Here is a 61369-nt window from a genome sequence, read left to right as displayed (position 1 = left end):
TTTACAGTTCTCCAGGAAAATGTCTCCCAATTTGGACTTCTATACCCAGCCAAACTAACCATCCAGTGCTCACACGGCAGGTGGTATAAAGACACCTTCAGGCATGCGCCCTTTCTCATGGAGCCACTTGAGGGACGTGGTGCCCCAAACAAAGGAGCCTAACTACAAAGAGAAGAGGGAACAGGGGGTTCCCCTCAGAGGAGAAGCACTGGGAGGCCCAGAATGACCCTGCTGGGGAGATCCTGGGATTCCACCCTTCCTCTGGCGTCAGCCCAGTTTGGAGCAGGGGAGAAGATTCTGGAGGAATTTCTTCCAGAAGACTAAAGTGATAATACCTGCCTCAGACGTTTGTATGTACACAGGAAATTTAGACAACTGGAAGAAAATTTGAGGCTGAGTTATTCATAAGCACCGAAAATTACACAATCCAAGGGGAAAGCAAGAGGAAAAGTATTTGTAGACCCTACAGAGTCAGCTGTAAATAGTGTTTTCATGTAAATTCTGAATATTGAGTTTATGAGGAGTGTGGGAAGGACATATGTGGTCAGACGAGCCAAGAGGTGGGGGTGCACGGGGAACCCCTAAACCTGACAGGTCAGGGAGCGGCCATAGGAGTGTGCTTTTTAGTGGCACAGAGTAAATACCGAAGGAGTCTGCTAGAAATGGGAGTGCTTGCTTCTGGGAAAGGAGAAGGAAATTATTTTTCATAGGAAACCCCGTAGCATTATTTGGCTGTTTTGCAAAAACACTTGTGATACCAATTTATCTACTTTTTGCCCTGCCCCCGTGGTGGGGGGAAGCACATCACACCCCTCTATTGTGGGATAGGACTCACTGCAGCCTCTCACAGCAGGAGGGCAGGGAGCAGGGAGGGCTCTCCTTTTGTTTGAGGTGGGATCTCACTCTGTTGCCCGGGCTGGAGTGTAATGGTGCAATGTCAGCTCTCTGTAGCCTTGACCTCCCAGGCTCAAGTGATCCTCCCACCTCGGCCTCCCGAGTATCTGGGACCACAGGCACATGCCACCACACCTGGCTGATTTTTAAATTTTTTTGTAGAGCTAGGGTCTTGCCATGTCTCCCAGGACAGTTTCAAACTCCTGGCATCAAACTATCCTCCCACCTCAGCCTCTGAAAGTACAGGAATACAGGTGTGAGCCACCATGCCCAGCCAAGGGCTCTCTTCTGAGCAACATGGAGCCACACGCAGCTCCTGCCAGGGCTCTCCCCTGAGCCGGCTGCTGGGGCCACCCCCTGTAGACATGGAGGAAGGCTGCTTTGGGGCTGGCACAACTGCTGAAGTGCATGGGGACCCTCGGCCTGCACCTGGAACCCTGACCCCAGGGCTCCGTGGGAGTGGGGCCTGCTGAGGGCTGGGTGATGTTTGAGCTCTGTGATCACGCAGGCTCTTGTTGGTAACACTGTGAACCCTCATGAAGCCAACACCCCAGACAGGCCTCAGGGGCCGCTCCCTCTCGTCAGAGAACAGGTGAGCGTAGGGAGGAACTGGTGTGTCCCCATGGCAGCACTGCTGTCTCGTTTTGTCCACTTGGGGGCCACAACCCAGCATGAAGGGACGCGGGTAGGGGATGGTCGGGACACTCAGTAGGAATTTGCCTCCTCTTGCAGGTCTCAGGCTCTGTGCACAGCCCTGGGCCAGGTGAACATCCCCCTGCTTCTCTGACATTGATGGACAAAGTCAGGCTGTCCCCAAAAGCCCACCCAGGACGGCACAAACCTGAGCCCATCCGCGGTGGGAATAAACCCACGAGGGCCTCATCTGGGATACCTGGACACCTCCTGGCCGTGTTGAGGCCAACGGTCCAAGAAGCTCCTGCAGGGGCTGCCTGGCCCCGGCCGCCTGCCCAAGGATAGGGGCCACCTGCAGCATGGCCTTGCCTGGGACAGCGTTGAGCAATCTCTGGGGAGCAAGGGACTGTTGCCCCCAGCTGCTTGCACAGGGGCAGGACACCCTGAGTGCTGGAGAGACCAGGCCACCTCCCAGCCTTTGCCCCCAGCTCCAATCTGAACACCAAAAGGAGTTTCTCGGCAACAGATTTGTTTTCCTAGGGCGATTTTCTGGGTTGGAAGGACACATTTTCTTTTTCTTTCTTTTTTTTTTTTTGAGACGGAGTCTCGCTCTGTCCCCCAGGCTGGAGTGCAGTGACGCAATCTCGGCTCACTGCAAGCTCCGCCTCCCGGGTTCATGCCATTCTCCTGCCTCAGTCTCCCGAGTAGCTGGGACTACAGGCACCCGCCATCACGCGCAGCTAATTTTTTGTATTTTTAGTGGAGACGGGGTTTCACCGTGTTAGCCAGGATGGTCTCGATCTCCTGACCTCGTGATCCACCCGCCTTGTACTCCCAAAGTGCTGGGATTACAGGCGTTAGCCGCCGCGTCCAGCTAAGGGACACATTTTCTGGGGGGCAGGTGGTGAGTGTCAGAGACCTCACCCTCTCCACGGGCAGCACAGCCCTGCAGGCAACCCCACCAGGATGGGGAGAGGGTGCCACCTGCTGGCACCCCCATGGCCACGTAGGTCCCCTGGGAGAACCCTGGATTTTTCAGGAGTCAGACAGGCTGCCTGTCCCTAAGGGGACCCCTGGGCCCCAAGGCGCCCGCTTTGGGAGTGGGGCAGGGAGTGGGGGCAGCACGTCCTGTCCTGCAAACTGATTAGCACCCTTAGTTGAAAAACTGGCCTAATGGCCTACGGGGAAGCTCGGCATACAAGGACCCAGCGACCCAACACCCTGAGTAGGGGCCGTGGGGCCCAGCAAGAGAGGGAGGCCGGCAGCCGGGCCCCCCACAGCCCTCCCGTTACTACTCCTCCCCCGACTGACCACCCCAGCCTGGCTAATTTTTAACTTTTTTTGGTAGTAGATAGGTTCTACTCCAGCAGCCGAGTGGCCTTCAGGGTTGAGTTTGGTGCCACTGGACTCGGCTGTGCCTCTGTCAGTCCCCTGGCCAGGCCCAAAGTGCCCCATGGGCCCCCCTTCAACAGAACTGCTTCGAGGTTCGGAAGCAGCTCCAGACTGGAAGCCTGCAGCTGCTGGGCCCTGCTGGCTGGGTGGGGGGTCCCTGGAGAGGATGTAGAAATGAGGGGTGCAGCAAGCTGGGAGGGCTTGCTGGGGACTCTGATGGCCCCGCCCTCCCCTACTGTTCTTCGGGAGCACAGCAGGGGCATGGGCGGGGTGCCCCAAGTGCGTGCCTGCCCCCTGCCAGCCAGGGTGGGGTCCTTGGTGGTGCCTGGCGACCCTTCCCCTGCTCTGTCCCCCACAGCCCCTCAGGGCCTAGCAGGGTGGAGCGCCCCAGGTGTGTGCCCCACCCCATCCTGCCCACAGCAGGGCTGGGGGGCCGGGGGGCAGGGCATCGTACAGGTGAGGCCCCTGGCGAGTGCGAGTGCTGGGGCTGCGCAGGGCTCTGAAGCTTCCAGGGAGGAGCCCGCACAGACGCCTCAGGGTTTCTCTGGCAACAATGTCCCTCCCCTCCCTGGAGGCGCCAGCTCCCAGGGTTCTTGTGTGCTCAGGGCAGTGGCCTTTGAGTCACAGGTGCCTCCCATGACGGACAGGGAGGCCTGGGCCTTCCAGCGGGTGAGTAAGGGGCTTCTACCTGAGCCCCACCCAGTCCTTCCCAAGCACCAGCAGAGGGGCCTGGGGCTGGAGAGCCAGCGGGGTTGATGGGTGGGGCTGAAAGGGCACAGACCGGTGAGGAGGGGCTTAGACTTGCCTTTTCCAGGAACTTAGCCGGGACAGACCAGCCCACGCTCCTCCATCCAGCTCCCCTGGGTAGGGGAGGGGGTCTTCCCACCTAGGGGCTCCCTCTGAGGGCTTGGGGCCTCCTCAGAGGCAAAGCCAGGCTATCTCCAGGAGAGGAATTTCTCCTTCCCCACCCACTGGGCTGCCCTGCCTCTGGGCTCAGGTCCCACGTGGGGCCCTGGGATGAAGTCGTCATGTAATGAACTCAGTTTCCCCATCTGTGAAATGGGGATAAACACTGCCCAGCCCCCGATGGCTGATGCCTGGTCCTGCATTTGGTCCTGCTGGGCAGTGTGTGGTAGAGGTGGAGGCAGCCGGCTGACGGAGGCTCACCACTGTACCCCCACAAAGGGGGCCCAGCTGACCGTTCTGCACCCCGAGGCGGGGATGTCTGTGGCCCCTCTCCTGGTGGCATCCCATGCCGGCCGCTGCCGGGTCTCAGGCTCTGCAGCTGCATGGTTGCCTGGGAAACATGCTGGGCACAGGGCTGGGTGCCCGGGCCATGCAGGCTTGGGAGACGTTGCTATCCACAGCCGCCCTGGGGGTGCCAGGCGGCCTGCTGCAGGGACTGCCGCCCTCACGCTTTGCTGCCGTGGCTGTGGCCTCTCCTTGGCTGGGGTGGACGGTGTCTCCCAGCAGCTCTGAGCCACCCATGTGTGCCGTAGGCCAGGGCCTTTTATTAGGGGCTGCCTCACCACTCTTGGCGGCTGGCCGAGGGCGTTTCAGGGGCTGGGGCCCAGAGGGTGGGGGCTGCCGGCAGCTGTGACCCCGGGTCCTACCTGTCACTCCTCTGAGGGCCACTCTCCCTGTGATTTCTCTCCACCTCATCTCACCCCTTTCAGAGTTTCCGTCTGCCTTCCCCCATGGCACCCTCCCCTAGGGTCTTCACAAATCGCTGGCTGTTGTGCCACTTCCTTCCCACCCTTGCATCTGCCATCTCCATGTGGCCCAGTCCCCCGTGCCCGGCCGAGTCCCAGGGGAGTGGTTGGTGTCTAGAGCCGTCTACAGCATCATGGGGTAGCCAAAGCTGGAGGGGCAGGTGCCTGGACTCAGTCACCCTAGCAGCCTGGCCTGGCCTTGCCTGCCCTGCAGACCCAGGCAGGCGTGTGTGTGTGTTGTATGTGAATGTGTGTACAGTGTGTGTTGTCTGGGTATTCGCGTTGTGTGATGTGTGCATGTGGAATATATGTGATGTGTGGTCTGTGTATTGTGTGCCTGTGTGTGTTGTGTATTTCGTGTGTGTGCATGGTGTGTGTGTGATGTGTGTATCTGTTGTGTCTGCACACCGTGTGTCTGTGTATCTGTGTGTGTTGTGTTTGTGCGTCTCTGTGTGTATGTGTTTGTGTGTGGTGTGTGTGCACTGTGTGTGTATCTGTGTGTATTATGTGCGTTGTGTGTCTGTGTATGTTGTGTTTGTGTGTGGTGTGTGTACTGCGTGTGTATCTGTGTGTGTTGTGTTTGTGTGTCTGTGTGTGTTTTTGTGTGGTGTGTGTGTACTGTGTGTATCTGTGTGTGTTGTGTGCGTTGTGTGTGTTGTGTTTGTGTGTGGTGTGTGTGCACTGTATCTGTGTGTTGTGTTTGTGTGTGTATGTGTTTGTGTGTGGTGTGCGTGCACCGCGTGTGTATCTGTGTGTGTTGTGTGTCTATGTGTGTGTTGTGTTTGTGTGGGTGTGTGTGCTGTGTGTTGAATATCACAGGGGGCATGTGCTTTTGGGTGTATGAGTCCCCAGGTGCCCAGGCGTCCTCGTCCCCTGCGGGTCATTTCCCCACACCTGGGTCAGCCCCCAGAGAGCTGGCGCTGCTGGAAGGGCTTCTCTTGGGACGCTGGAAACCTGCTCCTTTCCTCGACGCCTGGTGGCCACAGGGCATGGCTGAGGGTGGCTGGAGCCCCTGGCCAGGGTGCAGGGCCAGCCTGGTGTGTCTGCTGCCGGGGGCCACTGCTTGGCACCCAGGGCTGGGGCTGAGGACGTGGAGGCTGGGTGCCACGCTGGGTGCCATGCTCATGTCCAGGCCTGTGCTCGGCTGCCGTGGCTGCGAGGGCTCTGTGGTCTCCAGCCCTGGGCCCCGTGAGGCAGGGGCGTGGCGGGCACCTCTCCTTCACGGTCCACTGGCTCCATCCCCCAGGCCTGCTTGGGCCTGCCCGGGGTTTGCTTTTCTAGGGCGAGGCGGTGCCAAGTAAACAGCGTCACTAATTAGAGCAGAGCTGCCACCAGCTTCCAGGAGGAAGCCCCCCACCCTGCCGCCCACCCAGCCCCACTAGCCAAGACCGCAGCAGTAGTGCGGCATATGCCACAGGCTGGAGAGCCAACAGGCTTCCACGGCGGCAGCTGGCTGCGCTTGCCATGGGAGGTGCCACCTGCAGGCTACACCTGTACGGAGCTGGGCAGAGGTGTGTGGTGTGTGGTGTGTGTGGTGTGTGTGTTGTGTGGTGTGCGTGTTGTCTCTGTGTGTTGTGTACATTGCCTGCATGTGTGGTGTGTGTGTATGTGTTTTTTCCATGTATTGTGTGTCCAGTGTGTGTTTGTGTGTGTAATGTGTGTATAATGGATGTTGTCAGTGTGTGAGATGTGTGTTGTGTTGTGTGTTCTGTGTGTGTTGTGTGTGTAATGTGTGTTGTGTCTGTGTGTGATGTGTGTATAATATGGATGTGATGTGTGTTGTTTGTGTGTGTGCATGATGTTGTCTGTGTGCAATGTGTGTTGAGTGTCTGTGAGTTTGTGTGTCTGCATGTGGTGTGTGTGTCTGTGTGATGTGTGTTGTATGTGTGATATGATGTGTTTGTGAGTGTTGTGTGTGGTGCGTGTGTTGTCTGTGTGTTATGTGTGTAATGTGTGTCTGTGTTGTGCGTTTGTGTGTGGTGTGTGTTGTCTGTGTTATGTGTGATGTGTATTGTCTGTGTATTGTGTTTGTATGAAGTGTGTGTATTGTGTGATGTATGTGGTTTCTCTGTGTTGTGTGTGTGGTCTGTGTATTGTGTGTGTGATGTGTATTGTCTGTGTGTTGTGTTTGTGTGTTGTCTGTGTGTTGTGTGTGTTGTGTTTCTGTGTGTTGTGTGTGTGATGTGTATTGTCTGTGTGTTGTGTGTCTGTGTGTGTTGTGTGATGTATGTGGTGTGTTTATGTGTATTGTGTGTAATGTGTGTTGTCTGTGTGAAGTGTGTGTGTTGTGTGTCTGTGTGTTATGAATGTGGTGTGTGTTTCTGTGTGTTGTGTGTGTTGTCTGTGTATCGTGTATGTGTGACGTGTATTGTCTGTGTGTTGTGTGTCTGTGTTGTGTGATGTGTGTGGTGTGCGTTTCTGTGTATTGTGTGTGTGATATGTGTTGTCTGTGTTGTGTGTATGAAGTGTGTGTTGTGTGTCTGTTGTGTGATGTGTGTGGTGTGTGTTTCTGTGTATTGTGTGTGTGATGTGTTGTCTGTGTTGTGTGTGAAGTGTGTATTGTGTGTGCATTGTGTGATGCGTATAGTGTGTTTCTGTGTATTGTGTGTGATATGTGTTGTCTGTGTTGTGTGTGTGAAGTGTATTGTGTGTGCGTTGTGTGATGTGTGTGGTGTGTGTTTCTGTGTGTGTGTGGTGTGTGTCTATGTGAAGTGTGTTGTCTGTGTATCGTGTGTGTGATGTGGATTGTCCTTGTGTGTCTGTGTGTGTTGTGTGATGTGTATGGTGTGTGTTTCTGTGTGTTGTGTTTCTGTGTGTTGTGTGTCTGTGTGTGTTGTGTGATCTGTGTGGTGTGTCTGTGTGTCGTGTGTGGTGTATGTCTGTGTAGTGTGTGTGAGATGTGTGTGTTGTGCATTGTGTATGGCATGTAGTGTGTGTGTTGCGTGTCTGTGTGTGATGTGTGTTTGTGTGTGTTGTGTGGTGTAGTGTGTGTCTGGTGTGTGTTGTATGTCTGTATTGTGTGTGCTGTGTGTATGGTGTGTGTTGTGTGTGGTGCATGCAGTGTGTGTGTGCTTTGTGTGTGGTGTGCGTGTTGTGTGTGTGCTTTATTGTGTGTGGTGTGTGTGTGCATGTGTATTGTGTGTGGTGCATGTAGTATGTGTGGTGTGTGTGTACTTTTATGTGTTGTGTGTGTGTCGTGTGTGTGTGCTGTGTGTTGTGTATCACGGGGAGGCATGTGCTTTTGAGTGTGCGGAGCCCACAGTGCCCAGGCATCCTCGTCCCCTGCGTGTCATTTCCCTGCACCTGGGTCACCCCTGGGAGCTGGTGCTGCTGGGAGGGCTTCTCCTGGGCCCTGGAAACCTGCCCTTTTCCTTTCCTGGGCGCGGAGCTGCCCTTTGAGGACAGAGGTGCCGTCTTGGTCCCTCCCTGGCCTCCTTTCTTCCCCTGCCCCAGCCCCAGGGTGAGCACTGTGTACTCCACGTGTCTTCTGACCCCCAGGAGCCCTAGCAGCCAGGGCTGACTCTCCGCCCACTTTACAGAGGGGAAGACTCGTGTCCAGCGGGTTGAACGACTGGTCCGCCATCACTGGCCTCAGAGACAGCCGCACGTCTGGGCCAGTCACGGCTCTTGGCCTCTGGGCCCCACCGTGGCTGGGAAGGGGAGGTGTGTGGCTGTTCTGTGGGGTTTTCATCCCAGCCCCTCCTGGCCGAGGAGTCATCCCCATGCAGTGGCTCTGCATGGTGCTGGGACCCCAGGTGGCTGCTGCTCTTTCCTGGCCTTGGGGACATGGAAGGTGTGGGACAGCTTGGCACGCCCGGCCTTCTGACCCTGCTGGGACCCTGGACACATGACTTAGGCTGAGCCTCATCCGCTGGTCAAGTGGGGGTAGCACCTGCTTTTCTCTGGTGGGATTGCCCTGAGACGACGTAAGATAAGTCATCAAGCATTTGCCACGGCGCGTGGTGCACTGGGGGCCCTGGAATGCTCTTCAAGCGATGAGCATCTGCACGCCAGTGTGTGCCATGGGCAAGGCTACTTCCTGCCCCCAGGGGACCGTCCCCCCAGGGAGGGAGGCTCAGGAAGGGTGGCAGAGGTCCCAGAAGGGGAACTGCATGTGCCTCACTGAGCCGGACTGGAGCATGGTGGGCGGAGGTGGAGAGAGCAGTGTGGCTGCGGAGGGGCCAGGAGCCGAGGTGCAGGGTCTGAATGGGTACGGACCCAGCTAGGCCCGGAGTAGGGTGGGGATGTGGCTGGCTGGGCCTGGCTGCAGGGCTCCCGTGCTGCTGGGGACAGGGGGGGCCTGGCCTGCCCAGGGGATACCCCTTGACTCAGGCTGCAGCCTCTGCCCAGTGGCCTTCTCAGAGCCTTGCTGCTCCTGTCCACCCCACGCAGAGTAGCCCCAAGCCTCGTACCCCAGCAGGCGTGAGTCTCCTGGGGGCAGGGCAGGGGCGCCAGCCGGTGTAGGCTGTGAGCGGTCCCTGTGGCACGGACAACATCGGCAGAGGGTCCTGGACAGGTGGACCCGCCTTCGGGAGCTGACGTGTGTCTCCTGATTCAGAGCTGCGTCTGGAAGCCTCAGCTGGTGACCAGGCCAGGGAGGCAGACGCTCTGCTGTCCCCCAGGGCGGGTGGGGAGGAGAAGGAAGGAAGCCGGTGGTGGGGGCAACTCGCAGGACCTCGCGATGCTCTGCTCGCTGGGTTTGCTTTTCCGTTCCCAGGCATTTGCTGTCATGATTTTGTTCCTAGTCACAGCAATGCATTTCCACGGCTGTGCCGCTGCATTTATGATGCACCTTCTTCCAGAGCCTCCAGGCAGCTGCTGAGTGGCTGGGTGGTTTTCCTGCTCATGGGAAAAAGGGAGCCACCAGACTTGGCCTCTTCTGCTCAGGAGGACCCTGCCCCTGTCCCTTCATGGGAGCAGGGCTGAGAGCCCAGGGCCACAGCTGATTTGGGAGCCTGAAGGCCTGGCAGGGAGGTGGCAACCCGCCAGCAGGGGGGCCAGGCCTGTGCACCACTCGGATGGCCCTGGGATGCAGAGGCTGCAGAGGAGTCCCTGGGCAGGGCAAGGCTCTGTAGGAATGGAAGGAGGCTGGAAGTGGAGCTGCCTTCTGGGTGCCTGAGAGCCGTCCAGGCTCCGAGGGTGGGGGGACCCTGTGGTCACACCGCTGGTTCCCTGAAGTTCCCTGTAACATCCCAGACATGTTCCCCAGGGCATTAACAGCCCGAGGCTCATCCTTGTCCCTGCCTCATCACAGGAAAGGGCTCATGCCCTGGCGCTAGGAGGGTGCAGACAGGCCAGGTGGGGCTGGAGGTGGCCGCACCTCCCATTACTCGCAGGGCCTGCCTGTCTTTGGATGGCTCCTCTCTCCTTCCCCTCTGAGGCTGCTGGTGTCTCAGCCTCTGTGCCCTGGATGCCCGTGGCTGTGCCTGCCGGCGGCCAGGGCCCCGTTTGGCTTGGAACCTCCCCTGGGCCCCGTGCCTACGTGGGGCTGGGCTTGGGCAGTGTCTCCAGGCATTTGCCTGGCGGTTCCAGAGGACAGGTTCTATAGAGTGAGCCTGGAGGAGGGCCCTCCATCCTTCATGCCTTCCTAGACTTAAGAGGTCTTTTGCTGCAGACCTCCCTTCTCTGGGGCCACTTGGGAAGGGTCACCTTAAGGGCCATTCCTGGAACAAATCTGTGCTCATGATCACCGCAGCTCCGTGCCACTGCCACCTCCCGCAGGGATGGACTCACCAGGGGCTCACAATGGTGAGCAGTGGGGGAGGGGGTGGTCCCCAGGCTCCGAGGTGGCACTGCCAGTGGGGGTGGGGAAGGAGCTGGGAGGGAACTGGGATCTGAGTCCGAGTTCCCCCTCAGGGACTGCAGAGCCATGTCCTCCCCACCACACTGCCCTGTCACAGACCCACTGGGATGTGCAGGGGACGAGGAGACCAGCGGGGTCTCCTGACCTGGGGCAGCACCTGGCATCTCTGCCACTATCACTGTGGGCAAAGGGTGTCTTCTGGCCTGCACCAGGGTGAGCCCAGAAGCCAGCGCCCCTTCCCCTGCCCAGCCCCATGGAACTGAGAGATGGTGGCTGATGTGTTTCTGTTGGGATGTCTGGGCTGGGCCCCACAGCTGCTGGGACCTCTGTGCCTCAGACTGAATTGAACCTGACCCTGACCTGGGGTTAGGCCCCGCCCCCACCAACCAGAAACTTGCCCAACACTGACCCCACATTGCCCAGCCCGGCCCCATTCCCTCCCTGCATGTCATTCTGGGCCTGGGCGGACTGGGTGGGGCGCCGCTGAGAGCCCCATCAGGAGCTGAAGGCCAGAGGCTCTGTCGCTGAGTGACAAGGTTATTATGCTGTCACGGGGCCAGCCGGAACTCTCCCCCACCCCACCAAGAGACAGCTCATTAGGAAGGCCCCCAGCTGTGGCCAGCCCAGGGCCGGGCTGCCCACCGTGCCAGCCCAGTTTCAATGACCCACCTGAGGGTTTCCATCGTGGGCCAGGGGACCGGCGTAGGCGGGCATCCGGAGCCAGGCAGTGGCCAGCCCATTCCGGGCAGGGTCATAGGTGGGGCTGCAGGCCTCGAAGCCGCCATGTGAAGGCAGCAGCGACCCCAGGCAGGGCGGGCCAGGTTGACCTTGCACCTGCTCTCCCCTTGGCCCTGCGGCCATGCCGACCCTGGTCGTGGGCACGCCGCCCACCTGCCTGGGGGACACACCTCAGCCCCGCCACAAGAACAGCCAGAGGCAGGGCCCCTTCTCCCATGGGGCCCCAGGGAGAGCAGCCGACTGGGAGGCTGTTGCCAAGCCCAGGTAGCATCTGCGTGGACTCAGGTGGGGGGGCTGCACTGCTGGCAGGTGCCATGCCTGCCCCTGGAGGCAGCAGCTCTGTGGGAGGTACAAGGGCGTGGGGTCAGAGTGCCGTGCCTGCCTCTGCGCATGCCTTTGGGCAGGCAGCCCGGCCTCTCTGAGACTCAGTTTCTCCATCTGTAAATCAGGCCGATCACATTACCTACCTCAGAGGGGTGTGGTCAGGGCTCGAGAGAGAATGCTGGGGCTGTCCTCCAGGTGGGGTGTATTCCAGGCCCTCCTCTCCACCTCCAGTCTGTGGAGCAGGAATGCCCGGGGAAGTGAGGCCAGTCTGAGCGGCTCTGCTCGGCACCTCTGCGCCTGCATGTCTGACCAGCATGTCTGCCGTTCCCTCCCAGGCTCCGCGCACCTGCAGCCGAGGATGACGTAGCAGCCCTGAGGTGGCCCGGGCCCTCCCAGCAGCCAGACCCACCCTGGGCAGCTCCCCACGTGGTCGGGCCCGACGACTTCGAGGAGCCAGGCCCCTGGGGGAAGGCCTGCAGCCTGCCCATGTGGTCCACAGGCCCAGAGGCCAGGGATGGGGACAGCTCAGTGTCATCGGGCCGCCTCTCGTGCTCTTCGGGGGGCCACGAAGTGTGTGTGTCCTGGAAGGAGAGGCCGCCCCAGGTGTTGGGGCCCCAGCGGAGGCCCAGAAAGAGTGACCCATGGCTGGAGCAGCTGAGAGACAAGATCCGGGCCCAGGTGTGGCAGCAGGGGAGCTGTGCGTCCCTGGGCACCTCAGCCCCCTCCAGCGCCTCCAGACTCCACGAAGCCTCCACGCTGGGGCTTAGGAGGAAAACCCAAGAGGCAAAAAATCCCCCTCCAGCCCCTCAATGCTCAGGTCAGTGGCCGCTTTGCCAGAGAGGGGCAGGAGGGCTGCGAGGCTGTCAGGAGGGTGGAGAGCGGGCAGGATCGGGCTATACCGGACACGTGGTGGGGGCCAGCCGGGTGTATGCAGCGTGCCCCCAGGGTGGGGATTAGGAGTCATGAAGGGGTGCTTCTGAGCTGGGTCCATGATGAGGATCCCTCCCTGGAGACGGCAGGGGAGCGGTGGAGATGCCAGCGCCCAGGAGGGAGGGGCACACAGGGCCTGTGGCGCTGGAAGAGGGGGCCTGGTCCCTGGACCTAGAGTCTGTGCCTTTGTCCCCGTAGCCTTGGGGGGCTGCATGGTCAGATTTGTGGGGACTTAGGTCAGGAACGCTCTAAAAAGTCAGCCTGGGATTTGGAAAGTCTGGCAGCTTCCCTCCTGCAGGGACAGGGGGTGGGAGTGTGGTGGGGGGGTCTTGTCCTTGGAAGGGTCAGGGGTGGGAGGGGTAACTAAAGAAGTTTGGAAACGGCTTCCCTGTTGGAGTGACATTGAGAGCCAGTCCTGTGGATTCTCTGTGTCCAGGTATTTAACTCTTTTCCTAAGAAAACAGGGAAGATGTTTTCCTCCTTTAATTTTATATTTATTCTTTATTTTTTTGAGATGGAGTCTCGCTCTGTCACCCAGGCTGGAGTGCAATGGTGCAATCTCATTGCAGGTTCAAGCGATTCTCCTGCCCCAGCCTCCCGAGTAGCTCGGATTACAGGCACCCGTCACTATGCCTGGCTAATTTTCGTATTTTTAGTAGAGACGGGGTTTCACCATGTTGGCCAGGCTGGCCTCGAAATCCTGACCTCATGATCTGCCCGCCTCGGCCTCCTAAAGTGCTGGGATTATAGGTGTGAGCCACGGTGCCCAGCCTCCTCTATTTTTAAGATAACTTCTGTTTAAAAAAATATGTAGTCCGGGAGCGGTGGCTGATGCCTGTAATCCCAGCACTTTGTGAAGCTGAGGCGGGCAGATCACAAGGTCTGGAGATCGAGACTATCCTGGCTAACATGGTAAAACCCCGTCTCTACTAAAAATACAAAAAAAACTAGCTGGGCGTGGTGGCGGGCGCCTGTAGTCCCAGCTACTCGGGAGGCTGAGGCAGGAGAATGGTGTGAATCCAGGAGGCGGAGCTTGCAGTGAGTCGAGATTGCGCCACTGCACTCCAGCCTGGGTGACAGAGTGAGACTCCATCTCAAAAAAAAAAAAGTAACGTATGCATAACATAAAATGTACCATCTTAACCATTTTCAAGTGCACAATTCCATGTCACTGAGCACATTCACTGTCCTGCAGCCACCACCCTCCGTCTCCAGAACTGTTCATCTTCCCAAACTGAAGCTCTGACCCCATGAAACACTCACCCCCGTCCCCTCCCAGCCCTGGGACCCTTCATCCTACTTCCTGTCTCTGTAGCTCTGACAACTCTGGGGACCTCCTATCAGTGGAATCACAGAATTTGTCCTTTTGTGACTTTGTTTTTTTAAGGCAGTGCATGTTTTCGTAGCGGTGGGAGGTATAATAAGCACAAAGAATGAATAAAATGGAATAAAAATCATTCCAATTCCCCATGTACCTTCCTCCCCCAACCTGCCTGAGCGAATACTTTGGGGTGCACCCCTCTAAGTCATTACTTCCCTTTGCAAGAACAGGAGTTGAAGCCCATACTGTGGTACCTCCTTCCTGGTGCTACATGGTCCAAATCCCACCCAGGGCACAGCATGAGGGCGTGCAGGGCCTGGCTCACTGCTGGTGACTCCGTGGAGCCACTGCCAGAGGCGTTTCTGTGTCAGATGCCTGCGTCGTGCCAAGCGCTGGTGCAGCTCCTGATGGGCCCCATTGGATGCATTCTCAGGCCTGGAACATTGGTCAGATGTGCTATTCAAAGGTTTTTGAGGCTGGGCGCGGTGGCTCATGCCTGTAATCCCAGCACTTTGGGAGGCTGAGGTGGGCAGATCACGTGAGGTCAGGAGTTCTAGACTAGCCTGGCCAACATGGTGAAACCCCGTCTCTACTAAAAATACAAAAAAATTAGCCAGGTGTTGTGGCAGGTGTCTGTAATCCCGGCTACTCGGGAGGCTGAGGTAGGAGAATCGCTTGAATCTGGGAGGTGGAAGTTGCAGTGAGCTGAGATCACACCACTGCACTCCAGCCTGGGCGACAGAGCTAGTCTCCGCCTCAGAAAAAAAAAAAAAAAAAAAGTCTTTTGAAATACAAAAATTAGCCAAGCGTGGCAGCTGGCACCTGTACGCCCAGCTACTCGGGAGGCTGAGGCAGGAGACTCGCTTGAACCCAGGAGGCAGAGGTTGTAGTGAGCTGAGATCACGCCATTGCACTCCAGCTTGGGTGACAGAGTGAGACCCTGTCTCAAGTAGATAAATAAATAAAGGCTCTTGAGCTGCTGCCAAACTGGAACTTTTTCTTGGAAATTCTTTGCGGATCTCTCTTCTCACGCTGCCTTCTTCTTTTCACCCTGTTCCAGGTTTCAGCATCTTGAGTGCAGCTGAGCGCAAAGTTGAAGCCAAGGCATCCCGTGGCCAGGGGCGCGAGCTCTCCAGGGTCTCCCAGCACCAGGTTCCTGGTGAGCGGCTCTGTGGCAGCTGCCCTGGTGCTCCGGGTTGGATGCTCAGGCCATGATGGGGGCAGCACATGCTGGGCCACCCTCACAGACAAAGACACTGAGGGTCAGGGAGGACCCCAACTGGAAAGAGGCCAAGGGGGGATTTGGAGCCAGACTGCCATTCTCCGGAGCCTGTGTTCTAACCCTCTGCCTCTCCAGTGGGGCAGGACCCAGGCAGGCCCTGCAGGGCAGGGGAGCTGAGCAGGGGCGTTTTTTGTTGTTGTTGTTTGTTTGTTTGTTTTTGCTGAGAGATCTCCTGCACAGAACAGGCAAGGAGTTTTCTGTGTGGCTGCATGCCAGCCACAGGGAGTGGGTCTGGGGCCCTCCAGGTCCCTGCCAGCTCCTGGGCTCACTTTTCCGTCTTGTAGATGGGAGGCACTGCCCCCCCCCCAGCCCACAGATGGGGAAACGCTGAACCACTGGCGGGCTTCCAGGCCCGTGAGGAAGGGGCTGGGGCCAAGGGCCCCACCAGGTTTTTGCTCACTCATTTGCTCAACAAATGGAAGGGGTAGGATGGAGGGAGCAGGAGCTGCTGCTGGGGGCTGGAGGATGTGGCCTTCATCCCGGGCAATGGGAACCATTAAGGTCTAGGCGGGGAATGGCCGTGAGCTGGGCTTGGGCAGGCTCACTCTGCTGCTGGGGCAAAATGGATGCAGGAGGCTCTCTCGAGTCCAGAGACAGGCAGATGCCGGCAAGATTCCTGAGGCCCAGAATGAAGGATGGGGAGCTTGGGAGCGGAGGCGTTTCGGGCTCAGCACAGGGAATCATGTGCGTTTTTGTGGGGACAGTTGCTGCCCATCCCAGCGGTGCAGTGCCGGCCGGGTGGGTCCAGGTTGGTGGTTTCTCCATGAGGTCTGGTTGGGCAGCAGCCACAGGCAGGCATTTGGGTGTGTCCCTCCCATGTGGAGTGTGAGCCAGTGCAGATGTGGGCGGGGTCCAGGGTTGGCCCCTTGGAGAGCAGGGGACAGAGCCATCTCCCTGACCCCACAGTTGCCGGGGAACTCCTGTCCGTCCAGATCCAGTTCCACCTGAGCCCCGTGGTCAGCGCCACTTTGTTCCTCCCTCCTCCGCCTTCCAGGGGGACCCCAATGGCATCAGCTTGGTGACCACTCTCTCTGCCCCTGCCCCAGGTCAAGTTCAGGGTCCAGCAATGGGTCACTCAGGGACCTCAGCCACCCCATCCTATCGGTCACCGGCTCCTGGCAGCCTCGTTTTCATGCTCCGAGTTTGAGAACTCTCCAGAAGCAGGCATGGAGGAGGCCCTTTTTAAAGTGCCCAGTTCAGTGGCACTCAGCACATTCATAGCACTGTGCAGCCATTGCCAGCCTCCGTTTCTAGAACTTTCCATCTTCCCAAACTGAAGCTCTGTCCCCACTTACTCTCCATCCCTCTCCCCCAGCCCCGGGCACCTACCTTCCTACTTCCTGTCTCTATGGACCTAGTGACTCTGGGGACCGCATAGAGTGGGATCACAGTCTGTGTCCCTTGCAGAGGACCTGGCTCTTGAGGCTCCTCCTGCCAGCAGAGTTGGGGCCTGGAAAACCAAGAGACAGGCCCAGCCTGGACCGAGTGGCGTTTGGAGGCCCAGACGCCTTTGGGCCAGGGTCCTCTTCTGTGGGTCCCCACCCATGGGGACAAGGCAGGTTCTCGCATGGCAGCTTCCCAGATACTCCCCCACCCCAGCTGTGCAGAGACTAAAGGAAGTCGGAGGCAGGGAAAGATGACCAGCCAGCCTCTGGAGCCGGGCCGTCTCGGTGGCCGCTGCACTCGCTGCGGGACTTTGAACAAACTCCGCCCCCTCGGGCTCTCCATCTCCTCCCCATCAGCAGAGGGGTCCACCCCGTGGTGCCAAGGCCCCCCCAGGTCTGGCCCTCACTCCTCCTGGCCCTGGTCCCAGAGATGTTCTGTCCGGCCGCTGCCACTCTGTGCATTCACTTGGGGCCTGGCCCGTCCAGTCATTCATTCAGTCAGAAAACAGTCCTGAGTGCCCATGGCCCGGGTCCCCAGCTGGGTGCTGGATTCAGAGATGAGAAACTGGTTCCTGTCCTCAGGACCTCTGGGCCTGGAGGGGAGGCCACCAGACACTCGGGAGGGAATCTGAATAGATATGCCTGCCTAAGGAGGAGTCCCCAGCGGCAGTCCCCAGGCAGAGCACTGTAGGGGACGTGACAGTCAGACTGTGCCCTGTCCCCAGCGTTAGCTCCCACCCTGGCTCTCGCCAAGCAGGGAGCAGGACTGGCAATGTGTATGGCTCTAGGGACTGTGTTTGCACAGGATGCCGGGGTAGCCACGTGGGGGGCCCGTGTGTCACTTTACTGCTCACCCTCCCTCCTTCCCTTCCTTTCTCTTCCTCACTGAAGTTCTAAGGGAAAAACCCAAAAGGGTCAAAAGCAGTTCTTGCAAAAGAGAGAAGACCCCCAAGTCGCCCTCCCCTAGAAGAGCGGCCAAAGACAAACACAAAGACGAAGGTAAGGTTTGCTATTTTGGGGCCCTGGCACGCTAGGTGCATATGATCCTGGCACACTAGGTAGGCAGATGGCTTTCATTTCTGGGGCTGAGGCTGGGGCTGGGGCTGGGGCTGGCCAGCCGGACTGCCATGTACACAGGGTTCTGCAGGGCACCTGGGATCGGCAGGCCCGGCTGGAGCGTCAGGGCTGGTGTCCCAGGCAACTGGTGACCTTGGCCACCACTGGAGCAGCAGGTGGTTCCTGTCTGGGCAGGGGCGTGTCTCTTGAGACAAAGTGAAAGTCCACCAAACACCAGGCACTATTGTCCTCTCAACACCCAGAGACTGGGCGAGTCTAAGAAAACAGAGCTGTTCAACCACACTGTAGCATGCACTGGCAGCTCACGGTACCCGCAGCTCACACCACCTGCAGCTCACACCACCCACACCCCATGGCACCCGCAGCTCAGGACACCCGCCCCCCATGGCACCTGCAACTCATGGCACCCACAGCCTATGCCACCCACAGCTCACGCCACCTGCAGCTCATGCCACTTGCAGCTCACACCACCCGCAACTCATGGCACCCGTAGCTCAGGGCACCCACAGCTCAGGACACCCGCAGCCCACGGCACCCGCAACTCACGGCACCCACAGCTCACGCCACCTGCAGCTCATGCCACCTGCAGCTCACAGCTCTTCAGAGCAGTAACAGATACTGGCATGTGTGCACATGCAGTGGGCAGCTCAGGGCATGCTTGGCCGAGGGAGCCGTGCTTGCTTTCTTTGTCACACGGTCACATTTAATGAGCAAGCCCAGGGCATCTCCTTCCACCTGCACACTTGGGGGTGGGAAAGGGTCTTCCACAGACCCCACTCCCTCCACTAGCTTGGGGACTTTGTGCAGGCACAGGGGGTGTGTGAGTCAGCCATGTGCTTGCGTTACGATTAATTTCATGCGTGTTTCCTGGAGAGTCCAGTCAGGTAATCCTGTGGGTGGATCCCAGTGGTCACAAAGGAATTTCTGATCCAGGCATCTCCCTGCTGAGGACTGGGCAGAGGTGTCAGTGCCCTGCAGAGACCCAGCGGCCCAGCCTGGGCATGGGTTTCAGAGCTTGCAGGGTGAACCTGACAGCGGCCCCTGCCCTTGAGCAGGTGGGTGGCAGGCAGAGTCCCTCCGGGGCTTCCTTCTGGGGCGTCTTCGAGGTCAGGGGAGTGGCCAGTGCCCGCACTCTGTGAGCTCACTGCAGCCTCCTGGTTCCCCGCCGAGGTTGGAAGTCTTGCTCCCATTTTGTAGATGAGGCAACCAAGGTTCACAGAGTTTCCACAGCCTGCCCGGGGCCGCACAGAGGCAGAGCCTCCCACCCGTCCAGCCCGAGGCCGCACAGAGGCAGAGCCTCCCACCCGTCCAGCCCGAGGCCGGTGCTCCTAACCCGGAAGCCCAGCCGTGTGCACCTGGGGCCATGCCTGGGCAGCTTGTCAAGGCCACCCTCCAGGCGTGGATTCGGGGGCCACCGAACCACAGGGTTTTGGAGACACCAGCAAGAGCCCCCAGGTGGAGTGAACGCCACCCACTAGGCTGAGATTGGCTTTGTGGGACTCTCACTCCAAGTGTGAGCAGTGCCAGCTCGCCGGCCACTCCTGTAATGCTCCATGCCTCAGTTTCTCCACACTCCGTGCAATCACAGCCCTGGGGCCGCGGGGAGGGGCACTGCGTGGCGTGCGTTCTGTCTGTGCCCAGGTGCCTGAGCATCTGTCCCGTGTCATCAGTTGCCGGCCCCGCTGCTCCTAGGCAGAGCAGCAGCTTCCAGCCGAGAGTAAACGCCTCTGTGCCCATACCCAGGGAGGACACGCGGGTGAGGTGGGAGCTCAGCGGGGCTGCAGGGCCACCGTGTGCATTCAGCAGGGCCACCGTGTGCATTCAGCGGGGCCAGAGGCCGAGCAGAAGGGGACAGCGATGTAGGGACCCGGGCACCCAGAAGGTTCCGGAAGGCCGTGGAAACATGCGTACAATATAACAATTTTCTGCATGATCACCCCCTCCCTCCCCCAGGTCTTTGGTTTGTTTTATTTTAATGGCTCTGTTGAAAAATGACCTGCTTTCTGCCTGACACTGGGTCAGAGGGCATGCCACCGGCCGCATTCATCATCGTAAGCACCGTGTCACCCTGACAGTGTTGACCATTAGTTTCTGTCAGTGACGAAGTCACAGCTGGGCTAAGGAGAGATGAGTTTCGGTTCAGAGGTCAGAGCCACAGGACTTGGGAATTGGATGAATTAGAAATTTGCTGTAGTTAACAAAAAATTAAATCACAATAGTTATAAAATATTCATCCATCCAGGCCAAAGGAAAATGAAGCCTGATATTTAATTTCAGATTATATCACCTCACTTTGCATTTTTTATCATAGATTAGGTCGGCCCCAGAACATTGACAGGGCACTTGGGGACTTCATCCATTTCCACAGATTAAAAATCCTCTCGTAAAATAATTAATTGCCGTTAAACTGCTCAGCGGAAGAAAAAATGTGCCCATCAGGATCCATTTATCGAGCGGGACCCTCTGGCGGGCTAATGGGGAAGTGAGTGGCCAGCGATGGAGGGGCCGGGCGGGCAGGCGGGCAGCCCCTCCCCAGGCGGGTCCCTGGCCCAGCACCCCAGCGAGGGAGAGCAGCTGTAGGGACTAGGATGGAGAAACCCCACCGGGGCTCCCCTCCACGCTGGGTCCCCCCCAAAACCCAGCTGTGACCAGTTGGGTCACACTGGCCTCAACTCCGGCCTTTGACACCACCCTGAGCCAGTGGAATCCTGACCCCCTTCCAGGCCTAACTCCTGCAATGATCGTGACTGCCCTTTCATTCTTGTGGCCCTATGGGAGGTGCTGTGAGATATGCACCGCATTTTACAGATGGGGAAACTGAGGCATGGATAAGTGAAACACTTGCCTGAGGCCCATGGCTGGTGAGTGGCAGAGCCAGACTTAAACCCAGGTCTGAGACTCCTGAGACCACGCCCTAAACCTTCCTCTACCTTGGGGTCCTGTCCTAGACAGTGTATGGCCTTAAGGGGTCCTGCCCTAAAGTGGGTATGGGGCATGGCCTGGGGTCCTGTCCTGGAGAGGCTGTGGCCATGGGAAGCCTGTCCTTGGGGACGTGGCTTTGGGAAGGCATGGCCTGGTGGGTGCAACCATGTAGCCCATTCACCTTCCTGGAGAGGTAGCTTCAGGCCTGTGGCTGATGGCCAGGGGTCAGGGCAGTGTGAGGAGGGTGCCGTGTCTTGGGGGTGCTAGGGAAGTCCCTGACTCAGTCCGGGAACCTGCCCCTGGGTGCTCAGCTCTCTGGATGGTCCCTGCCCAAGACACTGTCATTTGGCAGAAAGTCCCCCTTCATGGGGGCCAGGGCGAGCCCTGGCTGAGACTCCACAGTGGTCTTGACCCCAGGCCACGGGGTGGAGCCGCCCTGGGCTGGGCCTAAGGAAGGGGCATAGGGGCCAGGGACCCTTGGCATGTGTGGTGTTGGCCCTGCAGAGCCAGGTGGAATAAGCAGTGTGTGTAAGTGAATGTGTGTGTGAGAGCACGTGAGGGTGTGTGTATATGAGCGTGTGAGGTGAGAGCACATGTGAGGGCGTGTGTATATGAGCATGTGAATGTGTGTGTGAGAGCATGTGAGGGCATGTGTATATGAGTGTGTGAGAATGTGTGAGTGTGAGTGAGAGCACATGTAAGGGTGTGTGTATATGAGCGTGTGAGTGAATGTGTGTGTGAGAGCATGTGAGGGCATGTGTATATGAGTGTGTGAGAGTGTGTGAGTGTGAGAGCACGTGAGGGCGTGTGTATACGAGCGTGTGAGAGTGTGTGAGAGCACGTGAGGGTGTGTGTATATGAGTGTGTGAATGTGTGTGTGAGAGCACGTGTATATGAGTGTGTGAGAGTGTGAGAGTGAGTGAGAGCACATGTAAGGGTGTGTGTATATGAGCATTGAGTGAATGTGTGTGTGAGAGCACGTGAGGGCGTGTGTATACGAGTGTGTGAGAGTGTGAGTGAGAGCACATGTGAGGGCGTGTGTATATGAGTGTGAGTGTGTGTGTGAGAGCATGTGAGGGCATGTGTATATGAGCATGTGAGTGTGTGTGTGAGAGCATGTGAGGGCATGTGTATATGAGTGTGTGAGTGTGTGTGTGGGAGAGCACGTGAGGGAGTGTGTATATGAGTGTATGAGTGTGTGTGGTTGTGTGTGAGTGTGTGAGTCAGAGAGCATATGAGACTGCGAATGTGTGTGAGAACATGAGTGTGTGGTAGTGTGTGTGAGTGTGAGAGCATGTGTGTCTGTGTGAAAGTGTGTGAGGATGAGACCGTGTCAGTGTGTACAAGTGTGTGTGCATGTGTGAATGCATGAGTGAGCATGAGAGCATGTCACTGTGTAAGCGTGTGTGACAGCATGTGCGAGGGCATGCGTGTGACAGTGTGAGCATGAGTGTGAGCGTGCGAGTGCCTGTCAGCATTGGCGTGTGTGTGTGTGAGCCTGTGAGCACGTGAGGGAGTTGTGGGCACGTGTGTGACAGTGTGTGAGCATGTGAGTGTTTGTGAGTGTGTGAGCATGTGAGCCCAGGGCTGGCCCTGCCTCCGGCCTTTGCCAGGGCCCTCGCAGCTGGGCCCACGGGGCTGGCGGGGCTGGTGTTGGCATCGGTGGCCGTGAGCCGGGCTGTGAAGTGCCACCTGGATGAGCGCCGCTCACTGCGTGATGCCGTTTGCCCGCGAAGGCTCGTTTGTACTCAGGACGTGGGGCCGTTTGCTGCCGCGATGTCCGGGACTCCCCGTCCTGCCAGCCGGGGAGCCTTCACCGCTGCCCACCCGTGTGACTGCTGGCTCTGCTGGCTTAAAAGCAGGTTAATCTCCTGTGGCTCGGCGCACGTGGCCAGCGGTGACAGGACCTCCCGCGCTGCGCAGAGCCCGATGTGCAGCGTGGAGCGGAGGGTGGGGCTGCTGGCTCGCGGTTGTCACTCCAGCTGCTGCTGCTGCTCGGCGTATCTTTCACATGTGCTGTGTGCCCGGCCTGTGCTGAGAGCTTCGCCGGCAGAGCTGTGAGGCAGGTCCTGTTGTCCGTGCTTTCCTGAAGAGGACCCTGAGGGTCAGGGAGGAAGAGGACCCTGAGGGTCAGGGAGGAAGAGGACTCTGAGGGTCAGGGAAGCCACCTGCTCATGGCCGCCCTGAGACTCGGCCTTGCCCTGTGCAGGCTGAGGGTCCCGCTCTGCCCAACAGGGGCCTGGACATGAGGGATATCCCCCCGGTGCCTTCTGGGAGTGTTGAAGTGGCCTCCTGGGGCTTGCAGAGCCACCAACCTCCCCGTCCGGGCCAGTGCCCAGAGGGCCATGGGGCGCCCGGCTGTGTGTATGTTTTCTCTGTTTAAGATTCGGAGCTGGTTGGTGTTTACGCCTGGAGAAAGGGACAAGCTCTGGTGAGGTCCCTGCTTGGGCCCCCTCCCGTCCTCCGCAGGCACCATAGCAAGGATCCCTCGAGAGACCCGGCTCTCACCGTGGACTTAGGTACCTGTGCCTCTGCCATGGGCTCTGTCCTGCTCTGCTGTGGCATCTGGGGGCGGGCGCAGAGAAGGAGACACCCAGGCTCCAGGCCACCTGGAAGGAAGAGATGTTGGCGCCTCTCACAGCAGCCTGCAAACACCCTCCAAACTTGCCACCCATTCAACTGGGGACTTTGGGCAATAAGTGTTTTCAAAGCCTGAGAAAAGGGTTTCTGGCCCTGGGAGGCTCCATCGCCAGTTCCCGGGACAGGCATGCTGCCGAGGCTCTCTCCTGGGGGCAGGCATGCTGCCGAGGCTCTCTCCTGGCAGGAAGGCAGGATGGGAGCTGGCAGGGGCTCCCCAGACGCAGGCACCCTCCACCTGTGCTTGGCTACCGTGTGCAGAGCGGTGGCTCATCACACAGGTGTGGTGCCCACCCTCAGAGGGCTTCTGCCCAGCAGGGGCCCGAGGGCCTCCTCACCACCCCCACACTCCTTGCCTCCAGCCCAGATGGAGGAGCTGGCTTTGCTCTCCCCTCTGCTCCCCTCCTCACCCCTGACGCTCCTGTCTTTGCAGGAGACAGCGAGAAAGTCATAGCTGCCAAGTGCTCACCGGTTTGTGCCCAGTTGCCCGATGCCACCTCCGCCCACAGTGACCAGCAGGTGTCTGGGAACACACCCAGCCTGGCTTCCTTCGACCAGCCAGCGACCATACAGACGGCCATGGCCATCCTACAAGACCTGCACCAGCAAATCCAGGCTGGGCTGGAGCTGGCCCAGGCCCGCAAGGGAGGGCAAGAGCTCGGGCCATCAAGGCGGAGGCTGCAGGACGTGGCAGGGAGGGGCCGCTGCAGGGACCCCAATGCCCAGAGCTCCTTCTCTAAGAGTCCCTGGGCCAAGACAGAGAGGAAGCATTCCTCTTTAGAGAGGGCTAGGAGTTTCCACACCTGGGAGCCCTGGAGCTCCTCCACTGCACGGGAGTCCTGTCCGCAGAGGGCCTGGGGGGCCCAAGGACAGGACCGCTCCTTCCAGAGGCCGGACAGTCCCCATGAGGGGTTGGGCCACTTCTCCCAGCGGCCCTGGAGTGCACTGGCTGGGCAGGCCTGCAGTCCGCAGAGGGCCTCGGGGGCCCAAAGACAGGGCCTCTCCTCCCAGAGGCCTGGGAGCCCCCCTGAAAAGCGGAGCCCCTTCCCCCAGCAGCCCTGGAGTGCTGTAGCCACACAGCCCTGTCCACGGAGGGCCTGGACTGCCTGTGAAAACTGGGAGGACCCTGGCCCCAGACTGTGGAACCCTCTGGAAAGGCCCAGTCCTCCAGCCCAGCGGCCCTGGAGCAGCTCCGGCGTGCAGAGGGCCGGTCCCCAGGGCAAGGGCAGAGGCATCGGCCCCCCCGTCTCGGCTGCCAAGCATGCCCTGCCAAGGCCCACCGGGAGCTTCCCTCAGAACCCACTTGGGAAGGAGAAGGACACGCTGCGGCCCTGCCCCAGGTCCCGGGGGCTCCTGGGACCCTCGCACAGCTCCGAGTCCTTGCGGGAGTTCATGCGTCAGAAGGCGCAGGCCTGGCGGCAGCAGGCCCTGGAGGAGAAGGCCTCGGCCCTGCGCGCACGGGAGCTGAGGAGCCGGAGGCTGCAGGAGGTCTACCGGCAGCAGAGGGAGGCCGTCCTCGGCAGGGCGGTCCCCGTGGTCTCCCGGACCACCCCTGGCATCGTGACCTTTGTCTCCAGTTCTGCACAGTCCGGGGTACGTGCTGGGGGTGGATTGGGGGGACTCGGCTCAGCCATGGGCCAGAGGCTTAGGCGCTCAGGTGCTGCCTCCAGCCCCCTGGTGTCCTCCAGGGAGTGGCCGGGCGAGGGCTGCAGCTGGGGGCTGGGGACTTCGTGGCGTCGCTGCCACTGCCTGTAGAAAGCCAGCGCTTCTGTGGTGCCTCCCTGGGGGAGGCCCTGGTGAGGTGCAGGGTCAGACCTGGGCGCCTTTGCCCCTGGGTGCAACGGGGCTCCAGAGGGACCCCCTTGCCTCTCACAGCCCCTGAAGTGGGACCCCGATTCCTGCAAGACTCTGGGGAAGCATCCTGAGACCCCCAAGGGAGGTCAAAGCCTAGCTCTGAGGCTGAGAAAACAGGGCGTGTGGTCTTCCCGAGCGGGGGGCTCTGATGGCATTGCCCTCTACTTTAGGGCCTGGAAGCCTCCGGGAGCCTGGAGTCCCCAGTGCTGGAATGGAGCAAAGTGACCTCTGGCATGGTGCTGGGGGGCCAGGAAGCCTCAGGCAGGTGGGTGTGAAAGTGCGGGTGCTGCACGTGCCGGGCGGGGCCCTGGGGGGGCCAAGAACAGTTCTGGGTGCGTTCTGGGGCCCCCGTGACATTGCCTCATGACCGAGAGGCTCCTCAGGTGGGGCAGGCTCTGCCCTGCCCGCCCACAGTGCCACCTGGCTGCTTGGAGGAGGCGGTCACCACTGTGCTTGTTCTCATGGAGGCAAGAGTCGCATCAAACTTAAATCCACCACGTTAAAGTGCACGTTCCGTGGCATTGAGCACCTTCCCCGTGTGCTGTGCAACCACCACTTCTACTGAGTTCCGGAACATTCCATCTCCCCATGAGCCCCCACCCTCAGGAGGCAGCCCCTCCTGCAGCCCTTGTGGGGGAGCCATGGGGGTCTCCTTTCTGCCTCGACGGATTTGCCTATTCTTTTTTTTTTTTTTTTTGAGATGGAGTTTTGCTCTGTCGCCCAGGCTGGAGTGCAATGGCACAATCTTGGCTCACCGCAACCTCCACCTCCCAGGTTCAAGTGATTCTCCTGCCTCAGCCTCCTGAGTAGCTGGGATTACAGGCACCTGCCACAACGCCTGGCTAATTTTTTGTATTTTTAGTAGAGACGGGGTTTCACCACATTGGCCAGGCTAGTCTCGAACTCCCAACCTCAGGTGATCCACCTGCTTTGGCCTCCCAAAGTGCTGGGATTATAGGAGTGAGTCACCGTGCCCCACCCGGATTTGCCTATTCTTGACATTTTATCTAAATGGGATCACCAGGTACAGGTCTGGCTTCTCTCACCGAGGATAATGTTTTCCAGGCTCATTCATGTTGCAGCTTGAGTCAGAACTTCATTGAGTCTGTGGCTGAATAATGCCCGGCTGTGGGCAGGTGACCTTTTCTTCACAACCTCGTGGCCGACGGATGCCCAGGCTCCACCTGCCGCTGCCGTGAATGGGTGCTTGCGCCTGCTTTGGCCCTTGAGCTGTTTCTCTTTGGTGCACGCCTGAGAGTGAATTGCATGGGCACGTGCACCTCTGTGTGCAGCTTTCTCGGGAACTTGCACCCTGTTCTCCACAGCAGCCGCCCTGGTTCCCATCCCCCAGCCGGCGTGAGGGTCCCCATCTCCCCACTTCCTCGCAGCGCTTACTTTTAGGTTCTTTTCTGTGTTTCTGTTTTGCTTTGAGTACTGTGTATTTTAATTTCTGGAGGCCCCTCCCCCAGGGGCATCGTGATTCACACACGTGGGATCTGAAGACCTCCCCCCGCTTTGCTTGGGGGAGTTGCGTCTGGGTCTCACTGCAGTTTCCAGCCTGGCTCTCGCCCAGGAAGGGCTGTGGAAGGCCCCAGCTTCAGGCCAGTGGCAAACACTCTCTGGCCTGGCCTCACGCTAGGCACCTGTGAGGAGCTCACGGCCAGGCCTCCTGCATGCCCTGGGTTCCAGCGGGCAGGGGGAGCTGGCTCAGAGGCCAGGGAGGGGCTCCCACCCACCAGAGCGTCCCACCCTGGACTCCCTCAGGGCTGCCCCTGGCGTATCTTTGGCAGCTGGTGTTGGGGGCTTCAGGCTGGCCCCTGGGAGCTCAGCTCCCACCCCTCTCTGCAGGACCCCACCTCTCCCTCTGGCTCCTTTTGGCTCCATTTTGTCTTGAAGGCACTCGTTTTGGGATTCTTTCCCGGGAGTCTGGGTCACAGGGCAGCCCAGGGGCTGCATCTGTCAATGTCCAGCAAGACAAGGACGCAGGTCCTGAGTATGCCGCTGGGTGAGCGTCCCATGCTGGCCCCGCCGTGCCACCCCCTTCCCAAGGGCAGCCCCTCCCCCACTGGCCACCGTCGGGCTCCGTTTGCTTGACAGCCTCCCGAGTAGCTGGGACTCGTCGTCTCGGGCAGCTGCAGGGCCTCATCTCACTTCATCATGTCCTTGTCCTTTTTTTTCCCCCACCTAAAAAATTATAGCTGGGCATGGTGGCTCCCACCTGTAATCCCAGCACTTTGGGAGGCTGAGGTGGGAGGATTGCTTGAGGCCAGGAGTTTGAGACCAGCCTGGACAACATAGTGAGACCCTGTCTCTATTTTCTCCAGAACTCTTCATCTTCCCAAACTGACACTCCGTCCCCATGAAACACTAACTCTCCATCTCCTCCCCAGCCCTTGGCAGCCACCATTCTACTTCCTGTCTCTATGGATTTGCCTGTCCCAGGACCCTCACGTGAGCAGGAACACACCGTGCTTGTCCTTTTTGTTACTGAAACACCAGGAGTTTGGTCTCAGTCTTGCTGCTTGCCACACAGAAGGCCAATCGCGGAGACAACGAGTATTGCCAGGGAAGAGGCTTTAATTGGGTGCCGCAGCCGAGGAGGTGGGGGCTCAGTCTCAAATCCAACTCCCTGACTGACTAAAGTTGGGGTCTTGCATATCAGGGAAGGAATGCAGCTCCGTGCAGGAAACGGGAACTAGGGAAGGGTAAGGAAGCAAGCGTGATGAACGAGGACTCTGGCGTCTCATTGTCCAGTTGCGGTGATCTGGTGCGTTTCAGCTCCTTGATTCTATGTGGGAGGCCTGATGGTAGGTTTCCTGAGAAAGGAACTCAGGTAAGACAAATGAAACTTTCTCACATGTTAAGACTGGCCAGGCTCATTTCTGTTTATTCAAAAGAAACCGTGAACGTGAGTTCCAGGGGACCATCGGGCCAGTTTCATTTTGTGGCTGACTTATTCTACCAAGGGTGATGTTGTAGCCTGCGTCGGAACGTCCTTCCTTTTCAGGGCTGAATACTATTCCACCGTGTCGGTGGACCTCATTTTGCTTCTCCGTTCGTCCCTCGATGGACACTGGGTGGTTTCCACCTTTTGGCTGTTGTGAATAAGGCTGCTGTGAACATGGGTGACGTCTTTGAGACTCTGACTTCAGCTCTTCTGGGTGCGTGGCCAGAGGCAGACTTGCCAGACCCGTGGTTGTTCTATGTTTGACCAAACTGCCTCTGGCCACAGCAGCACCGTTTTACACCCCACCGGCAGTGCCCGGGATCCAGTTCCTCTGTCCCCTCGCTCATGCCTGGCCCCGTTCTTTGCGGCAGCTGTGTGGTCTGTTGTGTGGATACCGTCACCGCTTCCCTGGTCCCTGTGGACAGACACTGGGTCGGTCACAGACGCTGCTGTGACGCTCACACCTGCAAAACACGCGTGCTTTCCGTGCCCTGCTGGGGCGACCGAGCCTGAGCTGATCTGTCTGCATCTCTCTTCCTGCAGCTTCTGCCTGTGTTTGAACAGAGCCTGGAACCATGCTGGGACCCTAGAGCCCCCAGGGATGGGGGGCCCCCAAGATGGCCGGGATGCCCCCGTGCTGCTGTCAGCTTCACCATCTCTGGGATCCCTGGAGCTCCAGGACCTGACCACCCGCTACCTACCCCGGGGGCTGTGCATCTACCTGGACCCGAAGGAGGCTGAGCACCTGGGCACTTCCAGCTCCCTGCACCTCCGGCATAAGCAGGCGCGGCTGCAGGCGCTAGAGACCACAGCCAAAGTCCTCAAGCAGCGGGTCGACAGCCTCACCGCCAAGCTGCAGGGTGCCAAAGCGCCGGACACCGTCAGGGACCCAGCTGTGGGCCTGCTGCGCTCGTGCCCCCACAGCCTACCTGCCGCCCCCACGCTCGCCACCCCCACGCTTGCCGCCCCAGCCTGCCCTGGAGCCTTGGGGCCCAACTGGGGCAGAGGGGCACCTGGGGAGTGGGTGAGCATGCAGCCCCAGCCCCTTCTGCCCCCGACCTACTTCCTGGATGGCGAGACACTGTTGTGGGGCCCCAGCTGGGAGCAACAGCAGAGTGTGAGCCCGAGGGCCCGCTGCGAGAGCAAGCCCCGAGGTAGGCCGGCACCGGGGACACGGTGACCGCTGGGTGGCCAGGGGGTCCTGTGGGCTGGGAGGAATGGGGACCCCATTTTCTCTCTGAGCCTTGGTTTCCTTTCTGGAAAGGGGGCTAGGAGAACAACAGTCCAGGGGGTCTGAGCAGCATAGTGTACGTGGGCTTTCCCATGTGGCATGTGGTGTGTGTGGGCTCGTCCTTGTGGGATGTGTGAGCTCTCCTGCGTGGCACATGGCACCCGCAGCAGCTATTGCTCCTGTCTTGTTCTCTGGCCAGAAGAAGGGTGAGGCTGCTCCAGTGGCTCCTTCCCTGCTGCCTCCCTGCCCTTCCTCCAGCAGAGAGGCCTGAGGGCCAGGGAGGCTCCCACACTCCCACCCCTGTCAGGTGTGTCTCAGGCTCCTCTCCTGCTGTGATGGCTTGGGTCCCCCGTCCCGTGCTCCCGGCTGACCAGGGAGTGAAGCCAGGTGCCCTCTTCTCCAAGGTTTTCCAGAGGAGGGACACGTGGACGTGAAACCGGACAAAAGGCTGCAGAGAGGCGTGGCCCCCTTCCAGGCCCTCAGCCCCTCTGCGGGGAGGTAAGACCACCTGCCCACCCGCCCGCCCACGCTCACGGGCTGCCTCTCACTTCACCCCCATGTGTCCCCATCATGCTGGTCCAGAGGCTGCAGCCAGGGACCCGGAGCAGGTGGTGCTGGCTCGGACGCTGGCCGGGGCAGGGAAGCCCCGCGTCAGACACTCCCCCCACAAATGTCCCCTGAACTGGCTGCGGGCCTCGGGGATGCCACTGGTGCAGCTCCCTCTCACCTGCTACTCCAGACTGAGTGCAGGGACAGTGACTCAGGTGGTCCTTGCCATCCGGGCCCGGCGACCCCACCTGAGCTCTCAGGGCCGCCCGTCCATGGAGCCTCACACACCTTCTGGCTCCCATCCCCAGCACGGGCTGCAGCCTCCTCTGGGGCCATGTCACACAGGTACATCTGAAGCCCCTTCCCGGGGACACTGTGCCTGCCCCGCACCCCCAGGCCCCTCTCAGCCCCAACTCCCTCCCCCTGGGGGAGCATCTGCCCTACCCCAGCGCCTGCAGCCCCAATGAGCCCCAGGCTGAAGCGGAGCCCAGCAGGCTCGGTCCATGGGGGCTTTGCAGGTGGAAACTGAGTTAGATGCTCGTGACAGAGGTTGCAGTGCACGAGGCGGCGGCTCCCTCCCGAGCACCTAAGCCTCAGCAGCAGCTGTGGCCTTGAGTCCCTCCTGGGGATTTGTGAACACGTTTGGATCTCCTCTCCTGAAAAACCCCCCTCCACACCTGCCCCCCACCAAAAATCTTCCTCCGAGCCCACCACCTGCCCAGCCGGCCTCTCACTTTTGCTGGTGTGGGCCGGGATCCCTGTCCAGGGCCTCCTGGCCAGCAGTGCCCTCCTGGTCCCCGCGGCTCCCTGCACACCGCATACTGCCAGGCGTTCTTGGGCCACTCCCAGCCACTCTCACCCCTCTGTCCTTGACGGAAGCACCCTGGGTGAGGGACCCCGGCCTGACCTGAGCAGCTGCTTCCCAGGCAGCCCCGGAACCCAGGCTCGAAAACTCAGCACCACGGACGGGGCAAGCAGGAGGCCAGGCGGGCAGCGGTCTCTCGGGAAAGCCTCTGTGCATCCTCAGTGTGTGGCCAGGTCCACCAGGGACACCTAGACGTTGGCTCCCCAGACACCAGGGCCTGGGTCATGCCACCCACCTCCACCAAGCTGTCTTCTGCTGGGTGGCCGAGGGCATGAGGGCAGACACCACGTGTAGCCCTAGGGTGGCAGTGGGCACTGCAGCAGAGGGGCTGTTGCTCAGAGTCCACATGTGGGGGAAGGGGGTGCCCTCTCCCCAAGCCCAACCTTCCCTCCTTTCCCTGCTCCTCCCCTCCCCTCTCCTCCTGCTGGGACATTTCCTGGCCTGAGGTCTCCCCTGCCCATCCTTCCTAGGAAACCCCACCAGCTTTCTCTCCTGAAGCCCCCCTTGCCCTCAGGGGATGGTGGGCTTGGTGCCTGTGCCAGGGCCTTTGGGTTGTGCCCCATCTCACTCCCAACCCCACCCGCTGCCCAGGCCCAGTCTGGCCCATGGAACTGAGCCATTGTGACCAGAAGAGGGCAGCATCGGGCCAGACCTCGCCTCTGTCGCCTGCAATGCCCGGGATAACTTCTGCCCAGCCCTTGAGAAGGGGTGGGAGGCAGAGGCGGAGGCGGTGAGAATTTTTGAAAAGGTTAATTTCAGTGCCCCGGGCTCCCGGGGGACCAGCTAGATCTGTCCCCAGGGCCAGACCCAGGCTGAGGTCTCAGCGTTCCTGGCACAGCCTGGGTCCAGCCAGAGGGGCAGAGGTGCGGCCCGGGCTCCCTGTGACGATGGCACCCAGACATTCCCATCAGGGCTGGGCACTGGACTGTGCCCTCCACCCCCACAGCCCTGCCGAGGCGGCAGAGAGACAGCAGGAGGCAGAATCATATTCATGAACCGTGGCCCGGAGGGACCCGGGCTGGTGGAGAGCAGGGATTAGGGAGAGGCTCAGAGGCTCGCTGGGCCCTGCCAAGGCTTCCGCCCCTGCTCGGGCAGCCAGGAAAGGGGCCTGGCCTGTCTGTTGCCACTCACCACTTGAGGGGCTGGAGCTTCGGGGCTGGAGCTTCAGGGCCGGCGCACACAGCCTCTGCTGGTTCCACCTGCTGCCATCTGGTGCGTTTCCCACGCTGAGCCTCTGGGGTGCCCCAGATCCCGGCCGCCTCTCAGACTGGTTTCTTTTTTGTTTTGTTTTGTTTTGTTTTTATTTTTGAGATGGAGTCTTGCTCTGTCACCGAGGCTGGAGTGCAATGGCTTGATCTCAGCTTGCTGCAACCTCCACCTCCCAAGTTCAAGCGATTCTCCCGCCTCAGCCTCCCCAGCAGCTGGGATTACAGGCACCCGCCACCACGCCCAGCTAATTTTTGTATTTTTAGTAGAGACGGGGTTTCACCATATTGGCCAGGCTGGTCTCGAACTCCTGACCTTGTGATCTGCCCACCTCAGCCTCCCAAAGTGTTGGGATTACAGGCGTGAGCCACTGTGCCCGGCCTCAGACTGATTTCTGAGTTGGGGTGAGTCTATCCTCTCTGTCCCATGGGAGCCCAGCACTCAGTGGTGGAGGCACTGGGGCTTCTAGCCACCCAGCCCGGGTTCCAGAACACTTCTCTAGGCCTGTGCTCCCAGGTGCCATGCAGCCCCTCATGGCCTGGGCACACGTCCAGCTCCCCTGCAGCACCAGGAATGCGGGCGGGGGTTGGGAGGTGGGTCACCACCATCACCAGACCCTGCACAGCTCCTGCCCACAGCAGGTGTGAGACAAACACCTGTGGGCCCTGAGGGCTGCTGAGGGAGGGCGTGTCTACCCCCTGCCTAACAACCCCTGGGCCACAGGTGTGGGCAGCATCTTCAGCCACTCCAGTGGGTTCTGGGTCATTGTGTACCAGGAAGCACAGATGGGGGCCCTGATAAGAAATGCGAAGTGAGGTGAGCCGTGCTCACAGATGCAGGCTCAGCACATGTCCCGCCCACATGCCCCAGATGCAGGCTCAGCACATGCCCCACCCACAAACCCGTCTCTCTGTGCACCCCAAAGACCCCTCATCCCAGTAGCACTGCCTCCCCGTGCCTGGTAGCTCTCCCTCACCACTTGGCCACCTCTGGGAGAAAGGCCAGTGGCCACACCTGGCTCCTGGCTCTGTCAGCCTTGCGTGCTGGCCAGCTTGAGTGGGGGCAGGTGTGTGGGTCCAGCTGTACCTGCCTCCATGGTCACAGCCCGGGTGCTCCCCAGATAGGTTGCCCTGCAGTCTCCAGTGCCAGCCTTGAGCAGTGGGGTGAGGGTCACAGCTGATGCGTGACCCCGTGCTGCTCTGGGCCTGGTGGGCAGTGCCCTTAGTAGATGGCAGAGATGGTCCCGATGACCACGTTGGCTGGGAAGACTCTGATCTTGGCCCTGGGGACCAACGGTGGTCATGGAAGCTGACCGTGCACACCCCTGTTCCCCCTGGGGTCCAAGTACAGAGCTCCGAGCAGCCAGGCTTGGTGCCAACGCTTCCCAGATGTGGGCTGGTGGCCTCACCTCAGCCCACGCCACCACGCTGGGACACATGCTCAGGCCCCACCCACTCACCCCTGCCTCCCGCTCACCCCTGCCTCCTGGCTCCCAGGCCTCAGGCCCTTCCCCCGCCAGGCTTTTGGCCCTTGGGTCCCACCCTGGGAACACTGTTGGGGGTCTGAGAGCTGCTCCAGGCCACGGGAGCCCAGGCTCCTGCTCAATGAGGGGCTGTCCTCCGGATCTCCCTGCCTCCTGTCTCCTCCATGGGCCTGGCCCTGCCACACGTGTGCCTGTGTCTTCCAGCTCATATGCGGGCCCAGCCACGCTGCACCCTATCTGGGGCTCCCTGGGACTGGAGGAGACGCCGTCGGTCGGAGGGGCAGATTCTGTGGCACCCTGCACCCCCCGGAGCTGCGGTAAGGGCGACCCTGCGGACAGGCCCTGGGCTGGCTGGTCGGGTGGCCGGGACATCCACCGAGAACCCCTTCCACTGCCTAGCACTCGAGCTTGGCCCTACGGGGTAGAGAAATCCTTTTCCACGTGGAGAGCATCCATGCCCCGTTATTAAAGGTTTTGGAGGCTTTCAGGACCCTCTGCGTGCTCTGTGCTCGCCACACCTGCAGTGATGGGCCCTCGGTGGATGAGACCCACGTGCTTATTTCATGACAGCCATGCCCCATGCCGCTGTGCCCAGCCCACCTCCTAGGGCGCTTCCTTACAGTCCCATCAGCTCAGATTCGACTTTTTCTTCTGCTACTGAGTGTTTTCATCCGGGGTTTCCAACGAGCAGTGCCCACTGCCTGGTGCCCAAGGGACCCAGCAGCTGCTGAAGCCCTGGGCTTGAGGGCCTCGTGCTGGCGTGGGCTGCGCTGTAGGACCCTTCTGGCTGGGGGGCTTGGCAGGGCAGCTGGAGGGGCTGGTGCAGCCTTGGGAACTGAGTGTGGACTCAGAAGTGGGGGACCCCCGTTTGCCGCTTCATCATTGTCTGTTGATTTTCTTCAAAAGAACAGGTTTTGAGCATTGGAGTAAAACACATTCATGTCTGGCTGGGGGAGAGATGGTGGGAGGGTGCATTCTGAGTGAATGGAGGCCCCCATCCAACCCCTAACCCTGGACCACCACCCCAGAGCAGCCCCAGATACAACCTGCACCCTCCTCGGCTGGCAGCGGGGAGGCCTGAGGAAGGCCTGGGGGAGTGGGCAGAGCCCCAGGTGTTCCTGCTGCAGGGCCAGTGCCAGGGGGAGGAGAAGGGTTCCGGTCCTGGGCTGGGTTCAAAGCCTTGGGCTGGAGCCCTCCTGGAGGCTGCTTCCTGGCTGTGGGGCTTGGGAGTGCTCATCGGGTCCTCCCCAACTGATAGCATCCTCCCAGGGCCCTGGAGCCACACCTGGCAGCTTCAGGGAAGCTGTTCTCTGTGGACCAGCAGAGAGGGTCCTCTGTGTGTGTGCACGTGCATGTGTGTGTGCACATGCATGTGTGTGTGCATGCTTGCTTGTGTATATGGAGGGGAGGGCTTGTTGGGCTCACACCTGGAGCCCTCTGAGGGAGGAAGGGTCTGCGTCTTCTCCACCCCAGCCTCTCCCCTGGGAGACTCTCCCAGTCTCCAGGGTGTGGGAGCCTCTGCAGCCCTGGTATGCACCTGCCCCTTCCTTCCACACACACCCTCTGAGCATCACTGCCTGCCTGGCACTGAGAGAGCAGGCCCCGGCCCTTACAGTGCCTGTGTTTCAGGGAAAGTGGGCAGTAAGAAGATGAGCAAGTGAGGATACACAGCGTGTGGGATCTGAGGCATGAGTGCCAAGGGGAGAATTCAACAGGAAGAGGCAGAAAGCGCATGTGCCAGTGGGGTGGGGCGGCAGTTCAGAGCCAGGAAGGCCCCCGTGGGCCTCTGGCCTTGGTTGATCATGCTGTCGTAACAGAATCCCAGAGACCGGATGATTTATAATGACCAGAAATGTATTGGCTCACAGTTCTGGAGTCTGGGAAGTCCAAGAACAAGATGCTGGTGTCTGGCAAGGGCCTTCTTGCTGCATCAACACAGAGAGGAAGGCAGGAGGGTGAGAGGGGGAGAGGGCAAGAAGGAGAGAGAACGACAGGGGGTGGGACTCTTCCTTTTATAGTGAACCTGCACCCACAATGATGGCACTCATCCATTCACGAGGGTGGAACCCTCATGGCTGAATCGCCTTGTGGCTGAATTGCTGCCTCACGGCTGAATTGCCTTGTATTTCAACATGAGGAGGGACAGATGTTCAAACCACAGCAGCACCTTTCCTCTTCCCAGAAAGTGCAGCCCAGGGAGGTGCAGCAAGCTTCCCAGGGTGCCCAGCTATGGGCTGGGATGGGGCTCTGTTCTCCCACTGCTGGATTTGCTGACCGCCCTTCCTGAAGGCTGGATGGGCAGGGGCTGGCTGCTGTGAGTCACAGACAGTTCCAATGGCTGCAGGACAGCCACCTCTTGGCCAGGATCTCCCAAGGGGGTGAGGTCAGAGTCAGGCTCTGCCTCCTCCTTGGAAGGGGCAGCCTGAAGGGGCAGTTTTTACCCCTATACCTCATTCACCATCCTATGGGCGGAAGGTGCAGTAGCCCCAGGGGGACAGGCAACAGGAGTCTGTTGGGTCTAGCTTTTATGACTGGAGGCAGCACTGTCCGAGAGAATCTTCTAGACATAAACACTTCCACCAGAGCTGTCCAATGGAACCTTCTAGACTTAAACACCCAGACCAGAGCTGTCCAATGGAACCTTCTAGACTTAAACACCCAGACCAGAGCTGTCCAATGGAACCTTCTAGACTTAAACACCCAGACCAGAGCTGTCCAATGGAATCTTCTAGACTTAAACACCTAGACCAGAGCTGTCCAATGGAAGCTTCTAGATTTAAACATGTAGACTAGCTCTGTCCAATGGAACCTTCTAGACTTAGACCAGAGCTGTCCATGGAACCTTCTAGATTTAAACACCTAGACCAGAACTGTCCAATGGAAGCCTCTAGACTTAAACATGTAGACTAGCTCTGTCCAGTGGAACTTTCTAGACTTAAACAGGTACACCACACTGTCCACCAGAACCTTCTGCAATGAGGGAAATGTTCCGGATTCTGAGTTGTACAATATGGTAGCCACCAGCCACATGTGGCTGTCAAGCCATGAAATGTGGCCAGTGTGACTGAAGAGTGGCATTTTATGTTTTATTTTCTGTTAATTTAAGTTTAAATGTAAACAGTGGGTGTGGCTGCCAGCCACCATGTTGGACAGCAGGGCCCTGGCTCTCAAACTCCACAGCCCCCACTGAGGGCAGGGGTCCTGTCAACCTCATTCTGGTTTGAGGCTGTGACTCCCCAGGACCCAAGCCACATGACTGAGAACATAGCTAGTTAACATCATCACTACCAGCAGTGACCGCAGCTGCCATGTGCCAAGATCTGTCAAACTGTCCCATTGCATCCTCACAGCTACCAGGGACTTTGGGGTGGCACGTGGGGCTAGACTTTTGGGGCTCCTCACCCATTGCTAGAGGAGTCAGGGCACTCATTGGGGTGACTCTTGCAGTCTCTGTCCAGCCAGGGCCGTGCCCAGCTCGGGGATGGCTCGCTTTCTCCTGGGTCACAGCTCAGAGCTCAGGAACAAACAGCTCATGTCCCCCCATGTCCCCTGATCTGTTGGGTGCTGACATGGCCGGTGATGACCAGGACTCCCCCTCCTCAGGCCACAGCTGGGAGATCTGTGGGGGCCGCAGGACTGTGGGGCTCCCAGGAGCCGGAGGGGCATTTGGTGGGGCTGGGGCCCCTTCTCTGGCTTCAGCCTCTCTCAGGGCCATGAAACAAAAGCAAAGGATGGTTTCTTCCCTTTGCAAAAAAGGAATTTCAGCTCAGAACAGACGCCTAAACCCAAACAAAGAAGTGTAAGAGTGTCTTCACTTCCCATCATCACCAGTTAGATGGGGGCCATGGGGGTGACCCCGAATGCTCAGTGCACGCCAGGTGGCCAGGCGCCCCTGCTGCTCACCCTGTCTCGGTGCTTTGGGGTGTCCTCTGCTGCTGTGGAAACGCCCAGGAACCGGCTTAGCTGTGGTTCATGGCTGAGCTGCTCCATTCCGGGAAGGCGAGCAGTCCACTGGAGGAGCTGCCAGTTCTGGGACAGTCGGAGTGGGGATCCTGGTCTTGGCTCCATCCATACACCAGCCAACAGTGACCAAGGCGCTCATCCACAAGCCATCACGAGGGCCCCACCATCTGCAGACCCCATTGCATGCAGCACCTCCTGGTGGCAGCCTCTGTGGGGCCAGGAGTTCCAACAGCATTCAGAGTCAGAGCTGGGACTTGGGGCCACCAAGGAGAAAGGGAAGCCCCCTCCGCTGCTGCTGGGGACTTCACTATCCAAGGAAGAGGCTGAGGTTTTCATACCCATGCTCTGGACCAATCCCAGAAATTCCAAGGAGAGCCCTGGACTTGTGCCAGGTGCTTACGTCAGCACCCACCGACCCCCTCAGCACCCACCCACCCCGTCAGCACCCGCCCACCCCGTCAGCACCCACCCACCCCCTCAGCACCCGCCCACCCCATCTGCACCCACTCACCCCCTCAGCACCCACCCACCCTGTGAGCACCCACCTGCCCTGTCTGTACCCACTTACCCCCTCAGCACCCACCCACCCCATCAGCACCCACCCACCCCGTTCACACCCACCCCGTCATCACCCACCCACCCTGTCCACACCATCAGCAGCAGCTTCTACCTGCTGAGTGCACAGCCAGCCTGTACCAAACTATCTCCTTGGACCCTCACACAAGGGAAGGAGGAACCTCTGTGTCCCCACTGGGCTCTGACTGACAAGTGATTTGTTCAAGGTCACATGGCAAATGCATGACAGACCCGGTCTGTCTGGGGGCAAAGCCCATGTCCTGGGCCTCCACCCTCCCCACAGACTCCTGCCATCCATCCTGGAGTTGGTCCTGGCTGGGGTCAGGCAGAGCCAGCCTTAGCAGGGACGAGGAGATGCAGCGGGTCTCCGTGTCCTTCCATGGGGCTGCAGCCCTCCCAGCCCTTCCTCGACGTACAGGGCAGGGGCTCTTGTTGATGGATTTGATGCCAGCTGTGCTCAGGACTCAGGCCACCTGCACTCCTGGCCTCTGTGCCTCAGTTTCCCTGCAGGTGGAGAGGCTGTATTAACCCGTCATGCCATGGTGCACCAAGGCAGCGGCGAGGGGAGGCCGGGAGAGCGGCCTGGGCCACTCAGCTGTCCCCCCTCCATGGTTCCACAGGTCAGCAGGAGGACCTGTGTGTGAGACGCCTTCCCAACACCCAGCAGAAGACCTCCAGCTTTCTGGATTCTCTGAAGGTTTGCCCAAGGCTGATGACAGCTGGGTCCCCTTTCTGCTAGGTGGTGAGCCGGGAGCAGCCTCTGTCTCCCAGAGGCCAAGCAGAAGTGGCACTAATGTGCAGACTATAGAATTTAGAAACAGAGTGGCCGGGTGAGAGGGAGGGGAGCATGCAGGTGGGAGGAACAGACAGAGGGCGCCTGGCCTTCCCGGGCTGATGGGGAAGCCCCTGGCAGGGAGAGAAAGTCGGTGGGCTGGAGGGAAGGGCCCTGCCCAGACATAGGATCCCTTGGGGTGACCCCCGAGGAAGGGGCCCACCCTCCCTGGCTGGGGGCAGCAGGAACTGTGAGCTGTGGGCTGTCCCTGCAGCTGGACCAGCAGAAGCAGGCGTTGGCCCTCCTGCGGCAGCGGGCAGAGCTGGAGGCCTGGGAGACGCAGCAGACCCTGGATGGGCTGCTCTTCAGGAGGCGGCTGGAGGTAGCGGCCGCTTGCCACAGGGGGAGCCCATGTCTCTGCAGGAGGTTGGGTGGGAAGGTCAGTCACACTGGGAAGGAATGCGGAGACTTCCATAGGAACAGTGGGCGCCCCTCGTCAAGAGGAGGCAAGCCAGAGGCTAGAGCTCCCTTTAAAGCAAAGTCTCTGTGCAGAAACAGGAGGTTTCAGCCACTTGTGTCCTGGGGGCGCTGGCACTGGGGGGTGCCCCAGTGGGAACCAGAGCTGGGTCACAGATGGCCATTGGAGCCTCCCACCTGTCTGTGTCCCAGGCTTGGTAGGCCCCTGAGCCCTGGGCTCTCCATGGGAGCATGCGACCCAAAATGCATGTGGTGCTTACACCCCCGGCAGGTCTCTTGCCAGACAGGAAGGAGCTTAGTGTCTCCTGAGCCACCTCTGCCGGGCTGTCCTGCGCCAATAGTGTCCCCTCCGATAGGCAGCTCCCACTGCCCGGGGTGGCTCAGCACCTGCCCCATGAGGGGACAATGTCACCCAGTCCGAGGAGCGGTGACCCTGGCAGGGGATTGATCGGGCGGCTGACGGCTGTGACCTGGCTGGAGGGGATAAACCTTCTGGGAAGTGGACCTTTCTTCTGTGTTTGGTTCAGGGGTCAATGGTGGGAAGTACATCCACGGTACATGTTGGGGGGCATCTCCAGGAGAGTGATGGAAGTATGTGCGTGCACACGTGTGGGTGTGTGCACGCGTGTGGGTGTGTGTGCACGCGTGTGTGTGTGTGTGTGTGGGAGTACACATACAGGCAGCCTCAGACCGACAGCAACACAGACACCCTGCCCTGTGTCCCTGCCTGTTCCCTCCCTGCTCCCCGCATCATAGGATTTGCTCCCCTCCTGTGCCTGCCCTACCAGCACCCCCAGCCAGGACCGGAGCTGGGGTTTCCTTCCCACCTGTCTCCATGCAGCTGGCCCCCCAGCTCCCACACCCTCCAGCCCTGGCGGGGCACTGGCCACCCCCGCTTCCTTGCAGTGGCCTCTCTGGGAGGCAGAAGGGGGCTGTCGGCCCCACTTGCAGGATGACAGAGAGGCCCCTGAGGTTGGAGACTTGCCCAGCTTCAGGCTCCTCCTTGGGACTGGGCTTGGCCTGACCACCCCGACCCAATGCCCACAACTGTGGAGCCGCCTCCTGCATTCTCCGCAACACACCTCCCACTCCTCACAGCAGCTGATGGAGAGACACTCGACCCAGGCCAGGCCAGAGGAGGCGTTGAACCTGGAGCAGCCTCTGATGTGCAAGGACCGAGAGCGGACCACAGCCTCTCAGAGCACAGGGATGGCCACACCCAGGTGAGGTCGGGGGCTGGGGCTGGCCACCCCCTCCCAATGTGGAAATGCAGGTTGCAGAGTCTCTGGGCACAGGCAGTGGGGTGGGCACTGGGGCGCTGGTGCCAAGTCTCCCGGGCATGTCCTCACCTGTAGGTCACACCCGCCTCTGGACACAGATGCTGCCACGTCCTCCCAGGGTCCCGAGGACAGGCCAGAGAATGTGGTGGCCAAGCCAGCCTCTGCAGGTGACAGTGTCTTCAAAACCCCACCCAGGCCTGGAGGCAGGCAGAGCCCTCGGCCAGTGTGAACCCAAGAAGGGGGAACCGAGGCAGGTGCACAACAGGGAGGCCCAGAGGGCTACAGTGGCTGCCTAAGGCCATGCAGAGCGGAGCTGGGATCTGCAGCCAGGTCTGTCTGACTCCAGCACTCGCGTGACTGACCCTCGGGCAGCCCTAGCCCCTGGCATCGCTTGAGCCCGGGGAACTGGGTTAGACAGCTGGCCTACCCACCCAGCCTTGGGGAGCTCCACCACCATCTCCACCCACCCAGCCTTGGGGAGCTGAGTCAGGATCTCAGCAGGAAAGCTTCCCTAGAGCTGGGGGACCAGCCTGACACGAAGGGAGGTCCGCAGCCCAGGGAGGGTGAGTGCGGCAGCTCGGCCAGGTGAGCACAGGCTGCTGTCGGCCTTGCTTTGGGACAGAGGGTCTCAGCTCCTCTGAGCTGGCATGACCTCCAGGCTGGCCTCCAGGTGGCTGCCATCTCCTGGAAGCCTGGGTACAACCTGTCTCGGCATCTTCAGGAACAGGAACCCTTCCCTGGTTCCAGGCCCGTTGATACGCCCACCTCCACTCCTTTGAGCGGCTTTCCCTGGTGGGAAAGCTCTCTGCACAGCCTCCCCAGCGTGGGCTGCACAGAAACCCGGTCCAGCCTCCCCTCCCGTGTGATGTGTGTCAGCAAACAAGGAAGGGTCTGCGTGCAGGTTGTAGGGATGGCGCGGCAAGACCACCACAAGGTGATTTCAGCCCTCAGTGTGATCATGGCAGATGCGGTGACTTCCCAGCCGGCCACAGTCGCCCCATCTCCAGGCTTGGCACCTGCTGTGCATTCCTAGTTTAACTTCATTGTATTCACAAAACACATTTGTGTGAACCTCGTAATGTCCAGACTTAGGTTTTGGCCTGGAAGACAGTCTACGTCAGTGGGTGCTCCTTGAAAACAATGTCTATTCTGTTGGTGCTGGGGGGAGTGTCCTGTAGTAACACTTAGATCAAGTTGGTGGATCATGCTCTTCAAATCTACTGCATCTTGGATTTTCTGCCTAACATTCCTATCGATGAATAAGAGACTGGAATTGAAATATCACATTGCAATTTGCCAAGTTCTCCTTGCAGTTCTACCAGGTTTTGCTTCGTGTATTCTGAAGCTCTGACATCAGGCCCATAAACACTCAGGATCATTATGTGCTCTTGATGAACTCACCCATCTATCATTATGCAATAATCCTCTTATCCGCAGCAGTATCCTTCGCTTCAAAGGCTATTTTGTCTGATATTAATACAGCCACTCCGGCTCTCCTTCAACGGGTGTTTCATGGTATCTCCACTGCCATCCTTTTACTTTCCATTTATTTGCATCTTTGTATTTGAAGTGTGTTTCTTACAGGCAGCATAGAGTTGGATCTTGCTTAAAAAAATCAATCTGGCAATCTCTGCCTTTTAATTGAGGTGCTTACACTATTCACATTGAACGTGATGACGGATGTGGTTAGGTTTGAGTCTCACCTGGTTATTTTTCTTTTGTTCTATCTGTCCTTTATTTTCTTCTTCCACTTAGTTTCTGCCTCCCTTTGGATTAAGCAATGTTTTTTATGATTCCATTTTATCTCCATTGTTGGCTCAGGACCTATAACTCTATTATTTTAGTGGCTGCTTTAGGATTTATAATAGTATATACAGTTGACCACTTCACTTATAGTACAAGGCCAATTCTTCTTTCCTGGCCTTTAAGTTATTGTTGTCATGAATTTTATTTTAAATGTTTTGTTTGTTTTTTGAGATGGGGGTCTCACTGTGTCACCCATGCTGGAGTGCAGTGGTGAGATCTCGGCTCACTGCAACCTCTGCCTTCTGGGCTCAAGCAATCCTCCTTCCTCAGCCTCCCAAGTCGCTGGGACCACAGGCATGCACCACCACCCCAAGCTAGTTTTTTTTTTTTTTCTTGAAACAGAGTTTGCTCTTGTTGCCCAGGCTGGAGTGCAAAGGTGCGATCTTGGCTCACTGAAACCTCCACCTTGCAGGTTCAAGCGATTCTCCTGACTCAGCCTCCTGAGTAGCTGGGGTTACAAGTGTGCACCACCACGCCCAGCTAATTTTTGTATTTTCAGTAGAGACGGGGTTTCACCATGTTGGCCAGGCTGGTCTCGAAGTCCTGACCTCAGGTGATCCACCTGCCTCAATCTCCCAAAGTGCTGGGATTACAGGCATGAGCCACCACGCCCGGCCATTTTTGTATTTTTTGTAGAGATGGGGTTTTGCCATGTTGCCCAGGCTTATTTTAAGTGTTTTATAAACTCTGCGATACATTGTTATCATTTTGTTTAAACAGCCAATTATCTTGTTAAAAGTTTTAAATAATATATGTGTTTATATTTACATCTGCACATAGTTGTCATTTTACCATTTCTGGTGCTCTCCATTGCTTCAGGTAGATGTAGATTTCTAACCCGCATCCTTTTCCTTCTGCTGGAAGGATTTCCATTAGCATTTCTGGTGGTGCGTGTCTGCTGGTGTCTTTAGCTTTTGGATGTCTAAGGACACCTTCATCTCATCTCTGTTTTTGACGTACTCTTTCCTGGACATAGAATTCTAGGTGCAGTTTTTCCCTTTCAGTACTTTGAAGACATTGCTCCATTGTCTTCTTGCTTGCATTGTTTGTGACAAGAAATTGATTGCCATTCTTCTTGGTTCGTCAGTACATCACCGTGTCTTTGTTTCTCTGGCTGCTTTTGACTTTCTCAGCCAGGCGTGGTGGCTCACGTCTGGAATCCCAGCACTTTGGGAGGCCCAGGCAGGTGGATCACGAGGTCAGGAGATCAAGACCATCCTGGCTAACATGGTGAAACCCCATCTCTACTAAAAATATAAAAAATTAGCCAGATGCGGTGGCGGGTGCCTGTAGTCCCAGCTACTCGGGAGGCTGAGGCAGGAGAATGAATGGCGTGAACCCAGGAGGCGGAGCTTGCAGTGAGCCGAGATCGCGCCACCGCACTCCAGCCTGGCTGACAGAGTGAGACTCCGTTTCAAAAAAAAAAAAAAAGACTTTCTCTTTGTTACTGGTTTTGAGAAATTTTATTATGATATCCTTTGTTATTGTTATTCTTCATTTTTTTATTTTTATTTTTTGAGACAGTCTCGCTCTGTCGCCCAAGCTGGAGTGCAATGGCACAATCTCGGCTCACTGCAACCTCTGCGTCTCAGGTTCAAGCGATTCTCCTGCCTCAGCCTCCAAGTAGCTGGGATTACAGGCACCCACCACCACACCCGGCTAATTTTTGTATTTTTGTAGAGACAGGATTTCACCATGTTGGCCAGGCTGGTCTTGAACTCCTGACCTGAGGTGATTTGCCCACCTCAGCCTCCCAAAGTGCTGGGATTATAGGCAGGAGCCACCACGCCCAGCCCATATTTCTTGTCCTCCGGGTTTGTTGAGATTCTTCGACCTGTGGATTTTTCATTTTCTTCATATTTGGAAGTAGTTCAGCCACTATTTGTTCAAATATCTTTTTGCTCCTCTTTCTCTCACCTCTCCTTCAGGGACTCCAATTATGTGGCCGGAAGATTACCGAGGTGCCGAGGCAAGGGACTGAAGGCGCAAACTGTTTCAGTATAATAAAGAAAATAGTTAGAAGAAGAATAGTTATATTACAAATTAGATACAGAGATGATCATGGACAATTATCAATCATTAGGATAAACATGATTAATCATTTAGCTTTTAATATTACTCTTTGTTGCATTACAAATATAACCTAGGGATAACCGGTGGGTATAGCATCAGGTGCTGAAGGGACATTGTGAGAAGTGACCTAGAAGGTAAGAGGTGAGGCCTCTGTCACACCCGCATAAGGGCCGCTTGAGGGCTCCTTGGTCAAGCGGTAACGCCAGTCTCTGGGAAGGCACCCATTACTCAGCCGACCGTGAAAGGGAGTCTCCTTTCCTTGGAGGAGTCAGGGAACGCTCTGCTCCACCAGCTTCCTGTGGGAGGTTGGATATCATCCAGGCTTGCCCGCAGTCATCCGGAGGCCTAACCCCTCCCTGTGGTGCTTCAGCGGTCACGCTCCTTGTCCACTTTCATGCTCCTCCCGTACTCCTGCTTCCTCTTTAAAGTTCGTAGTAGATAGCAGAAGAAGAAATAGTGGAAGTCTTAAAGTCTCTGATCTTTCTTATAGTGCACAGAAGAAAACGCTGATGTATGCTGCCTTCCCTCTCTGCTTCGGCTACCTAAAAGGGAAGGGCCCCCTGTCCTATGATCACGTGACTTGCTTGACCTTTTTAATCACTTGGACGACTCAGTCTCCTTACCCTGCCCCCTCGTCTTGTATACAATAAATATGAGCGTGCCCAGCCACTGGGGGCCACTACTTGTCTCCGCTTCTTGATGGTAGTGGTCCCCCGGGCCCAGCTGTTTTCTCTTTATCTCTTTGCCTTGTGTCTTTATTTCTTACGATCTCTCATCTCCGCACACGGGGAGAACACCTGCTAAGCCCCGGAGGGCTGGAGCTTACACAATTACGCATATATTAGGCCACTTGAAGTTGTGAGCTTACTGAAGCTCTTTGTATTCTTTTATTCTTTTTTCTTCTCTGTTTCCTTTTGGATAGTTTCTATTGCTGTATCTTCCAGTTCGTTCATCTCTCCTTCTGCAGTGTCTAGTCTGCCCTTCATCCCATCCAGTGTGTTTTTCATCTCAAGTGTTTTAATTTTCATCAGTTTACATATTCCATTTGGATCTTTTCGTTTTATATCCTCTGTGGCTCTACTTAACATCTTAACACATGGGATACAGTTATGAAACTTTTAATGTCCTTCTTTGCCAATCCTCACACCCACGTCAAGCCTGGGATAGTGTTAATAAATTATCCTGCTCATTACGGGTTGTGTTTTCTGGTTTCTTTGCATATCTTCTGGGCCCTGTGAATTTTACCTTGCTGAGTGCTAGATATTTTTGTATTCTTGTAAACATTCCTTTTTAAAAATTTTTCCTTTTGAGACAGTCTCACTCTGTCGCCAGGCTGGAGTGCAGTGGCGCAATCTCAGCTCACTGCAACCTCCACCACCCAGGTTCAAGCAATTCCCCTGCCTCAGCCTCCCGAGTAGCTGGGACTACAGGCGCCTGCCACCACGCCCAGCTAATTTTTTGTATTTTAGTAGAGACGGGGTTTCACCATGTTGGCCAGGATGGTCTCCATCTCCTGACCTCGTGATCCACCTACCTTGGCCTCCCAAAGTGCTGGGATTACAGGCGTGAGCCGCCGCACCGGCCCCTATAATCATTCTTAAGCTTTCTTCGGGACTGCAGTTATTTGGAAGTAATTTGGTCCTTTCAGACTTTTCATTAATAGTGTGTTAGGTCGATCTGGATCAGTGCTCAGCCTGGGGCTAATCATTTCCGACAGTCAAGGCAAGAACGTTCTGTGTACACTGCCTGCCCAGTGACCTGGGAGTCCTGAGGTCCTCCAGCCTGACTACTAGAAACAGGTGTCATTACCAGGCTTCCAGTCCCCCGGAATACTTCTGTCCCAGCATCTGGTAGCTTCTTGACACGCATTCATCCATCAGTTCTCTACTGAATACTCCAGAGGGACACTTGATAGATCTCAGAGGTCCTCTCTCTGTGCGACTCTCTCCTCTCTGACACTCTGCCCCCACAAACTCCAGCTGCCTTGGTCCTCCCAGACTCTCTGCTGTCTCCTCTACCCAGGGAGTCCTCCAGCTCAGCCAGCTTCCCCTCCCTCACCATAGCCTGGCAACTCTCTGAGGCAGTGAGCGGTGAGCATCGCAGGTCTCCTCCCCTCCTTTGTTTTCTGTCTCTCAGGGATCACTGTGCTATGTTGCCTCAAGTCCAGTGCCTGGAAAACTGTTATTTCATATGTGTGTGTGAAAAAAAAAAATATATATATATATGTATACACACACATATCTCTATATAAACACACATATGTGTGTGTGTATTTACGTGATTTTTTCAGTTGTTGCAGATGGGATGGCAAAGCCAAAATCCAGTCCCTTTTGCTGTGTCTTTGGTGGGAGGGAACGTCCTTAAGGATCGCTTGAAGTACAGGCTCCTTTTTCCATCACTCAGAACAGAAGCGTGGCCAGCAGAGGTCGGCAGCAGGTCAGCTACTTCAGCTGGGGATCTGGGATCTGCTGTCACCTGCCAGCTCCTTGATGCTAGACCCGGACAGCCCTTCTCCCTCTCTGGGCCTCACTCTCCCCTCCTTTAGAAGCCTGTAGACGCAGAGCAGCTGGGCTGTCTCCCTGAGCTCCCTCTACTTTTGGTCTGGTCTTTCCCATGATCAGTAGGGTCACACACCAGAACTTCACATCAGGAGACTGCCTGTCCCTTCCCGCGTGGTCTTGTGGATTCTGTGTGAAGCCCTGTGTGTCCGGGATGGGATGGGGACACTAAACTGCCCTAGACCTCCTACTTTTATGAGGCCCTCCGGTAGAAATGGCCCCTGACACGGGTCACTCAGACCCCCTACATGACCCAACCATGGCGCTTCCTTCCTCAGAGGTGGAGGGCCCTGACGGAGCCCTCTCCCAGCTTCCCCTGGCCAAGCTCTTCCCTCCGGACAACCCCACCCACCAGGTACGTGGAGAGGTCCCCTGGGGGAGAGGCACAATTTCAGGGCCCAGCACAGCCCTGGTAGTGGGCCCCGGACCCAACTGTCCTTCCATTAAGAAGGGCCAAGGCAGGTCCTGGGTTGGGAGGTTCTTCCGGCCATTGCGTCACCCGCTCTTCCAGCTGACAGCTACCCAAGCCCGTTCCTCCCGCCCTGGGTGACAGAGGGGGGCAGGCATTTCAACATGGTGCTTTGGGCAGGGTTAGCCCCCGCCCAGGTTGTATATTTTAGGGCAGGTGGCCTGGGCTTCCTGGATCAGGGCTGGTGGTGAGGCCGATATGCTAAAGATCCTGCCTGCCCCGCCAGCTCACAGTCGGGGAAGCGAGGGCGGCATAGGGGGATGGGAGGGGCGGGCAGTCCGAGAGGGCTTCTCGGAGGCGGTGGCCTGTGCCGGGAGCGGTCTAGAAGCTAGGCGGTGAGGCGGGCCACCCTAGTGGAGCCCCGCGAGGCCCGGAAGCACCGAACCCAGAGCTTTAGGGGCCTTGGGCCGCTTCAAGCTGCAGATGCTGGAGCGGAGCCTGCGGGAGGAGGAGCTGCGAGCACAGCACCAGGCCGCGCTGCTGCGCCTGCGAGAGATGGCGCTCCGGGAGAAAACGCTCGCGGAGCTGGCCTGGCTGGAGCATCGACGAGGGTGAGCGCATGCGCCTGGCGCCGGCCCCGCCCTGCCGTAGCCCCGCCCTGCCGTAGCCCCGCCCCCTCCCTGCCTCGTCCGGGTCCCGCCCGTGGCCCCGACAGCGTTTTGAGAAACAAAAGGTACTGGTCCAAACAGTAATAGGTGTTTGCTGAAACTTAGATAAGGCAGTAAAGTACTCCATACACAAATAAAAAATACCCCCGTCGTTCCAAACGTGACCTCTGAGATCGTCTTTGTGCATACTTTGTTTTTTTGTTTCGTTTTGTTTTTTTTGAGACCGAGTTTCGCTCTTGTTGCCCAGGCTGGAGTGTAGTGGCGCGTGGCGCGATCTCGGCTCACTGCAACCTCCGCCTCCCGGGTTCAAGGGATTCTCCTGCCTCAGCCTCCCGAGTAGCTGGGACTACAGGCGTGCGCCACCACGCCCGGCTAATTTTGTATTTTTAATGGAGACGGGGTTTCTCCATGTTGGTCAGGCTGGTCTCGAACTCCCTACCTCAGGTGATCCGCCCGCCTCGGCCTCTCAAAGTGCCGGGATTACAGGCGTAAGCCACCACGCCCAGTGCGGATACTCTGTTTTGGGGAGAAACACACATGGCTATTTCAACTTGCAAATGGGCGGTACCTGCTGTTTTGTAACTTGCGTTTTCAATTTAAATGTCAGGAAAACCTTTCTGTGTAGCTACGTAACCGCTATAACACACAGGGCGCACCAGCGTAGAGACAGGGCTGTAACTCACTTCGCTTGTCCCAGATCTCCGGGCCTGTAGGTTGTCTCCAACGTTTTGCCATTATTAATGAAGATAGAGAGATCATTTCCTTAAGGTAAAACCTTAGAAATGGAATGACCGGGTCAGTGAAAATGCATCTGGAAGCCGCTTGATACTGCCACATTGGTCTCCAGAAAGGTGATTCCAGTTAACATCCTCACCCGGTGTCTGAGCGGGCCAGGCTGAGGGTGTTTATTCCATGATGGATAGGGGGGTGGATGTGGGTGACCCCCACCTCCCTCCCCAGAGGACCCACTGGCCTGGGCTGGGTCTTCAGGGTGGCAGGGGCGGCTCTCGGCCAGCCTTTGTCTCTTTAGACCCAAAAGTCCAAAAGTGGCTGTGAGGGGTGGAAGAGTGACAGCCTGGGTTGGGCCATCTGGCCACCCCAAGGCTTCCAAGCCTGTCCAGGCATGGCTGTGTCCTCCCTGGTGCCCACACCTTGGGAGGGCATTCCAGGTTGATGTGGCTGACCAGGGCTGGCTGTGTCTGTGACTTTCTATATCCACTTGCACGGGCTGTCAACATTGGCAGTGATATTGCCACCTCCCCCCAGGTGCCTGGACAGCAAGAGGGACAGAGCTGTGCTGGCCGCACTGGTTGAGAAGCAGCAGCAAGCCCTCAGCAGATTCGAGAAGGAGCAGGTGGGGCCAGCACAGGCCTGGTGGGTCGGGGTGGGCGGCTCACAGAGGCAGTCGTGTCATCTTCTTGCCTGGAATCTGAACATTCCCCAGCAAGAGAGCTAAAGAATTCCCAAGCCCTTGCCACCCTCCAGGGCCATACAGGACCCCGCAGTATAGAAGGAGTGTCCACGGCCCAAGAGGGCATCATGGCCAGGGTGGAGCGTGGTCCTGTACACAAGGAGTGTCTGCGGCCTTCCGGGGGCCTCGCGGCCAGAGTGGAGGGTGGCCCTGTGGCCCTGGCTCCAGGCCAGGCTCAGCCTTTTGCTGGATGTCACCTTGAGCAAGTGGCTTTGTCTCTTGGAGCCTCAGTTTCCTCCTCGGAACCGGAGAATAATTGTGGTCTCTGTAAAGCAGGGGGTTGGGAGAGTTTAGTGCAGCCAGCACTTACCTGGGTGGATGTGTGCCATGTATGACCTCAGAGGACTTTCCCAGCTGCTCCGAGCCCAGTTCCCTCATCTGAAAAATGGGGAGAAGCCTGATGTGCGCATGCATGGGGGCTGGGAGGGTGGTGCAGGTGAATCCCCAGCCATGCCTGGCAGGGAGGGGTCTCCATCCGTGGCTGCTCCTGCCTTCCTGCCATCGTTGTCACCAGGGACTGGAGGAAGCAGACCCCCAGGGAGAGTCGGTGCTGGGGGCACATGTGGAGGGGGGAAAAGCTGCCAGAGTCAGGGCTTTGCCTGCGGCAGAGAGCAAGGCTGAGGGGCAAGCCTGAGAGCCAGGACGAGGACCCTTGCCGGCCCCCGCCCAGGTCACAGGCTCAAGAGCTCCTCACAGGTCGCGGCCGCTGTGCCCGCATCCTCACTTCAGTACCCCCATGCTGTGGGGCAGAGGCTGGCGCTAACACCCTTGGTACAGATAAAAGAACCTGGCTGGGCGAGGCAGTTCACCCGTAATTCCAGCACTTTGGGAGGCCAAGGTGGGAGGATCGCTTGAGCCCAGGAATGTGAGACAGGCCTGGGCAACATAGCAAGACCCCCGTCTCTACAAAAAATAAATCTGCCACTATAGGTGGCCAATGCCTGTAGTCCCAGCTATTTGGTGGACTGAGGTGGGAGGATTGCTTGAGCTTGGGAGGTCAAGGCTGCAGTGAGCTGAGATTGCACCACTGCACTCCAGCCTGGGCAACAGAGTGAGACCTTGTTTCAAAAAAAAAAAAAGGTGAGCTGGGGTGGGGGACTACTTCGCCCAGGACCCTCTGCTGGGAAATGGGGTCAGTGCAGGACCTTATGTTGACTGGAAAGCCCCGGGATCCCCATCCCTGCCCTGGATGCCCTGTACATACTACGACCTGGGGTGTCAGGCATGGGGCATTCCAGGCAAGGGAGCTGGGGGCAGAGACCCAGGCCACAGACCCATGCACGGGTCCTCTCGGATATGGAGAAACAGGAAAAGGCAGGCACCACAGAGAACAACGTGAGCCAGGGAAACAAAAGGGGCTTAGAAGGGGTCTGCTTGTCACACGGCAACGACGGGGCCTGGCAGAACAGGCGCTGCCCAGGGAGCCCAGGCGGGAGGAGCTGGAGCTGGCCGGGGCCAGGGACTCCCAGCCACAGCCAGGCTGCGTGTCGTAGACAGAGACGCCGTGGTGGAGGTGGGGTCTGGGACCCCCCAGTGGGGCCATGGACCAGACACCCGCTTGGCAGAGCCTCGGTTTCCCGTCTCGCCAGTGAAGCTGCTGTCTCCCAGGGCAAGTGTGCAACGGCCCGGGCCTGGGCTCCGTGCAAGGTGGTTCTGAGGGTGCGTCCACCAGGGACGCTGTGGGGAACAGAGAGAACAGTTGTAAAGGAGTGACGGGGTGGGGGCAGCGCCTGGAGCCTGCAGAGAGGGAGGGCGAGGCCCAGACAGCCTGTGCCAGCCCTGCATGGACCCCGGGGAATGAGTACCTGCCTCCCTCCTGCCGCCCGCAGCTGCCTCCTCCACCAAGCCCAGGGAAGCCCAAGGCCATGGGGGTATCCTAGGCCCGGCAGGAGGGGCGGGCAAAGGCCAATTGGAGGGAAAGGGAGGCCTCCCAGTGCGAGGGCCGGGGTGTACCCCCAGACACCCCTTCCCTTTTGTTGGCCTTTTCCCCTGCTGGCTCCGGGGTTATGCTGACATCTGCTTCTTTTGCCTGCTCAGAGGGAAATCCAATACCTGAGACACACGCAGCTGTTCAGGCACCGAGACAGGAAGCTGCTTCTGCAGCATCAGAGGGACATCGTCTCCATGCCGGGGCCTGTGGACACCCTCCCCATCCCGGGGCCCACGGACGTCGTCCCAGTGCATGAGCTGCAGGCCTGGGCCAAGCTGCAGCAGGTGGGTGCTCTTGCCTGGGCTGGGACTCAGCTGCAGAAATGCTGTCCCCTGGCCGCTTCCCGTGATCGTGCAAGTCCCTTGTAAAAATGCCTGTGGGCCGGGCGCGGTGGCTTACGCCTGTAATCCCAGCACTTTGGGAGGCGGAGGCGGGCGGATCACGAGGTCAGGAGATGGAGACCATCCTGGCTAACACAGTGAAACCCCGTCTCTACTAAAAATACAAAAAATTATCCGGGCAAGGTGGTGGGCGCCTGTGGTCCCAGCTACTCGGGAGGCTGAGGCAGGAGAATGGCGTGAACCCCGGGGGGCGGAGTCTGCAGTGAGCAGAGATGCGCCACCGCACTCCAGCCTGGGTGACAGGGAGACTTCGTCTCAAAAAAAAAAAAAAAAAGCCTGTGGCCCCAGGCAGACTTGCTGGGGGGTGGGGTGGGGCAGATGGAGGGAGGGAGGGGTCACTGCTGGGGGGCTGAGGAGGCTTCCTGGATGGGGTGGTCCTGGCCAGGCCCTAGAGCAGAGCCAGACTTCAGGTGGGGGCAGCAGTGGATGGGGTGGGGAGGATAAGCAGGACTGGGGATCTCATGGGACCCAGGCAGGAAGGAGAGTGTGGCTGGGAGCTCCTCGGGGAGGCCAGCCCCTCGGGGACCCCAAGCAGCAGCTGCATCCTTGGAGGGAGGCTCCTGTCCCCCATGTCCACCGGCAGACGGAGTGAGGACGCTGTGTGGACAAGGGGTGGGGGACTGTCCCCAGGCAAGCTATGTGCCTTCCCCACCTGCGCGTCTCCTCTGTAAGGCAGGGAGGGCAGCAGGCTCACCTGGAGGGTGGGGATGAGGATTGAATGAACTGAGCTCTCTGAAGCACCTGCTCCAGGCTGGGCTGCAGGAGAGGGGACACCAGCAACCTGATTCCAGAGCTGGGCATGGGGGTCTCCGGCCAGCCTTGGGAAAAACTCCTCATTCTGGGCCTCCCATCCATACCTCTCAGTGGGGGTGCAGGACCCCTGCTCAAATGAGAGGTCCTGTCTCAGCCTGGCACCCAGTGGGGAGCAAGCAGCCCCGGCACTGCCCCAGCCCTGCCACAGCCACAGCCACGTGAAGCCACCAGCTTTTCTGAGGAGGAAATGGGCAGAGGCGGCCTTGCCAGCCTCTCCTGCACCATTTCTTACAGGGTTCCAGCCCCAAAGTCAAGGCCACCTGGGAGGGAGGCTCAGAGACAAGCCAGCAGCCAGAGGCCTCCCTGTGTCCCCTGACCCCGTGCAGGCCCAGCAGCTCCACCAGCCATCACCCCCAGAGCAGCCCCGCAAGCTCAAAGGCCACGCGGTGAGTTGGTTGGTCTTAGGGGGTCGGGGGTTGGGGTCTGGACCCTGATGTTACCCTGAGAAGCCTTTTCTGCCCCGGGCGGCCGGTGCTCACTCAGCCCCATCCCCACCTGTGCTTGGGAGGACGGAAGGGAGTGGGCACTGAGGGCACTGAGGGGGGCCTGCTGCCCCAGTGGGTCTGGGCAGAAGCCGGAGCAGCCCGGGACCCATGGGAGGAGCCCCAGGAGCTGGCTGCACCTTCCTGGCTCTGCGGCGGCCAGAGTGTGGCCACAGGGAGGGTCCCCTCTCAGTCTGTTTCCTCACCTGGGAAATAGGGACGGGGTGCTCTCCCCCCCACAGCTGCTGCAGGACGCAGTGGGACACAGCCGGTGGATGAGCCTGGCTCAGGGGCCGGGGTGGCATGTGTAGCCCTGGGCATCCCCTCCCAAGGTGGCTGGGGGCTGTTCTGCCGGCTGGTGGCAGCTCAACCTTCTCTGAGGCTTGGCCGTATGGCCGTTGGCTTTGGTTTGCAACAAAAGTGCCTCATTAAAGGGCACCAGGGCTCTGCCTGGACTGTCCCCATGGAGCAGGGGAGGGGGTGTGATGACCAGGGTCACCTGCCCAAGAGCCTGGCCGCTGCCCGAGAGCCTGGCCACGGGAGGAGCAGCTGTTTTTCCCATCAAGAGCCTCCCGGCTTCCTGATGCTGGGAGCAGCTCTTCTTTCCGGGCTCAAAATGGCCCTGGAGGGCCGAGGAGGCCTTCTGTCCTTTGAGCTCAGGACCCCAGGGCCGGCAGCCCTCAAGACTCTATCACAGAACCCCTCGAAGCAGCAAGTGGGGGGCAGCGCAGACCCGAGGGAGCAGCCTTTGGAGGCCCCTGTCTGCCTGGGGGAGCGTCCTGAGGCTCTTTCCCAGCCCAGAGGGGCCTCTGCAGTGAGGGGAGTTGGTGGCCACTCAGGCTCGGCCACTGGCTCCGTGGCTCCTCCTGAAGCTTTCAAATGAACCTGGGCACAGACTGATCTGTCATTCACATTGCAACCAGTTGCCAGTCCCAGGAATCTCTGAAGAGGCTTCCAGGCCAAATACCGCCCCTTGGTCCCCCAGGGTTTGCTTATAGAGCTGGAGGGGAGGGGCCGGTACATGTATGGTTGCAGACCTGGACCCCAGCGTGGGTGTCAACCCACCCTCCTGGCGGAGGGGTACACCCTATGCTCGGCTTGTCACACCAGCGATGTGTAGCACTGTCCACAGCTAGAAAATAGAGAAAAGTGAGGTATTCACAGAGAAAACTTTGGCTCCCTGGGACCCTACCCACGAGAAGCTCGCCTGTGGTGTTTTGCTGGGGGTCCTGCCACACGGGAGCAGGTGCGCTTCCCTCCTTCATTGGTCCATTCGAGAGAAGCTCAGCTGTGAGCTGGGCGCCTTGGGGTCGGGGTGTGTCTATGAGCACCCCACGGGAGTGAGGAAGAAGCTGGACAGAGCAGATGGAGCTGCTGTGGGGTCCTGGCCTGAGACGCCGCGTGCCGAGGAGGGTGTAGGGGAGGAGAATGAATCCTTTAGGACATGGGGGTTCCTGTTCCCATTTTTATTCAGCCTGTTCTGTTTCTGGGGCGGCTCTAAGAGCACAGTGCCTTGGTCTGCTTTGTGAGCTGAGTGCCGCGCCCTGGAGGCACTGCCCTGTCTCCCTCCAGAGCCTGCGTGGGGCACACACTGGTGTCAAGGTGCCCTCCCATTGCTGCCCCAGTGAGAGTGCGGGCTGCAGCCCCTCAGCTGCATCTACCTTGGGATATAGGGTTTCCAGGCCCTTAGGGCCACCTTCCTCTGAACCTCCTGCTCACCCTGGACCATCTGTGAATCCGGGGGGAAATGCTCAGGGGCACCCTTGGGTGGAGGCAACAAGCTGTGCCCAGATGTGGCAGGTGCCCGGGGGAGAAAGGGAGGCAGACGACGTGTCGCCGGGCAGGCACCTGAGACAGCAGGAGTTTTCTTGCCACCCCAGCAGTGTGACCGAGGCAGAGTCAGATGGGGGGGTGCCTGGAGGTCAGTGCAGGCCTGGGGTGGCACCGTGCTTCTCGGGGGCCCAGCATGTGCACCTGGGAGGGACAGTCCATCTCTAGGCAGAAGTCTCAAGGGGCCACACGCTGGGGAGACACAGGCCTCTCCCACCCACCTTGCCTGGGTGAGGGGGTCACAGTCCCGTCTTCTGCTTGGCCACTGACCACAGCCACCCCTGGATGTGACATGAGGTTGTTCCCAAGGAGAGGGTGCTGGTGGAGGTTGTGGCCAGGGCTGGACACCTGGGAAGGGGCAGCCGGGCAGGCGGTCACCTCCACTCTGCATGGCCATGCAGCCCTCCCACTGAGCAGCAGGATGTGATGCCGCCCCAGACAACCTCCGATGCAGATGGTCACCAGCAGCCTCCGAGGCCAGCGTGGGGCGAGGACACACACGACCCCCAGGGCCCGCTGGTGGAGAGTGGCAGCCATGTCAGTCAAGGTAACGAGCGGCCGCGGCGACCGCCCAGGGTCAGACGGACGCTCATTCAGTGGGCCCTGGGCAGTGTGGGGTGGCATTAGGCCCAGGGTCAGGTAGGGCTGTGTTCTGGCCTGCTGTGCCCCGCCTGTGACCGGGCCACCCCGGCCTCCCTGTTTCTGCATCTCAGCGCAGCGGAGCACACAGTGGGTTTGCCAGCAGGCGGGCCACCCCGTGCACCGGCAGCCAGCATTCCCAAGATACGGAGCGAGGGGTGCGCCGGCCGGGAAACCACTCAGACAGGTTCTGTCTGGGAAGGGCTCCTCATGGGGCGGCTGCTCAGAGCCCCTGGGCCACGTGCAGGCCTCAGACTGTTGCCAGGCAGGTCCCAGAAACACAGGCCCACAGAGAGCCCCTGGCCAGGGCAGAAGGAGGATTCGGCAGGGCCTGCCCTGAGCTTGTCTCAGAGGCTGCTTTTCCCAGGCTGGGTCTGAGCAGACCCTCGGGCCTCCAGGCAGGGGACATGGCAGGGCAGATTGCTGGATGTGGCCCCAGGCCGTCCCTGTCTCCCTTGAGGTTAGCTTGTCTCTCCCCATTCCCCACCCCCCGGCAGCTCCATTCTGCCCCTGCCTCCTTCCTTCCCTTCCTGGTCTCAGTCTGTGGTTGCCACTGGTGACTCCTGGGACTGTGTCTTTCAGAGCCTGGGGAGCAGCCTCGGGCCCCTCTGCTGGGCCTGCAGCACGTGAGCTCCCCGGACGGACAGCAGCTGGGCCCAGCCTTTCCCGTACGCACACTCCCTGGAAGCCCTTTCCCCAGCACCGCCTGTTTCAGGGACCACCCCCCCAACATTCTGCCAATCTGTGACTTGATCTTCATCTTGGTTGGGGCCCCTTGGTTCCTGTGGCCAGTCCTTGGTTCCTGCAGTGGGTCCCTGTTTGTCCCTGCCTGTCCCCATCTGTCCCTGTCCGCCCCCGGCTGTCCCCATCCACCCCAGTCCGTCCCCATCTGTCCCCATCCATCCTGGTCTATCCCTGGCCCTTGGTGCCCTCCCTGCAGGGCCCTGTGCCATGTCCACTCCCGTCTCATCCCCCAGGCCGAGGAGGTGGAGGGGCGCCTCCCCACAGCTCAGTGCAGGTCCCGGGAGGTGAAGGAGCTACCCCCAGGTAAGCACCCTGGAAACACCGCGTGGGCCTCCACGGCGCCAGACACTTCCCCCACATCCAGCAGAGCCTGTCCGAGGCTGGAGCTCAGCCACTGGACAAGGACGGAAAGCAAAGAAGATGGGCCCTGGTGGCCCCCCACCCTGGCCTCGGACCCCTTCACTGCAAGAAGAGTGGCCGGCTCCATCTCCTACCGGAGGTGACGCAGCGGCTCTTCTGGAGAAATTAAAAGTCATAACTGGCTGGGATTGTTTTAGTTGCAACTTCGTTCATCTGGGGCAGATTTTTAAGCGTTTGGAAGCCAGCACTGCCTGAGCCTCTTCAGCTGACGGAGGTTTCTGCACCGATTACATTTTTCTCTTTCTGAACCTTACACTTGGCCGGGGGCCCCCCCAAGAGCCAAGTCCCTAATTTGCAGGTGGGGCGGGAGCAGATGCACTCACAGTGTCAGGGAACCCTGGTGGTGCATCTGGTAGCCGCCGGCTGAAGAGTGGGGGGTTGTGTGCCCTGCGATGCTACCTCAGAGCTCCCTGACCAGCCCTGGGTGCCGAATTCAGAAGGCCCCCACCCAGTGTCCATCCTTGGAAGCAGGGAGACTATGCCACCCAAGGGTCTGCCGGACTGGGGGGTCCCTGCAGTTGGGGTCAGGGAGAGCAAACCTCAGGACAGATGGGTTGAGACGGAAAGAGGTCAGAAGCACTTGTGGGGCTGCCCAGGAGAGCGTGGCTGGTGGGGCTCCCTGGAGAGGCCAGTGACACTGGGAGGCAGAGTGAATACAGAGCGCTTTCCCTGTGTGTCCCGCGTCACCCCCGGGCCTGCGCTGTTCAGGCTTCTGCGGCCACCATGAAGCTTGCTCAGCCTGAAGCCTCCCTCGCCGCATGGTCACGTGTACCAGCTGTCACCGTTCGGGGGGCCAGCCAGGCGCCTGCACCCACCATGGGTCCTCGTTGCCTCTGGAGGTGGATTCGCTCATTATGCCCACGCAGCAGAGGAGGAGCCTGAGGCCTGACTTATGTTCTCACGTGATCTAGGGTTCACCCTGAGTCTGCCTGACTGCGGTGCCGGCCGCTCTCTGATCAAAAGACTGCGCTTGCAGGGGCTCCCTGGGTGACGCCCCATTGTGGCCACTGGGGTCACCCAGGGCCATGGACAAGAGGGCAGGTGTTCCCATTGATGGAGCTTCCCCCTCCTTGGGCTTTAGCCAAACAGCTCTGGTTCCCTTAGCCAGGTGGCCTTGGCCCTCAGAGTCCCCTGACCCCACAGAACGAAAGTCTAGGGAGATGGAGGTGCAATGTTGGGGGGGCCTGGTGCTCCTGGGGAGGGCTCTGCGGTGGCCCCACCCGTCCCTTTGTCCCCCTTTGTGATCCCCGGCAGTGCACTGGTGGCCTTGCTGTGTCCGAGGCCTGTCCCCCACCGGCCCTCTGCACCACCCTTGCCTCGCACCAGTGTCTGTCGGACGGCACCGAGGGGGAAGAACAAGCTCTGGCAAAGGGTTTCCCCCAAGGGAGGGAAAGAGGCCTCTAAATTATTATATTATTATTATTATTATTATTATTATTATTATTTTGAGACAAAGTCTCACTCTCTCCCAGGCTGGAGTGCAGTAGCGTGATCTTGGCTCACTGCAACCTCCGCCTCCTGGGTTCAAGCAATTCTTTTGCCTCAGCCTCCTCAGTAGCTGGAATTATAGGCCCCCGCCACCATGCCCGCCTAATTTTTGTATTTTTAGTAGAGACGGGGTTTCACTACCTTGGCCAGGCTGGTCTCGAACTCCTGACCTTGTGATCCACCCGCCTCGGCCTCCCAGAGTGCTGGGATTATAGGCGTGAGCCACCGCGCCCAGCCGGCCTCTGAATTCTAAACGAATTTTCTCTAAACTTTTGGCTGGGACTTTGATCACTAACTGTCCAATAACAGGATCATTTTAGGAGCAAACTACCATGTATGTTGTCCGCCCTCCTACTAACCAAGCACTGCAGAACGGTGTACACCACTTTGAATTTTAAGATTTGTTTTATGTGGCTTCGGAATTCCTGGGAGCTGCTCCTGCTCCCTGCCTCTGTCCCCACCAGCGCTGACAGTCCCTTTGCCCTCCAGGAGACCCTCAGACCAAGCCCGGCCCTTCCTTAGCAGGGAAGCCCCGGGCTCCAACAGACAGCCATGTGGGGAGCTTCGGGGAACGCAGCCGACGCTCCTGGGGCAGAGAAGGTCCTTGTGGCCCACAAGAAGCCAGCGTGAGTCGGGTGTGGCCGTGCCCTTCCTGTGGGCTGTGTGGGGCCCGGCCTTGTTGTGTGGCCCTGAGGGGTCTCCTGGTCCATCCCATGAGTGCCCCAGGGCCCTTCCCAGCAGATGCCTTCAGTTCTGAGGTTTGCCAGTTCTCTGGGTCTCACCCTAAGACTCAACACCTGGGCAGAAAAACAGACTTTTTTTTCCATGGTGACAGGGCCCAATGGGAGGAGGGGAATCTGGCAAGTGGGGGTCTCCACAGCCCTCTTTTGGGTGGTCTTTGTTCCTTAACTGTGGTCGCTGGAAGCACAGGGGCTCCATCCAGCTACGGGAGGTGGACAGAGGCCACACCCCAACAGTGTCATTTCTGCAACGTGTCTCCAGCAGGTGGCTGAGGACAGCATGAGCGAAGAGGGCTTGGAATTGGGGCTGGATTTTGCTGAGAGCCCCGTGGAGGAGTCCCAGGAAACCGAGAGCTGGCGATCGGGGGAGCAGAGGTGTGGGGCTGAGGCACGGAGACGGGTTCAACCAGCACCCCCTGTCCCCCTGCTGTGGGGACCCTCACTCTCTCCTGGCACACCTGTGCTGCCAGAGCACAGCTCTGCACCCACCCTGAGCCCTCCTGGGTCTGACCCACTTTTGGAAATAAAAATGTCACCCATGAATCAGCCCAAGGTCAGCAGAGGGGTTTCGAACCCCCTGGGAGTGGCAGCCCCACCCCCCTCTCTGCCACCTGATCCAGTGGGATTGAGACTGGATGCCCCCAAAGACAAGCCCTCGGGGAGCCCTTGCCCTCAGGGGCACTCAGGTGGTGGCAGAGGACTGGCTGGGATGTTTTTCGAGTGTGAGCTGTGGACTGAGCCCGGTGGGGTCCCTGACAGTGGGTCCTGGGGAAGAGGCCAGGAGGACCAGGATCCCCACAGGGTTCTCCACGAATGTGCTTGCAGGACGGAGGCCTGTCAGCAGGAGGTCCCCGGCATCTCCTCCACCTGGCTGGAGGCTGCCCAGGCCGCTGCCTCTCCAGGTAATGCCCCAGCCCCCAGCCCCTCCTTCAGCCATCGAGTCCCCACTAAGGGTCCCCCAAGGCCATTTCTACGTCAGAGCCAGCTTCTCCCCACGATACGCAGCCCCTGCCTTCCCCACTGCCTAGCTGGGGGGCTCTGCCCACGCACCTCCACAACACAGGGTTGCCGGGGGAGGTGAGTGACGGTCAGGGATCCTCTGTCTGGATCCACCCACATCCCTAATGAAAATAAAACAAGGCAGAGCCAACCAGTCAGTCCTTGAACCACAGCTGCAGTGCTATGAGGCTGGGTGCCCGAGGCTCGGCAAGGCCCCTGGACACGACTCATTGCGTGTGGGCGGGGGTGGGCGTGGTGAACCCCTGGGTTGGAATCACAAGGGTCGAACACGCTGGCACCCTCGACGCTTTTCCTGCCTCTGTTCAGGGTGTTTCTCTGTTCTGACCTCCTGGCTTTGGGGGTCTTGGGATATGCATGGGGTCCAGGGTGCAGAGGGTGACCACTGTTGATTGTCCCCTCTCTCAGCAGCTCCTGTGGTCCCTGAGGAGGCGGCGCCCCCAATCCTGCACCAGGGCAGTCCCCTTCTCCCCACCACCTCCTCCTGCGGTCCAGGCTCTGAGTCTGCTTCTGGAACCTGCTGGGGGCCTTCGGAAGAAGCCACGGTGTCATCCCACACCTCCCCAGCAGGCTCTGTGAGCAGCCTGTCCTGTCCCTCTCTCTGGGAGTTCCAGAAAGCAGCGGCTACCCTGATCCAGCTTTCTGGGAGCTCCAGCTCTCTTCCCGGCTTGGAAGCTGAAGACTCCCCAGACGAAGGTTTCAGCTGGCCTGGAGAGCTCTCTGCCCGACACTCCTCGGAGGAAGCTGGCCTGCCTTTGTCCTGGTGGCCAAACCAGGGTGAGCCTCGGCCAGGCAGTGCTCCTGGGGGTGGAGGACGGGTGACCTGGCAGAGGCCCCAGGGCCGCAGGGCCGGCCCCCTGCGTGGCTCCTCCTTGGACACGGCCGTGGCAGAAGGTTCAGCGCCGGAGCAAAGCCCAGAGGCAGGCTGGCTACTGCCTTTCCCAGACATCCCCTCTCCAAGGTCAGGGTCAGAGCTGTCAGAGGCCTCCAGCAAAGTCTGGGAGGAGGACAGCGAGGAGGACCTGCCAGAACCCTGTACCAGGGCCGAGCCAGCCTCGGGGAGCTCCCTGCCTGCAGGTGGCTCATTGGGCCTTGGAAGCGGCGTGGAGCCCCAGGTGGCTCCTCCCTCCCCACGGCCCGGGGAGGGGCGGGAAGCTTCTGGGACCAGCGAGAGCCTGAAAGGGGGTGTCAGAAGCGGCGTGGAGCCCCAGGTGGTTCTTCCGTCCCCATGGCCTGGGGAGGGGCGGGAAGCTTCTGGGACCAGCGAGAGCCTGACAGGGGTGTCAGACACAGGAGAAGCCCTCCAGGCACCCCCTGAGGCCGCCGGTGTGGTGTTCCCGCCCCAAATCTCTTCTACCGGTGACTCGGACTCACTGCTGGTCTTTCCTTCGGGGACCTCTTTGAGTGAAGGGGCAGATTTCGGCAAAGGAGGAGAGACTTCTGGCTACCAGGAGGGAACCCGGGATGCTGACCCGAGTCCATCCACCAAGAGCAAACTCCTACACCTCATGCCAGAGCCTGAGACCCCGGTGACCCTGCAGGCTCCTCCTGGGGACCCGGGCAGGCTGGCACCTCCAGTAGCTGAGAGCCGAGCGCCTGGACCTGGTGGGAATGGGGCCCCCACTGT

The 61369-nt window shown here is 59.0% G+C and overlaps 2 protein-coding genes across 2 annotated transcripts; both read left to right on the top strand.

Moving 5' to 3' along the window:
* Positions 1-11047: 11047 nt before the first annotated feature.
* On the top strand, positions 11048-33670 carry LOC101148826 (coiled-coil domain-containing protein 187). The gene is made up of 10 exons (XM_019020173.4): positions 11048-11436; positions 11832-12313; positions 14808-14906; positions 17306-17413; positions 22798-22932; positions 23484-24643; positions 25075-25169; positions 28395-29005; positions 29487-29580; positions 33390-33670. Exons 1-10 carry the CDS (start codon positions 11294-11296, stop codon positions 33652-33654), a joined length of 3192 nt encoding a protein of 1063 aa, XP_018875718.4. The 5' UTR covers positions 11048-11293; the 3' UTR covers positions 33655-33670.
* Positions 33671-45054: 11384 nt separating this feature from the next.
* Positions 45055-56673, top strand: LOC129524513 (uncharacterized). The gene is made up of 7 exons (XM_055350118.2): positions 45055-47710; positions 49034-49121; positions 51276-51452; positions 52617-52768; positions 55096-55241; positions 55916-56001; positions 56311-56673. Exons 1-7 carry the CDS (start codon positions 47583-47585, stop codon positions 56578-56580), a joined length of 1047 nt encoding a protein of 348 aa, XP_055206093.2. The 5' UTR covers positions 45055-47582; the 3' UTR covers positions 56581-56673.
* Positions 56674-61369: the final 4696 nt, after the last annotated feature.

The sequence above is a fragment of the Gorilla gorilla genome, chromosome 13 (genome assembly GCF_029281585.2).
Source record: "Gorilla gorilla gorilla isolate KB3781 chromosome 13, NHGRI_mGorGor1-v2.1_pri, whole genome shotgun sequence".
Lineage (NCBI taxonomy): Eukaryota > Metazoa > Chordata > Mammalia > Primates > Hominidae > Gorilla > Gorilla gorilla.
Note: the sequence above shows the minus strand (reverse complement) of the source record. Positions and strands in the feature narration are given on the sequence as shown.

Coding starts and splice junctions, on each gene's coding strand:
- LOC101148826 (XM_019020173.4), top strand. CDS start 11,294: ATGCCGACCCTGGTCGTGGGCACGCCGCCCACCTGCCTGGGGGACACA. Junction 17,414..22,797: donor AGACAAACACAAAGACGAAG/GTAAGGTTTGCT, acceptor TCTCTGTTTAAG/ATTCGGAGCTGGTTGGTGTT. Junction 29,006..29,486: donor CTGCGAGAGCAAGCCCCGAG/GTAGGCCGGCAC, acceptor CTCTTCTCCAAG/GTTTTCCAGAGGAGGGACAC.
- LOC129524513 (XM_055350118.2), top strand. CDS start 47,583: ATGCTGGAGCGGAGCCTGCGGGAGGAGGAGCTGCGAGCACAGCACCAG. Junction 52,769..55,095: donor GCAAGCTCAAAGGCCACGCG/GTGAGTTGGTTG, acceptor ATGGCCATGCAG/CCCTCCCACTGAGCAGCAGG. Junction 55,242..55,915: donor TGGCAGCCATGTCAGTCAAG/GTAACGAGCGGC, acceptor TGTGTCTTTCAG/AGCCTGGGGAGCAGCCTCGG.